Consider the following 60,670-nt stretch of genomic DNA (forward strand, 5'->3'; position numbering starts at 1 on the left):
GAACAAGGGTGGCAATAGGAAATCTTTAAAATATAAAATTTATTTATTTATTTGGGTTTTACGGCGCACCAACACAGTATAGGTTATATGGCGCAAACAGGACTACAAATTTTGGTTTCACATCTCATTTACATCGAAATAACAAGAGCTGTCAGTAATGGTGACAAATGCCCCCGCAGCGCCTTGACCTTTGACCTGGTGACCCCAAAGTCAATAGGGGTCGTGTACTCAATAAGTACTATCAGCATGTGAAGTTTGAAGGTCCTGGGTGCAGTGGTTCGCGAGTAAAGTGCCTTAAAGCAAAAAGTTAACACTGGCCCCTGTGACCTTGACTTTTGACCTGGTGGCCCCAAAGTCAGTAGGGTCGTGTACTCAAAAAGTACTATCAGCATGTGAAGTTTGAAGGTCCTGGGTGCAGTGGTTCGCGAGTAAAGAGCCTTCATGCAATAAATTAACATTGGCCCCTGTGACCTTGACCTTTGACCTGGTGACCCCAAAGTCAGTAGGGGTCGTGTACTCAATAAGTACTACCAGCATGTGAAGTTTGAAGGTCCTGGGTGCAGTGGTCCGCGAGTAAAGTGCCTTCTTGCAAAAAGGTAACATTGGCCCCTGTGACCTTGACCTTTGACCTGGTGACCCCAAAGTCAGTAGGGGTTGTGTACTCAATAAGTACTACCAGCATGTGAAGTTTGAAGGTCCTGGATGCAGCGGTTCGTGAGTAAAGTGCCTTCATGCAAAAAGTTAACATTGGCCCCTGTGACCTTGACCTTTGACCTGGTGACCCCAAAGTCAGTAGGGGTCGTGTACTCAATAAGTACTATCAGCATGTGAAGTTTGAAGGTCCTGTGTGCAGCGGGTCGCGAGTAAAGTGCCTTCATGCAAAAAGTTATCATTGGTGCGACGAACGGACGGACATTGTGTGACAAACAGTTGAAAACTAATATGCCTCCCTTCAGGGGCATAAAAACGAGGTATGGAATCAAAATTTGCATACCTGCTGGAATCACCGAGTTACAGCAAAACCAAGTGTTAAGACCCTATTAGTCGCCTCTTACGATCATGCAAGGGTAAGGCTGTGGTTTCAATTCTTTTATACATAGATCGTCCCAGAACCACATGGGGCAAATAAATTCTGGATAAGTTTTGTAAATTTAGTCAAAAGCTGATTTTGATAAAGTATTTCATATTTTGGATATCAGTTTTTTGGGGTTTTCTTTTTATTTCAATTTTGTCTTAATTTGTTGATGGAATTTTATAAAACTTTCTGGATACCTTACTTAGCCTAAAAACAAAAAAAAAACAATTTCTTTGTATTTTGTCACGGACCAGAATTCAACCATTACCGATAGCTAAAAAAATAATTTCACAATAATGTCGACATCTTAATGATATTAAAAGTTTAGAAAATGTTCTACTAACACCACTGAGAGACCTTTAAATTGGTGTATAATTTATATCTAGATCTTGGAACGTTAGAGCAGCAATTCACCAAAAACTGTGTTACTGACAGGGTAGTGTGTTTGTTTTGGGTTTAATGCTGTTTTTCAACAGTATTTCAGTGTAGATCAATCAGTAAGTCAAATACGTCTGAACACATATACATTCTCTTAAATCGGACAGATAGACAGACAAATGCTAATCTAAGTTTTGCAAGTGTGGAGGCACAAACCAACAGGCAAATACAACTGTTGCTAGGCAGTTTTTCAGTTTTATCTTCGTTAGCTCCCCGTCTTATAACTGAAACTGTGCTGGAGTGTTACAAGGCAGTTTTATCAAGATGTTGTAGTGCTTTCCAATTTTGACCTTTTTAAAAAATGTTCTATATAAGAGTATATATCGTTCTTGCCAATATTGACTACCGACCTAGTTTTAGACCAAAGATGGCCCGCTTACAAATTAATCTTAGATCTGATACTAACATTCTAAGTCTCATAAAGATCAGGTAGAAAATGTGGCCTATACAGTGTTAACAATGTTGTTCTATGCCTTGACCTACTGACCTAGTTTTTGATCTTAGATAACCCAGTTTAGGACTTGACCTTTACTTAATACCGCCAAACATTCTAATAAAGTTTTATTAAGACCATGTTGTTGGACTTCTAGAGAGTTAAAACTAAGTTTTTCTATGAATAGACCTAATGACCTTTATTTTGAACTTGGGTAATCCAGATCTGAAATTCACCCAGATTTCATATAGAAAAACATTCTGACAAACATTAAATTAAGCTAGTTTCAAACCTGACCTAGACTTAAAAGAGACAGACCTTGGCAAATGAAGATCAGGTGTAAAAGATGATCTCAGGAGTGTTAAACTTTTACTTATTTGACCTAGTGTTTGACAAATGTTTCAAAATCATTAGAGATTTTATCAAGGGAAATTTTCTGATCAAATTCAACTAAGATTGGGATATAATTGAGCCGCGCCATGAGAAAATCAACATAGTGGGTTTGCGACTAGCATGGATCCAGACCAGCCTGCGCATCCACACAGTCTGGTCTGGATCCATGCTGGTCGCAAACCCACTATGTTGATTTTCTCATGGCGCGGCTCAATTGTGCCCTGTAGAGTGCTGATGGTGGACAAAATAGCTTAATCTGAGCACACTGTCTGACCAGTATTTTAAAGTTATTATACACCATAGCCAATAAATAACAAGTGCCAACTAGTTGTCACAGAAGTGACGAATTATAACCCCACAATATGGCCTTGTTACAGAACTAAGCCAATGTCAAAGCCGAACTTGCTTGACCTTTGACCTCAAAATCTATAGAGGTTATCTGCAGGTCATGGTCAACCTACCAAGAAGTTTCATGATCCTCGTCCCAAACGTTCTCAAGTAATTATCTAGAAAAGGTTTAAATGTCCCAGATCACTCTGACCTTTGGAGCTCAAAATCTATACAGGTCATCTGCTGGTCATGACCAACCTCCCTCTTAAGTTTTGTGATCCTAGTCCCAAGTGTTCTGAAGTTATTGTCCGAAAACCTTTTAAATGTTCCGGGTCGCTGTGACCTTGACCTGTGACCTACCAACCTCAAAATCATTAGGGTTATCTGCTGGTCATAACCAACCTCCCTATCAATTTTCATGATCCTAGGCCCAAGCGTTCTCAAGTCATCATCCTGAAACCGTTTAACTGTTTTGTGTTATTGTGACCTTGACCTTTGACCTAATAACCTCAAAGTGGCACCTGACCTGTATTTTATCATGTTACACCTGTGTACAAAAATTTATGATTCTAGACCCAAGCGTTCTCAAGTTATCATCCGGAAACCGTTTAACTTTTCAGAGTAACTGTGACCTTGACCTTTGACCTACTGACCTAAAATTCGAACCTGACCTGTATTTCATGATGTTACACCTGTATACTAACATTTATGACCCTAGGCTCAAGTGTTCTCAAGTTATCACCCGGTCACTGTGACCTTGACCTTTGACTTACTGACCCCAAAGTCAAATCTGACCTTGTTTTCTGATGTTACACCTGTGTACCAAAAATTATCTAAATTGGTCAAGCCTTTAATGAGTTATCATCCCGAAACCATGAAAACCAACAGACTGACAGACAAGCTCACTCCTATATACCCAACCAAACTTCGTTTTGTGGGGGTATAATTATCCAAACAGATGTGGAACTGTTTTGCCAAAATCAAAGCAGCTTCAGAAAAAGTCTTAATCTGGAACAGGGTTTTCCCAAATCAGTGTATGTACACTTATTCCCCGATTTGTTATCGAAACTTTTAATTTAAAAGTTTAACCTTTAATACATCAAATATTTCTTTGAACTGATAAGCAAAACCGATACTATTTACTATAGACAGATACCGGTATGTTAACATCATTATGTAATGGATTTATAAAATCAGGTTGAATTTGTGTTTGTGTGCGAGTTTAATATTTAGACATATTTCAATGCTACATAGTGCAATCTATTTATAGAATGGTTTGTTTGTACCCACAGCGTGTGCATGAATCTTGGAAATACCAGACGTAAACCGAGTTCCAGAGTAAATCTATTACTTCCTTCACCTTTATTTCAAAACTGTTCTCTTTACTAATCCGAGAAAACAGACAAAAGCTGATATATGTTTGAATAAAAATTTATTTTGTAATAAATAGCTAACAAAAGGTCAGTATCAAGAAACCACTTTGGTGTGTGGAAGTTGCTTGCAGGACTGTTTGAAGGACTCTATATCATCTATAGGTAGGGACTGACTCTGCTCCGGGTCCCTCAGACACTTGACAGTATGATCAGTTTCATCTGAAAGCTTGTTAGAAGCGTTCTCCTGGCAACCAATTACCTATGGAATATATTTACAAATCACAGTTTCAAAATATATGACAAATCTCTGATAATAGATTAACTTAAACATGAAATAAAAACATGAGGGTCACGATGACCCTGGATCGCTCACCTGAGTAATGTGAGCTACATAGACAAGTGTAAGAGGTCAGGTAAGAAAGTCAAATATAAGTAAGCATTGGAATCTTTTCCCAGTTGTGTGAACATATTTCAAATGTCAAACTGATGCTAAAATATGAAGAAAGTAGGTCAGTAGGTCACATTCATGGTCACTAAAAGTCAGTTTTAAGATCAGTGTGCAAAACTGTGTTTTTCGTCCAAATTTCAAGGCTTATCTTAAAAAACAAGAAAGTAGGTCAATAGGTCAAGGTCACTTATTACTTGGGGGTCATCAGGTAATTATAATTAAACAGTCTAGGAAATATAATCATATTATTTTTGAAGTTTTTTCCTAAATAACTCATAACAACAAGTGACCCCACCCCGGGCGGGGCCTCTTTTCAGCCCAGGGACATAAAAGGCATTGCTACATAACAAATATCAAAGGCCTAGACCTTGAACTTCCTGACAATAAAATTTTTAAAGTTTTTCCCTATATAAGTCTATATAAAACTTGAAACCCCAAGAGGCGGAGCCTCTTTTCACCCCAGGAGCATAATTTAAACAATCTCCATGGAGGACCATTAGATGATGTTGCATGCCATATATCGAGACTCTACGCCTTGCAGTTTTGGACAAGAAGATTTTTTAAGTCTTTCCTTTCAGTTGCCATGGCAACCAGAGTTCTGTGTGGAATTCAATTCTTTGAATAATTTCAAAAGGGGGCCACCCAAGGCTCATTCCTGTGAAGTTTGGTGTAAATCTGCCCAGTGGTTTTCAAGAAGATTTTTTTTAGAAATTATTGACGGATGGACGACACATGACAGACATCAAGCGGTCAAAAAGCTCACCATGAGCCTTTGGCTCAGATGAGCTAAAAATAACTTAAGTACACATGAAAATCTACATAGCTTTAACTGGTAACACTTTTAAACAGACTACAAAAGGATTTCTTGCTAAATGTCATTTAAAGACCTTCCTTTTGTTTGTATCAACTCAGATAAATTAAACCTAAACTAACACGAACACAAAGTCAGTAAACCAGTCTTATTTAATTACCAAAGTCCATATAAATGTACAAATACCTGAAAACTGATTTTTCTCTGTTTTTCTCCCAAGTATTCCTCAGTATACCAATCTTGTAATGTCTTTAAGGTCAATGTCTTCAGAATGGCTACCTAAAATCGATTTGCAAAAATTATCTACATATAGATGAAACTATCAGTGCTATAAGATTAAAAGGGAAATCACTCTACAATTTCAGTTCAAATGAAAAAAAAAGTCAGCTGCAAATTTTCCACATCATAAAAATAATATATGTTACATTACATCTGAGAAGTCTTTAAAGGTTTACAAGTTCAGAGGACAAAAGAGGGTTAACTAGAAAATGCTTTTGTAAAAAAGCTCATGTCTCCCCCAATGCAAAGTCCTATAGGCAAGAAGTCAATAGGGGTCAGGAGCAAAAGTCAAAGAGACACTGATGGTTGGCTGCAATAGGGATCATCTACTTGGCATGTCCAATCATCCCGCTAAATTTCAACACTCTTGGCCTAGTGGTTCTCAAGTCACTGTTCAGGCTTCTGTGACCTTGACCTTTGATCAAGTGACCTCAAAATAAATAGGGGTCATCTACTCTGCAAGTCCAATCATCCTATTAAGTTTCAACATTGTAGGTCATGTGGTTCTCAAGTTATTTCCAAAAAATGATTTTACATGAACAGGCCACTGTGGCCTTGACCTTTAATAGACTGACCCCAAAATCAATAGGGGTCATCTACTCTGCATGTTCAATCATCCTATGAAGTTTCAACATTCTGGGTCAAGTGGTTCTCAAGTTATTGATCGGAACTGGTTATCAATGTTCAGGCCCCTGTGACCTTGACCTTTAACGGAGTGACCCTAAAAACAATAGGGGTCATTTACTCTGCATGAACAATCATCATATGAAGTTTCAACATTGTGGGTCGAGAGGTTCTCAAGTTATTGATTGGAAATGGTTTTCCATGTTCAGGCCTCTGTGGCCTTGACCTTTAACAGAGTGACCCTAAAATCATTAGGGGTCATCTACTCTGTATGACCAATCATCCTATGAAATTTCATCATTCTGGGTAAAGTGGTTCTCAAGTTACTGACCGGAAATGGTTTTCATTGTTCAGGCCCCTGTGACCTTGACCTTTCACAGAGTGACCCCAAAATCGTTAGGGGTCATCTACTCTGCATGACCAATCATCCTATTAAGTTTTAACATTCTGGGTCAAGTGGTTCTCAAGTTACTGACCGGAAATGGTTTTCAATGTTCAGGCCCCTGTGACCTTGACCTTTAATGGAGTGACCCCAAAATCGATAGGGGTCATCTACTTTGCATGTACAATCATCCTATGAAGTTTCAACATTCTGGGTCAAGTGGTTCTCTAGTTATTGATCGGAAATGGTTTTCCATGTTCAGGCCCCTGTGACCTTGACCTTTGACAGAGTGACCCCAAAATCAATAGGGGTCATCTACTCTTCATGATCAATCATCATATGAAGTTTCAACATTCTGGGTCAAGTGGTTCTCAAGTTACTGACCGGAAATGGTTTGCAATGTTCAGGCCCCTGTGACCTTGACCTTTAATGGAGTGACCCCAAAATGGATAGGGGTCATCTACTCTGCATGTACAATCATCCTATGAAGTTTCAACATTCTTGGTCAAGTGGTTCTCTAGTTATTGATCGGAAATGGTTTTCCATGTTCAGGCCCCTGTGACCTTGACCTTTGACAGAGTGACCCCAAAATCAATAGGGGTCATCTACTCTTCATGACCAATCATCCTATGAAGTTTCAACATTCTGGATCAAGTGGTTCTCTAGTTATTGATCGGAAATGGTTTTCCATGTTCAGGCCCCTGTGACCTTGACCTTTGATGGAGTGACCCCAAAATCAATAGGGGTCATCTACTCTTTATGACCAATCATCCTACGAAGTTTCAACATTCTGGGTCAAGTGGTTCTCTAGTTATTGATCGGAAATGGTTTTCAATGTTCAGGCCCCTGTGACCTTGACCTTTAACGGAGTGACCCCAAAAACAATAGGGGTCGTCTACTCCAGCAGCCCTACAACCCTATGAAGTTTGAAGGTTCTAGGTCAAATGGTTCTCCAGTTATTGCTCGGAAATGAAGTGTGACATACGGACGGACGGAAGGACAGACGGACAGGGCAAAAACAATATGTCTCCTGGGGGAGACATAAAAATATGAACAAACTGACAGACACATACGCACAGACAGAAAATGAGTATGTGCAGTGCTTAAAACAGAACTGTGGTAACCAAATGGTCAGTCTGCATAATATTTTATTTTAACAATTTACCAAAGGACTAGCAATTATGGCCCCTTCAAGACTCCTTTCTTCATATACATGTATACATCATCCCATGATTTTTTTTTGATATATCTGCACAGCCCATTTACATATAAAACAAGCAAACTCAGTCAATTTATATCTCCTTCCAAATAGGTTGTTTTCATTAATGAGCAAGATTATATTTTGAAAGATACAAAATTTGCAGATATACAAATGTTAGGTATAATATTACTGTGCTATGGCTTGTTGGTTCCTATTTTCTTACAAAATCAAGGGGAAAAACTCTGTCCTATAATGATCTATATTTGCATTGTTTCATGACAATCCTTCAATGGACAACTACATCTGTATTTAGGGATTTTCACACAATTAAAGGGAGTTTTCTAATTAATTTTGCTAATTAATAATTATATGAAGTTTGGTGATTCTAGCTAGAATACTTTTTGAATTATTTTAAGCATTTTCTTTTTTTTAAACCATATCAAAAAGAAAAACTATGCCTTTACTGGGGATAATACTAAATGTGATCAAAGGCAATGTACTAATTAATAATTATGTGAGGTTTGGTGATTCTAACAAAAATAATTTTTGAATTACAAGCATATTCCATTTTGGACAGAGGGACGGACAGAAGCATGGACGAACAGCCAGACTGACAGCGTCAAAACAATGTATTCAGTGTAACAGAAGACAGTAAAATTTGTTAACAAGTGTAACAGTATGATAACCTGTCTCCTAGGTAACTTACCTCTTTCTCTAGCCTATCAAAGACGTAAGTTTGTTCCACAATCTCTCTCCAGTGTCGGGCAGCCTCTTCCTCTAGGTGTGTGTCCTCTGTTCTCTTCAAGGTAATCTCGGAGTCTATCTGTAAAGTCAAGGATCATAAATGGTAGTATGCCTCAACAGTTCTTCAAATCTCAACTTCCTCAAAAAACTCCTCAATTATACAATGCTGGGACAGACCGTAAAAATGATATATTGTGCTTATCTGCAGTTCATAATGACCATGCATATGATTTTTCAGTGGACCCCTTTAAAAATGTCAAAGTAGTTTACAACAGAATTGGTCTTTATAAAGTGAACAACCAATATACCAACCATTTGTAAGATGGTTCCTTAATGCCCCTGAAGCTTTTCTTTTACGACTTTAAAAAAAGCCAGCAAATTTTCTATACAATGTAACATAAATACAAATATATCTGGAAAATTGCTGAATTCCTCCTCAACAAAATTCAGACCAGATAACTGCTTATCAGCAAATGTTTTTTGTTTTTTTTGCCAATTCCCTCCACACACTGCAGGTAAAACTGTTAAGAGTACAAGCAGTATAATACAGAGAGTATAAAATCACATTTACCAAGGTATCAAATTCTTCCTGTGTCATGCTGTAGAGAATCTCTTTCATCTCCAGAAGAAATTTCTCAATCTGCTCATCCACATACTGCATACTGAAAAATATATTTTCAGATAAAAAGTTCTTTACTTTGTAGAACTGTTATAGCACATAATTAGCTAGTAAATGACTTAAAATTACCCTATTAAAATGGACTTCAACTTTTCTTAACATAAATATCTATAAAATAAGATCTGATAAAATATAACTGCCAGCCATTTACACTTGCCAGAATCTTATTTTACTTGTGAAATTATCTTGTCATGTTGTATTTTAGGTCATGTGGCAACTGTGTTTTTAGGCACATGCTGACAGACAAATGACTGGCCTTCTATAAACAACTGGATAGTTTTCTCTGATGAAAATTGTCTATATTCACCATGTGAGTTTTGAATCAACAGTGGTGAGGAGCATGTCAAATAAAAACATTACAATAACTAGAAAATGCTTTTGTAAAAAAGCGCATGTCTCCCCCAATGCAAAGTCCTATAGGCAAGAAGTCAGTAGAGGTCAAGAGCGAAAGTCGAAGAGACACTGATGGTTAGCTGCAATAGGGATCATCTACTTGGCATGTCCAGTCATCACGCTAAATTTCAACACTCTTGGCCTAGTGGTTCTCAAGTCACTGTTCAGGCTCCTGTGACCTTGACCTTTGATCAAGTGACCTCAAAATAAATAGGGGTCATCTACTCTGTATGTCCAATCATTCTATTAAGTTTCAACATTGTAGGTCAAGTGGTTCTCAAGTTATTTCCAAAAAATGATTTTACATGAACAGGCCACTGTGACCTTGACCTTTAATAGACTGACCCCAAAATCAATAGGGGTCATCTACTCTGCATGTTTAATCATCCTATGAAGTTTCAACATTCTGGGTCAAGTGGTTCTCAAGTTATTGATCGGAACTGGTTATCAATGTTCAGGCCCCTGTGACCTTGTCCTTTAATGGAGTGACCCCAAAAACAATAGGGGTCATTTACTCTGCATGAACAATCATCCTATGAAGTTTCAACATTCTGGGTCGAGAGGTTCTCAAGTTATTAATTGGAAATGGTTTTCCATGTTCAGGCCCCTGTGGCCTTGACTTTTAACAGAGTGACCCTAAAGTCGTTAGGGGTCATCTACTCTGCATGACCAATCATCCTATGAAGTTTCATCATTCTGGGTCAAATGGTTCTCAAGTTACTGACCGGAAATAGTTTTCAATGTTCGGGCCCCTGTGACCTTGACCTTTCACAGAGTGACCCCAAAATCGATAGGGGTCATCTACTCTTCATGACCAATCATCCTATGAAGTTTCAACATTCTGGGTCAAGTGGTTCTCAAGTTATTGATCGGAAATGGTTTTCAATGTTCAGGCCCCTGTGACCTTGACCTTTGATGGAGTGACCCCAAAATCAATAGGGGTCATCTACTCTTCATGACCAATCATCCTATGAAGTTTCAACATTCTGGGTCAAGTGGTTCTCAAGTTATTGATCGGAAATGGTTTTCAATGTTCAGGCCCCTGTGACCTTGACCTTTGACGGAGTGACCCCAAAATCAATAGGGGTCATCTACTCTTCATGACCAATCATCCTATGAAGTTTCAACATTCTGGGTCAAATGGTTCTCTAGTTATTGATCCGAAATGGTTTTCAATGTTCAGGCCCCTGTGACCTTGACCTTTGACGGAGTGACCCCAAAATCAATAGGGGTCATCTACTCTTCATGACCAATCATCCTATGAAGTTTCAACACTCTGGGTCAAGCGGTTCACTAGTTATTGATCGGAAATGGTTTTCAATGTTCAGGCCCCTGTGACCTTGACCTTTGACGGAGTGACCCCAAAAACAATAGGGGTTGTCTACTGCAGCAGCCCTACAACCCTATGAAGTTTGAAGGTTCTAGGTCAAATGGTTCTCCAGTTATTGCTCGGAAATGAAGTGTGACGTACGTACGGACGGACAGACGGACGGACAGGGCAAAAACAATATGTCTCCTGGGGGAGACATAATTACACACAAAATTTTCAAATTTTTTATAAAAGCGTGAAAGTCTTACCTGAATTTCTGAGCCTTGCATTCTACACATATGCCGAGGGCAATAATTCCACAAGTCAGATGGTTTATACAACTCACACTGTAACCCAGCTGTTGTTTTGTACGTAATGTGTTGAAACATGGCTCTGTCATACGAGTCTGAAAAAATATAATAAACAAATAACGCATGGCACTGTGGTCTAAATGGAAGTTAATTGCTGAGGTACATATACAAGCTTATATTAGATGGAATATTTGACTCAAACTTTTGTAGTCAAGACAAGGTAAAGTCTATTTGACATTTCCTCTTGAGAGCGACAATCCAACGATGAATTCAAACCATATATGAGCCACACCATGAGAAAACCAACATAGTGCGTTTGCGACCAGCATGGATCCAAACCAACCTGCGCATCTGGTCAGGATCCATGCTGATCGCTAATGGTTTCTCTAATTACATTCTTTGAAAGCGAACAGCATGGATCCTGACCAGACTGCGCAGGCTGGTCTGGATCCATGCTGGTCGCAAATGCACTATGTTGGTTTTCTCATGGCGTGGCTCATATATATATATATATATATATATATATACTCCTTTGTCAAATTAATTGTTTATGGTAGAGGACCAGTAATGACTATCGGCAAATTATGTATTCTCAGTATGTGGTTTCAGCATTTTCGGGGGGGGGGGGGGGGGGGGGGGGGGGGGGGTTATGGAAAGTAATGACTGTGCATGTTGACTACTTTACATCCAAAGAATGCAGAATTCCCTACAAAGAATATGTAATCACACAGAAATTACAGAGCATTATAATTATGGTTCCACTATCTTAAATGTATATGACCAAATTCTACCTTACAGTATGAAAGTAATAAAGTTAAATCATGCTCTTGGCCATATATACTATAGAAACAGAATTTGTCAACATGCTGTAATTGGCCAATTAAATAATGAATTAAGTTACTAAAACAGTCATATTCTGAATGAATGAAAATCACTTACACAAAGAACTTCATTGAGACAGCATCTCAACAAAGAACCAGGTTGACTCTGGTAATAATTGTGTACACATGACATTGTATCCTCTGGATTAAAACTCTTGATCTGACAGTACAGCTTCTCTGCTGGTACTGCCAATAAATTGTTCTGTAATACAACAAAGAGACATGCTTTCATTCTGACACAGATTAATTTGCTAAAAAATCCTTGGAAACATGAAAAGCTCATTCTGGATGTGGATTTTACACTGAATCTATTTCAAAAATTCAATGAATTATAATTTATAAAAAAAATAAGCAAAACAAAACATATCATATTTAAGTCTCTTCTAAAAATCCCCGACTCCGCAACTCATTTATCATGGTCTCTCCTTACAGTAAAGAAACCCCTGCCATCACTAACATTTTTATCAAAATTTTGATTAGTCATTTTATTCATTATCTGAGATAAGATTTCAATCATTGAAATTGTTTTGATTATATTTCAAAGATCTAAGGCTACTGTTTCCGATTAAATGAAGAAATAAAGTTGAAAATAAGAAAATATTTGAATTTCTTGTCAACGATCATGTCGTTGTACTTGTGACAGAAACTATTAATATAGTGCTACTGAAGGAAATAACTGCCAGAAGCTTTCTCATTTATGTAAGAAAAAGGTCAAAAACAAAATTACCATTACAGGAATTGAACAGAAAATCTTTCTAACTTAGTCCTAGTCACTGATAGAAGTACCAACCTGAAGAACTGTTTCGTCAACAGTTTTCTGGCAGTTCAGTTTGGATAGCACCTCATTATTCATTGCAACCACCTCCTGTAAAACATTGGACTGTTAAATTGTTATGAGGCATATACAATATATTTACCCTGAAATAAAATATCACCTGGAGCTGTGCATTCTGCGTCCTACGAAACAATTCTTTTCCTGATTAAAAGATCTTCTTTATGCATGCCTACTGACTACTGAAATATTCTGTATTTGAGTCGCACCATGAGAAAACAAAACATAGTGCATTTGCGACCAGCATGGATCCAGACCAGCCTGCGCAGTCTGGTCAGGATCCATGCTGTTTGCTAACAGTTTTTCTAATTCCAACAGACTTTAAAAGCGAACAGCATGGATCCTGGCCAGACTGTGCAGATGCGCAGGCTGGTCTGGAACCATGCTGGTCGCAAACACACTATGTTGGTTTTCTCATGGCACGGCTAATTTTATAAATTTGAATTTTAATCTCAGATGAGTTTTTTTTTTGTTTGCTGTTTGTTCAAATCTGTTTATTTCAGCACTCTGCTAACCTTACCAGAGTTCTTGGATTCAAAGTGGAATGAATTCATACATACTGTACCTTTGTTCAAATGTTCATTTACAGACCTGCACCTAAGATCTTAACTGGCGTACTAACTTTTAATTAAATTAAAACATTACATCCCCCTTCAGTGGATTTAAAATATAGTCTGAACAAAAGAAAATTACGGTAAGTACAGAAATGGATATAATTAAAAAATAGTCTAGACAGAGTTATGGTTCTTCTATGTTGCAATTCATCTCGGTGCCAGTTATCATTAAGTCTAATCTGATTTTATTCCTTTAAGCAGTTTTAAATTTATCTATTTATTTTGTTGGGTTTAATGTCACACTGAGACAATTATAAGTCATATGGCGACTTTCCAGCTTGTGAAGGAAGACCCCAGGTGCCCCTCGGCGCATTATCTTATCACGAGCAGGCACCTGGATAGAACCACTGACCTTCCATAAGCCAGCTGGATGGCTTCCTCACATGAAGCATTCAATGCCTCGTGTGCAGCTGGAACCCAGATCAATGAGGGGCAAGTGATTTGAAGTCAGCGACCTTAACCACTCGGCCACAGAGGCCCCTTAAGCCATTTTAAAAGTTATTGTTCAGACGATTAAGAAGAGATGGACAGAACAGAGGAAAAGATAGATGGACAGAAGACTGCATTATTACATCCCACTATCACTTTTGTGGCCTTTATTTTTATTGAACACACACCTGTTTAGTGAAGTTTCCAATAACAAGAGATTCGGTAAATATTTGTTCAAGGAACAGACTGACTAGACGCATGAGTTCCGGCTTTGTAAGGTCATCAACAATCCTGTACTTGTCGGCATGGGACCAGTAACGCTTCTCTGTCACCAACCAACGTAAAACCCTGAAATGTTACCATAATAACAACTTGTTACCAGAGTTAAACAGGCATCAAACAAAATGGTCCCTGTTTAAATTCTATAATTGATGTGTCATAAGCTCTTTTCATAATCTATTGGCTTCACTTACTGACACAGAGTTGTGTAAGCCAAATCTATCTAATTATCAATGTCAATTCAACTAATGCCAGAGCAATAGATTCCTAACCTTGATGTTGCTGCTCTGAACCCGATAATAAACCATATTTTAAAATACAGTGTATGTTACAAGTGAATGAAGAACTCAATAACCATGGTTAACCCAATGCTGCAATGACCTGTTACAACAATATTACAAGCTAAACAGGTTTTAACTATACAAAAAGGTTAATATGTCTGTTAATAAAGAATAAATGCATCTGATAATCAACACCTAAGTCCAAAGAATTTATACCAACAACACTTTTTGGGAGACATTTGTTGGATATTAAGTCATATACTATTAGACTCTATCTGCAATTTATATATTGGTCCAAAAAGTCCATACCAGGCTTTTTCACGTAATAAGCTTTATTTTGCAAAAGTCAGATATAATTTATTTGTAAAGTCTACCTAGCTTAAATGATATAGAGGGACCCCAGGTACCCCTGTAGACATTATTTCAGGCATGGGTGGATGGTTGGTATATCTATTGACCTTCTTCAAGCCAGCTTGATGACTTTCTCACATAAGAGCCTAAGCAGGGCTCAAACCTAAAGTGGTGAAAGGTAAGTGATTCTAACTAAGTCAACGACTGTTACCACATGACCACTGATGTTCCTTTGGGAAACAATTCTAGTAAAACATGTGACTGCTTTACATTCATCTGTTGTACTGTTCACAAATATTAGAGAAAATTAAGCCATCATTAAACATTAATATATACTATGTACAGTATCTAGAAGATGGCAATAAAGTTCTGGTTTACCTTGCAGCACTAGAGGGCTTCATAATTTCATTATGGTATGTTTTCTTCAGTTCAGCTTTCATTGCATCAAAGAGGTCGTCAGAGCATGAGAAATTCAAAATCAAGTCAAATGTTAGCAGCAGCACCTCCTGAAAGATAAAGTTAGCAGTATAACTTCTGGTACATAGTTAGCAAAAGTTCCTCTTGTAAGATATGTCAGCAGTAGCACCTCCTGAAAGATAAAGTTAGCAGTAGCAATTCCTGCAAGATAAAGTTAGCAGTAGCACCTCCTGAAAGATAAAGTTAGCAGTAGCACCTCCTGAAAGGTCAAGTTAGTAGTAGCACCTCCTGAAAGATAAAGTTAGCAGTAGCACCTCCTGAAAGATAAAGTTAGCAGTAGCACCTCCTGAAAGATAAAGTTAGCAGTAGCACCTCCTGAAAGATAAAGTTAGCAGTAGCAATTCCTGCAAGATAAAGTTAGCAGTAGCACCTCCTGAAAGATAAAGTTAACAGAAGCACCTCCTGAAAGGTCAAGTTAGCAGTAGCACCTCCTGAAAGATAAAGGTAGCAGTAGCACCTCCTGAAAGATAAAGTTAGCAGTAGCAATTCCTGAAAGATAAAGTTAGCAGTAGCACCTCCTGAAAGATAAAACTAGCAGCAGCACCTCCTGAAAGATAAAGTTAGCAGTAGCACCTCCTGAAAGATAAAGTTAACAGAAGCACCTCCTGAAAGGTCAAGTTAGTAGTAGAACTGCCTGTAACATAGTTAACAGCACCACCTCCTGTAAGGATATAATAGTTAAATTGTGTACATAGACCCTAAACCCCTTCCACCAAGAATAAAGAAATTTCATGGACAGAAATTCTCAATAAAATATATGTTATAATTAATCTCTGAACAGACCTATTTAGTCTTGTTTTGTTGGTTTTCAAATCATGCCAAAACCATCTAAGTCCTACAGCGACTTTCAAGTTCAAAAAGTGTAGAAAGATCCCTGGTGCTGCTCCCACTGAAACAACTCCAGTACAAATATTTTATCTCATGAGTACAACTTCTTCACATACCTGTATTTTATGGTTAAACCCATCCACTTCCACCACCAAACCAGTCTGGGTAGGATCACAGCTACATCCAATTCTGCAAGCAAAAGAGAACAAAATAGTATTCTTTTATCTTCTTCTGATAAAGATGCTATAAACAAGGCGTTTTTTTTTTTTACAGTTTTAGCAAACACTTTTCAAGTGTAAACAATCTTTTTAGACAATAACTAAATTATATTCTTAAGATATTTTTCTTTCTTTTCTACAAATATACTTCAAAACCTTTGTACCTCTGGCAGGCATTTAGTATGTAAGCAGATTCTGTGAACCCTTGAAAAACTTGTCAACCTCAGGTAATGTTATATTTCTTGAGTTCACAATTTCTTATAACATGATCAAAATGCATGTGATATCTATATGAAGTCACATACAGTGAAACACCACTCACTACAGCATCAATACATGTTATGTCCCAAGGGCTTCATTACTTACTGAAATAAAAGGTGAAAGCTGCAAAGTCGGGGCGGCAGGGTCTATATGAAACTTTTATTTGCTACAGGAGTAGCTGTGGCTGCAGACCACTATAGCAGGTGGAAATCCCTGCCCTCTCTCACCCAGCTCTTAATGAAACTCTTGATCTCCAGCTACTTTCCATATACATGTATTTTCAGTATTTGGAACTCTACAAACTCTGTGTAACTCATCCCCTTGTAACCTCATGCAACTGATATTTACTGTAGTATATATGCAGCACTAAGAGAAAAGGTAATGTTCTTGAGTATGAGAAACAAAACTTTCATACTTAGTAGTAATGGATCAAACTGAAATTGTTTCGTAAAATTTGCTTTTGTTTGGTTTAACGACACTGTGTCATAACTTTAGGTCATATGGCAACTTTCCAAACATTCATTGGTGGATGAAGACTCCAGGTGCACCTCTGTGAATTATTTCATCATGGGTGAGCACCTGGACAGAACCATCGACCTTCCATATGCCAGTTGGATGAAATTCACACAAGAAGAATTTAACAAGAGGCCTCCACTTCATTAAATAAATTACTAACAGCCACCCCTTGCCACCTCCACCCCAACCCCTCTCTTTCCAAAAAAAAAATTGCAGAAATTTTCATTTGTTAAGCCAGTTGTGAGTGTACATTGTTTATTGGATACTAGTAGCTTACTTACTTGTATCCAGCTACGACGGCAGGATAAGTTGGTTCCGAGATGTTCTGGTTGAGAATTGCCACAAACAAATCAAACAGAGCTGAACTGAAAGTATAACATAAACCAAAATATACAATGAAATACAGTAAAACCTGTCTTAGCAGTCACCTGCATTAAGCAATCATTTGCTTTAAGCAGTCATTCAGATAACATTCTAAATAGATTTTTTGTTCTAATTTCAATAAGCCACTTGTCTTTAAGAGTCAAATTGTATCACTCCCTTTGCTAGCTGTTTCATACAGGTTTGACAGCTGATAACATAAAAAAGTACAGTCATAGCTGTTAATACGTATATCTGTAATACCTCTGCATAACAATCTATTGCAATGCTACCTGATTGCTGATCTGGAGCAGTTAATTTCATAAAGGGCTTCTCTAGCATGAAATATTGTACCGGTATGCTGCATCACATTGACAAGATATTTTATATGGCAACCTTTCAGTTTTATTGACATAGGAGGATCCCATGTGAACAACTGAGCACAATTTAAGAACAGTTGCCTAGGCAGTACAACATTAAACCATCTACAAACCAACTGGAAAATTTTCTCACTAGAAAAATATTTGTCTCTAACAGCAAGCCTAAATCATCAACAGTAAGGAGCCAGAGATCTAAACTCATCTGAACCAGTGTTGGGCAGGGAAGCCTTATTCCATAGTTTTCTTAACATTCAAGCTTGAAAGTTGTTTAATTTTTTAGTGGGGGAGTGGGGGCTGGGGATCAGGGTAACACAGTTTTTCAACAGTATTTCAGTTTATGAAATGGCAGGTAGTTAACTTAACCAGTGTTCCTAAATTCTGAATATTGGTTTAAACTAGCCTCATCTTTTTTTAATGGACAATATAATAATAATCTTTCACTGGCTGTGGATGCAGATTGGAATATCTGTCACTATTAGAATCAAGAACAAAAATACAGTTTGTCAGATTTTACTTACAGCACGAGTCATCTTACTCCTCAGTGTAAATAAAGTTACACCCTGGGGTTTAACATGAATTTTTCTAGCACCAATGAAACTGGTAAAAACACTGGAAACTCCTGTTTATTGTGCAAGAACAATGTATCCACAGCAACTTCCTATATGGCAATAATATCTTACAAAACTCAAAAATGTCCAGGTTTCCTACCTTTTCAAGTTATCACAGACAACAGGGCTTTTCAAATGCATATAGATGTAACCTGGAATAAAAAGAACAAAGCCCTGGGAATCCATTTATAATCCTGCAAGAACTGCAAAAAATACAACAACTTAACTTTAAAAAAAATCTTATATTATGTGACTGGTAACATGGTTATTTAAGATATTCTACATGCTCAAAAATGGTCATTTGATTGACTGGTTTGAAACCAAAGAATCAAGGTGGTTTTACTGCTATGAAATACTTTAAACTCATTATAGTCATGATGAAATTGTGTTGCTCCAAAACTTAAACTTCACCGAAAACATTCCTTTATTTACTTTGTTTCATTTTAATTTAATGGTTGGGTGGAATTTTTCAACATCTTCATTTCCACTAAATTTCAAGTAGAATATATTACAATGTATATGACACTGGAAAATGACAGTGAGTGAAAATAAGTATTGAGATACTGGCAAAAGGCAAGAAGAATGTTTATTTTCTCCAATACTTCAAAAGCAATGCCATAGTTTATGCCCTTCAGCCAATATATTTGGTAACATGTTAGGATACCTTGCAAAAAGTTTGTACCACTGGATTTTTGAGCGAGAAAAAAATGTTCACAATATGTGAATGAACTGTTTTACAATGTAAGCAACATTAGTTTCTGTTCCCACAAAACAGCAATACTGGCTGAAAAAATGTTTATGCCAACAAAATTAAACTAGAGCTATCACTAAAGGTGATGAATGTACCCCCCACATGCACTGACACAGTACATTGCAATCTGACGCACACAAGATTGCATACTTATGTGGACTGTATGTATATAGAGTGTATGTATACAGTATAGTAACAAAAAACAAAGTCCCATAACTATGCAGAATATTTATCTAAAAGAACGTAACATGCACCTTGCAGAACTAGGGTTGGTACTGATCACTTGTGTGAGGTTTCATAAAATTGTGTGCAAGGGTTCGGAAGATTAGGCACGCACAAGATTGCATATGCAGACTGTATGTACATAGTATGTTAACAAGAAACAAAGTCCCATAACTCTGCAATTTTTGTTGTTGAAAGAACCTAACATGCCCCATGCACAACTACTATTACTGATCACTTGTGTGAAGTTTCATTAAATTGTGTCAAGGGGATGAGGAGAGATGATGCGCACAAGATTGTGTCTACTGTGTCTACGGACAGACAGACGGACAGACAACCTGAAACCAGTATACCCCCCTCTTACAACTTTGTTGTCGGGGGGTACAATGACTTCAAGGAAACTAAAATACTGTTATACAAAAACTTACAGTTTATAAACAACAACAACACCGTGTTACTACTGAATGTGTTCTCATGCTTGCCTACCTTTTGGCACATTGAACTTAGTATCTTTCTTGAAGAACAGTTTATGCTGACTGGAAGATGAGACCAGCTGAGGAGTCGGTTTGATATCATCAGCAGGAAGGTCTTTCAGAGTAAAATCTGTAGCTGAAATAGAAATTTCTGAGTATAATATCCTGTTACTGACTCGAATTCTCAGATTTAAAGATTAGTAGGCAAGTTCTTACAACAACTGGGTGTCATCAGTCATCCTCAATTCAAGTCTGAAATCATGCTAAATTTTCAATTCAATGTGTATATATAAGGTGTCTACCCCTACGTCTACCAGCCTCAATGAGGTTGTAACATACATGCAGATAATTATGCAGGCAAAGAAGGTTAGTTATGTCATCATATGAAATCAATTATTAGTGCAATGGTATAATATTTCAATAGTTATTTAATTCACGACAGACTAGGAATCCATAGCAGTTGAAGGTGCATATCTACCATCTGTCGCCTTAGAAATTCAAAGAAACACTTTTCAATCCACATTTTGCAAAGTAATACCTTATATGTCAAGCGGTAAGTTGCCAAGGAATGAGGTGTCAAGAGTGATTTATACAAGTTGCAAAACTTGTTTCACAACTGACCTAAAATATTTGTATAACCTACATAACGTAATGCCTATCCTTACCAATAAACTGGTTCTCCTTTGGCAAAAACAGCTCGCTATTCACCTCAATATCTACAATATAAAACCTTAAAATCAATTCATAATGTTGCATTTATTGAACTTTCTGTTTCTTACACTGGTAAGACAACTGAAATTTACTATACATACCAACTTTTAAGTCAAAATCGCTTAAAATTTAAATGGATGAATAAAGTTTAAATTTCATTTTTGTAACACAGCAATAAGCAAAGGCTCTGTGTTTAACTTCAACATTAATTTACATTTTTGCCTATCAAAACTTCTTACCAGTCCAGGATTGTAACTGTTTTTCACTGATATCTTCCACAGAGTAATGTGTACCAAACCAGTGTTCTTTCAAGGGGCAATCACTCTCAGTGTAATTATTGGAGGTGATCATTACATTACAACTGTCTCCTCTTAGATGTTCCATACAATCATTTATTGCCTGTAAAAATGCACAAATACTAAATATGTAAACAACAGCTATTTCTACAATATTCACATGACATGATTTTATATCTATATTTCAAATTTATATCAACATATTTTTTATGAGTTAAACTTTGACACACACATATTTTTGCATAAAATGATATTCTTATGCCAACATGACCATCTTCTTTGCCTATAACACTGACAAGTAGTTATTTCTATGTGACATAATACTGATATGTATATATTTTTATGTCTTTAACATTAACAACTGCCTATAGTTTTTGATTTAATATTAAAATGTATGCAAATAATTTTAGATTATTAGCATGTGGATGAATACAACTGTATGCCTCTAATATGAGAACACACATAATTGTATGTGTATAATATGAGCATGAACATATTTTATGTCTGCAATAAGAACATGTAAATATTTTATGACTATAACAGACATACACATTTTCTATACCATATACATATAGTTATGTCTTAAACATTGACAGGCATAATTATATTATTATCATGTCCATAAACAAGACTGCCAGAATGTCACAATATACCCCCTCACTGCAAATTAGCAGATAGCACCGGTATTTGCACATGGAATTTTAATTTTGTGGTTGTTTAGTAATTATTGTAATTCTTTTGTTTTTCTAAGTCCACAACAAAACTCCTTACCAGATAGAGATACCTTAAAATACACCTAAAATTTGAAAGTAACATCTATGTTGTACCACAGAAAAGTGGTCTTGGTTTTTCCCTACGGTCAATTATAAAAAAGTTACAATATAAGTTATTTATAGTAACAACTAAGGGAAGTTAATCTTAAAAAAAAAAATCCAAAAAAAAAATTGTAAGTCCACATAAAATTTCTTACCAGGTAGATATAGGTCAAAGAACACCTCAAAATTGGATGTAACATGCATATTGTACTGCAGAAAAGTGGTCTTGATTTTTCCCTACGACTAGTAATGAAAAAGTTACAATATAAGCTATTTATAGTAACAACAAAGGGAAGTAATTCTAGTGAAGGGACCTGCGCATGACACTCTGTCTCATGATGGTGTATATTTGTGCCAAGTTACATCAAAATCCCTCCATGCATGAAGAAGAAATGCTCCGGACAAAGTCATTCTTGTATCTGACCTTTGGCCTCTGTGTGATCTTGACCTTAGACCTAGGGACCTGGTTCTTGCGGAAGACACTCCGTTTCGTGGTGGTGAACATTTGTGCCAAGATATATCAAAATCCCTCCATGCATGAAGAAGAAATGCTCCGGACAAAGTTTTCATTCTTGTATCCTTTGACTTCTAAGTGTGACTTTGACCTTAGATCTAGGGACCTGGTTCTTGCGCATGACACTCCGTCTCATGATGATGAACAATTGTGCAAAGTTACATCAAAATCCCTCCATGCATGAAGAAGATATGCTCCAGACAGTCATTCTTGAATATGAACTTTGACCTCTAAGTGTGACCTTGACCTTAGACCTAGGGACCTGGTTCTTGCACATGACACTTCGTCTCATGATGGCGAACAATTGTGCCAAGTTTCATCAAAATCCCTCCATGCATGAAGAAGATATTCTCCGGACAAAGTCTATGGATGCTGCCCACCCGCCCGCCAGGGGCGTTCCCATAATACGTCCCGTTTTTCAAACGAGCATATAAAAATTGAAATGCACATTCTAGTATGTACAGAACATTGACATGCAGATACTTCTATGTCTTTAATACTGACATGCATATTTTTATGTCTATAAACTATAAATGCATCTTGCTTACCACCCTACGAGCCTGACATGACGTACCTGTTTATCAAAAGTGAACAGGAGTTTGTGTCCTGTAAGATAGTCTTCAGGTGGATAAAGCTGCATATTGTCAGCAAGTTTTTCTACATATTCAGCCGGATCACCCTGAAATAAACATAACCATTCCAACTACAGTTTGGAATCAGTAAGATTTTTTGTCAATTTATTGGTATAAAACAGCAGGATTATTAATGTATCCTGAATGAACAGTGCTAATTTGCTGTAGTTTTGTTTTTTAAAATAATGTTCATTATACTGCTGGGCATGATAAAGGGGGGAATGGCGGAAAAGTATTGTGAATTTCAATACAATGTTAAGAGTAGAGTTGTGATGCATATTAAGTGACAAAATGTTAGGTCAACATAGTGGCATGATATATACATATAGTGCAAAAATTGGAAGTCAGCAGTCTAAATACCACAGGTTATGAAACAAAAGCACGATTTAACATTCGGGCTCAAGTGATCTAAACCCATGGAGTCCTCATATCCACCTTTGGGAAGATAAATAAACATATCAGTGATTTTTTTAAGTTTTGGGGGAAGGGGGTCGGTGCCCTTTGGAGGGGGAAAAATACGACGTAAAACTAAGAAAAGGGGAATTTTCATTTGTGTTGAAATAAACTATAGTTTCAAGTTTATTGATAAATTCAGGGCCCATAAGAGCATGTGACATGACATATAACACAATATAGCATATCAATACCAGATAAACAAATAAATTTTTCAAATGTGGAGGATAAGACATCAATAAGACTACCAAAATTTACAACAGACATAAGGTCCCTTCTTAAACAAATCGGTGAGTGGCTGTTTTTTTATTTCTCATTTTCTGTCAAATTCTGACATTTGCAGTCACTGTTACATTTGACCTGTCACAATAAAAACAAACTGTAAAAAACAATGTATGCGTTGGACATCCACATCTACATCTACATCGTTACAACCAACAATCGATTTCCGATTATGACTGGTCGGCGCTGTCAGAGAAACAGTTGTTAAAGAAATTTAGTATATTACAGTATTAAAAGTAAAAGATAAAAGGACAGTATGCTACAGTTAAAATAGGACAGAATGGAAGAATTACATAGTGACCGCCGCCAGCCTCTCTGTAAAGATACTGAGGCTGGGGCTAGCTTTGACTGATGTGGGGAGGGAGTTCCAGAGACGGATAGTTCTAGGGAAATAAGAGTTAGCAAAGTATTGAGTGCTGGAATAAGGGATCAAGTAGTTCAGGTTTCTAATGGGGGACAAGTAACCTTGGTCAATAGCAACGGTCTGGGTCCTTACTTTGTAAAACAAAAGTAATGAACAGTTTAACCTACGGTACTGGAGAGTTTTCCATTCTAAGGATTTCAACATTTCAGTTACACTGCTTGTATAGTTGTAATCATTCATAACATACCTAGCTGCTGACCTTTGGACTCGTTCAAGTTTATGGATGAGGGTTTTCTGCCAGGGATGCCACACAGTTGAACAGTATTCTAGCTGTGGGCGGACATAGGTGGTGTATGCAGCTTCTTTGACCTTTATGTTATCTGTCTTGACATTTCTCTGAATAAATCGAAGGGAAGAGGTTGCCTTAGAAGTTATGTTTTCTATGTGTTGTGACCAGTTCAAGTCATTGGAGATAGTTACTCCTAGGTATTTAGCTGATGAGGTGGACTTTAACTCTGTATTATGTAACCTGTAGGGATATATAAAGGGATTTCTCTTCCTACTTACTCTAAGGACTTCACATTTGTCGGGGTTAAATTCCATTTGCCAGACTCTTTCCCATGTTTCTAATTTATGGAGATCTTCTTGAAGGGCTATGCTATCATTATTTGATTTGACAGTGAGGTAAACGATGGTGTCATCTGCAAACATACGGGTTTTACATTTGACTGAGTCAGGCCATTCTCATCCATCAGATGTTCGTCAAAATCCCGATCCCGAAATCATCCGGGGAACCACGGTAGACCTCTGGTATGCGAGAATGGAGTCAGGCAGGTCGTTAATGTATACAAGGAAAAGGCAAGGCCCAAGGACAGACCCCTGTGGAACTCCAGACAGGACTGGAAGTTCGCTGGACAGGTGACCTTCAACTGCGACCTTCTGGGTACGATTAGAGAGGAAGGATTTGACCCAATTAGTTATTTGGGGACTAACACCTTGGGATTGTAACTTGTAAATTAGCCTCAAACGGTCAACTTTGTCAAATGCCTTAGAAAAATCCATTACGATGACGTCAGTTTGTTGGCCTTGTTCTAAATTACTATAAAGTTCCTGGGTAAAATTAATAAGCTGAGTTTCGCAACTATGACCCGACCTGAAACCATGCTGGAACTGGCTGATAATATTGTGTTTGTCAAAGAAGGACATAAGATTTGAAACCACGATGTGCTCAAGGAGTTTGGACGCAATACAGGTCAGAGAGATTGGTCGATAGTTGCTGGGTTTTGATTTGAGACCTTTTTTAAAGACTGGTGCAACTGTTAACTGGACTAGTCCCTTCCCAAAGCATAAAATCAAATCCTGACTGACTAGAATATGGAAAACTCAACACTACCCGGCGAAACAAATAGAATGCAAATCATTTACAGACTAACATTCAACAGCGTTGTTGTGCAGAATAATAAAGCGCTTCGATGATTCTGATTTATCAAGGGAAGTTACTCCAACCGGTGTCGATGTAAACAAAACGCGAGATACCGCGGTGAACTGTTTTCTATATGAAAATAAATAAAATAAACTAGTGAATTATGATTTAATTGATGGGCATTTTTCTTCATTTTCGGAAGGGAATTTTAGGCATCGGAAAGGGGAAATAAACATACTATTTTGAGGGGGGAATGGGGCCGAATTTCGCCGAATATTTTGGTGAAAAAAAACGCTGCATATGGTAGTTATATTATGCAATACCTTCTCTTTCCATCTGAACTTTGTTTCTTCTATCACTTTGAGTTCATCATAGAAACTTTCCTGGGGTCCTTCTCTCTTCATCAAGTCAATGTATTGAAATATCACCTTGACAACCTGAATATAAACAAATAAGAAAGAAAACTTTTAAAAATCTGATATATTATGCTAGTCAGAAACATTTCTCTTGTCCTCCAGAGTGAAATCCTAAACTAAACTCCAGAAGCACAAACTTGCATGGTGAATAATACTCCTATATGGTTTCATGACCCTAGTTCACACATTTTTGTGAGACTTATACAACACAAACCTGCACATTATCACATGCTGATTAACAATCCTATGAGGTTTGATGACTTTAGGGCAAATAATTTTTCAGATAATGCATGACATAATTTCAGACAAACTGACACACATCCAGACGGACAGGAGAAAAGACGAGGGCATATCTAAGTGCCCACCTTCAAAAAAATTTGGGGTAGACACAAAAACATGGGAAGCCTAAGTGCTGACATGAGCAATTCATGTATTCCCTTTCCGTTTTCCAGATATTTTCAGTTTAGATTGCTTAACCCTTATCATGCCGGACACAATTGATTCTGCCTTTGCGACCAGTGTAGATCATGATCAGCCTGCACATCTGTGCAGTCTGATCAAGATTTGCACTGTATGCCATTCAGTCCGTATTTTTTTTGGTAAAGACCCCTTTTAACAGTTAATGGTACTGTCCAAATTGAAAGATGGACAAATTCATTATAGAAATTTAGCAGGGTAAGGTTTAAAATCCTGCTCGACCCCTTGAGATTGTGAGTGAACAATGTTTAACTTTGCCATTTGATATACTAATTGGTGAACTAATAAAATTGTTGCTGAACTTAATACAAGGAATTTTTTTATTTACCTCACTCCAATGTTTGAGTCCATCATCTGTCAGCGTCACACAGATATCCAGTCCAGTCCAAGTTGTGTTCATATCATACCCTTCACCTGTGTTACCTCCAAGTAACTCTACAGCCCACATTCTAAACAATAACTGGCAGATTTGAAAAGGCTCACTCACACTTTGAACATATGAACAAAAAAAAAATCTTCAAATTATGAAACTAGTCTACAGATATGTATATTTATGCTACACATGATTGTTGACAATTTTCTAGACTCCAAAACTTAAGGACAATATTGAATTTTTGCTCATTTTTCCTACCTTTGTGACAAATGGTTTACACATTGCACCAGTATCACTCTCACACATTACTGTTACATGAGCTAAAATTGCTCAATTGACTACATGCTATAACAAGAGCACCGCAATGTGGAGCAATATATGCCTGACGATATCTTTGTTAATTAGGTTAACTGGGACCAGATGATGTTGCTTAGTAAACACTGGTTATAGTTTAATATTGTGATAATATATGTCATGACTAATATAGGCGGACACTAAATAAGTCACATGACCTTTGACCCCTAAGTGTGACCTTGACCTTGAAGCGAGCCATCCGAAACATGGGCTCTGCAAACCATCTCGATGTGATGAACATTTGTTTCGATTTTCTTTAAAATCCTTCATGCAGTTCAATAGTTACAGAGTGGACATAGAACAAAGTCATTATAATGAGCTTTGACCCCTAAGTGTGACCTTGACCTTAAAGGGAGCCATCCAAAACATGCGCTCTGCATGTCGTCTCGACGTGGTGATTATTTGCGCCAAGTTTCTTCAAAATCCTTCAAACAGTTCAAAAGTTGCAGATCAGACATTAAATAAGTCACGACCTTTGACCCCTAAGTGTGACATTGACCTTGAAGCGAGCCATCCAAAATATGCGCTCTGCAAGTCGTCTTGATGTGATGAACACTTGCATCAAGTTTCTTCGAAATCCTTCAAGGGGTTCAAATGTTACACAGTAGACACGATATTGCTAATGGATGGACAATAGCGTCATAACATAATACGCTCCCTTTGAGCATATAAAAAGGAGTCAAGAGTGTTGTTGTAGTCTGACTATTGACAAGATTTATCATATTCTCATTTCAAATATTGTGGCAAAAGCACCAAAATCTTGTTTTACTTGTTTCATATAATTCAGCAATGTCTGCTATTGCCTCTAGTACCATATAACATTTAGCCAACACATGTCATTTATTCAGAACAAAAAAAGCACTACTTCAATATATTTTTCATGTTTACTATTCAACCTTGATTTTCTCTTCATAATCTGTTTCTACTTTCTTAATCAATAGCATCTACATTTCCTTTTCATTAAAAGAAAATACCTTCACAAATTCTAGTGTAAAAGAATACCTTTTCTTAAGATAAGAATATATACTTCCTTCCCCTTCATGGTTCAATAAGTTTGATATGTACTCAATCGGCTTTACCCTATAAAAGATAGAGATACTTTTTAGAAATGTCTTTGTTCTAAACTAAATATTAGCTTATTCCTGACAAACACAGACAGCAATATTCCCAGATAATTATCATAATTCTGCTGTACCCTAAAAATCTTTATCACATATTTTGTTTGTTTGTTTTGTTGGGTTTAACATCACACCGACACAATTAAAGGTAATATGGGGACTTTCCAGCTTTGATGGCATCTAGGAAGACCCCAGGTGCATCTCCGCGCATTATTTCATCACTGGCGAGCACCTACGTAGAACCACCAAACTTCAGTCAGCCAGCTGGATTATCACACATTAAGCTTTTCTTTAAAATCTTGCTCGAAGTGTATAAATGTATGTAGAAACAGACCTATAGGGTTGCTGAGCCTGGGTAGATCGGATATTGGTGTCCCCTAACAATACTGCAAATGAAGCTGATCGTTCGGGAAAATACTTCTAAAGGTATGCCAGTATCAAGATGTTGCTCACATTTAAATGTACACAGGGAACAGGTATCATTACAACCTATCACTACTCACCTATACAACCTCTGCTGGGGTGGCAGTGACCAGGTTACATACAGTTTGTGGGTTTTTTCTATAGGCACAACTGAAACAAACAATAAAACATGTAAGAACAAGAGACAACTTTTGAAAAAAAGTGCATACCTGCTCCCCCCCTCCCCATTCATATGAATGCAAGTGGTAACTGATACGTAAATAATTTGTCAATTCTTTTTAAAACCTATTACTTTACATAAATACATCAAGTTCTAAAGAAATCAATTGGAAGCTGGTCTATAAAAGGTGTCAGCCACTCCAATGTCAACTTTAGGGTTCAAACCTAAATAAATCATCTGCCATGCCAACTCAGTTACAACGAAAATATATTAACATGCTTTACCTTTATATAATTTTCTAAATTCTGCAGTATCAAACGGCTCTTTGAACTTGTGAAAAGATACTGGTGCTTCTTTGCTATAAAGAAAAGAAGAAATTTTTTCTAAAGCAGACATATAATGTACAATGCCATACACATTTAAGGTACTTCTGTATACATGTATTTATAACTGGTACACTGAAAGTCATGCTTTAACATAAATACTCAAGAGGTTGTCAGAAGGTATCAAGTTATCTATTTATATGTAAGTATGGCCTTCTGGCTCTAATCCCTCGATTTATACAAACAACCTTGTTTTTATTGTTTTATTCTCCATTACCAACAATGGATGTGTAAATTACTAATTTTTAATGGAACTGACATAAAATCTGGATGCATAAACTTAATGAATATGATAATTATAAAATTAAACTTAATTTCTTCATTTTTTTATCAAATATTTACTGGGTGCCCAACACAGAACCTCATTTTACCACATATTACCTGTCAAGACTGCTAACTGATACTGCTTTTTTCTTTTTGATTATAGCAACAAACACATGAAAGTCTAAACAAATTAAAATACTTTTTTAATTTTAAACAATAAATACTGTAGATAAATCACAGGCAAACATCTATTGAGCAGCCAGTCAAAGGAGTGATATAATGTGGCTACAAAAGTCTGGTGGAAATTTGTACAAAAACTGACAATACCGGAAAATTGCCTACCAGGGCCCATAATCATCTAAATTCTTTATCTAAATTTAAGACTTTTGTCTGAATCACAAAAAAATTCAAATTGCAGTAGCCTCCTTTCTAATGTAGCTCTTTAGCTGAAATTTTCACAGCTCTTTGTTGTAGTATATACTATATTCATGCCAGTTTTCACAGATATACATTAAGATTTACACATTTAGGGCAAACAGTAATTCAAGGATTTCAAACTCTTAGTTTCAGACTTAAAACGTTGATGTACAGCGGGCCTGCTACTTAAGGTAAGTACATGTACCTGCTTGATACAGATGACTATTTAAATGTTACTTACTTGTTATGTATATTGCTGAAGCTTTCTTTTACCCAAGTTTCCAGTGTGTCAAGACTATCTGTAAAATACAGAATCTAAATTTGAAGTAATACTCTCTTACTGTAACATTAATGGAATTATTTATTGAACCAGTTTATTTCGGTTTCATTGATGTATTATAGCATCCTTTTCAGATTTTGTTTTTCAACGATTTGTCTGGAAGGAAAAATCGTTTTCTATAATTCACTCTGGCACTGTGTCATGTAGCAGTTACAAGACTTAATTATGGCAGCATACAAGAGATGAAAACTATAAATTCTTTGCAAATAATTTCAATGTATATAACAGTCAGTTAACCTAAATCAAAGGAAGTATCTACACTTTTTGTAATTTTTTCATACCATCCATTAGTAATTTGGGATAAGAATAAAAACAAGTGTGATGTTCAAGTGTCAAGTCATATTAATTAGCATGGAGACTAGTCTAAGAAAGGATCTTTGCCATTGGTCAATTTCCCATATGTGCCAAAGCAACATCCAATCAGTTCACTTTAAATTTGATGCTTCTTTTATAACCTTTGACCTGGTACATGTTCACTTGACAAAGGACTTGTACAAAAATTATTTTCTAACATGTAAGACATATTAAATACTGTACAAATAATTCATAACATACGTTTAGAATGTACTGCTAGTGTCATATACTGGGCCGTATAATATCTGTTGAAGAAATCTCTCAGTTGCCCGTATATATCTATTCCTTTTTCTGTTGGTGTTGTCCTTAAACTTTTTAAATTTCCTGTGGGTGGAAAAATGTTAAAAATAATTATGTCTTTCTGTAGATTACACATTCTTTCTATATTAAAATGTTTTTACACATCTAAAAGGTCAAATCCATGTACCCTTCCCAACCACACAATTACTGTAAAAATATTAAATTCTGTGAGCATGAAATTTTGTAGTTTTAGTTAAAGTGGCTATTTTGTTACATCTTATATATATAATTCTTGTCAATATAAAATGGTCTAAAAGAATTTTGACCGTTAAGAGGTTAGAGCTAATGGGGTTTCACTCGTTTGTACTGGCTCTCACTACAAAATATAGCAATTTTTAAGCAGAAAACCCATTCTAGTTTTCAAACGAAGATAAATTGACACAGTTTACCAGTAACTAGCTACATAAGTTGTCATTTAAATTGCTTTCAAGTCTAGTGCTTGCCATTCTCATAAACCGAAAAAGCCTTTTATAAAGAAAAAAAAACATTGAAAAACTATTAAATTGAAAATATTAAAGGGAAAATTATGGGTTTCTAAAACTACTTACAATAAATTTGTCACAACTACTTGAACATACAGGAATACAGATACACACTGACTGTACAGGAATACAGATACACACCGACTGTACAGGAATACAGATACACACTGACTGTACCGGAATACAGATACACACTGACTGCCTCTTGTGATAAACAAGAATGGATTAACTGTATTTACCTAACAGGAATTTGGACATGGGGTTTCCCTGTTTAGCTGTTGAAACCAAGATATGATTAAGTCTGTCACTGTCACTGGCAACACGCTCCTGAAACTCTGTAAAACAACAGAAGATAACTGATAAATGATAGAAGATAAATGTAAATATTTCCCTACACGGTTTACTATATTTTACACTGACAGGAGAATGTGTGTTAAAGCAACTGTTCAACATTTTTTGGGTTCAAAGAAGTCCCTAAAAATGGTTTATAACTTGAAAGTGTTTTTTGGTAAAAACTTATCACATCACTGATCTTGCAACATATCCAAATAAATACAAACTAGAGCTAACACTGAAGGTGATTTATACCCCAGTTGCCATTTTTATACAGGAATGTAAAATGTTGCGATCATAACCTTTGAGCTTCAAGTGTGACCTTGACCTTGGACCTAGTGACCTGAGTAATACTCTCTGCAACACGTCTTGATGAGCTTAACAAATGTTGTTAGTTTTATGAAAATCCTTCCAAATTTAAGTTCAATAAAACTTTGTCCAATTGTGACCTTGACCTTGAACTTAGCAACCAAGTTCATATGCGTTGCACAATACTGGTATCTTGATGAGGTAAACAATTGATGCTTGTTTTATGAAATTATTTTAAACGCTTTATACAATATGGAGTGGCCACAAAATTTTTCTTTTGACTTCCAAGTGTAACTATGACATAGTATCAGGGTTGTGCACTCTGCACATCATCTTCAAAAGGTAAATAATTGATGCTAATTTTATAAAAAAAATCTTCCAAGTGGTTTAGAAGATACGGCACAGGCACCAATGTTAGCTAATTGACCACTGACCTACAACTGTGACCTTGACTTTGGACCTAGTGACCCGAGTAGTCCACTCTGCATGTCCTCTTGATGAGGTTCAGATTTGATGCTTTTTTTATGAAAGACTTTCAAGCCGTTTAGAAGATATGGAGCACACATGAAGTTAACCTATTAGACCTTTGGCCTCCCAAGTATGATCTTGACCTTGGACCGAATGACCTGTGCTTTGGGGTCTACATGTCACCTTGGTGAGGGTAATATTTGATGTTAGTTTTATGAAAATCTTCCAAGCAATTAAGATATGGCGCAGACATAAATTACGACTGGAATGATGGCTGTACAGACTGTATGGACATGGGTGTCTCCAAAATAGTCCTAATATACTTTCTATATGAGGATGTAATAACACAGCAATTCTACAATACAAAGAAAGGGGTTTGGTTTTACCTATTTAAAATTACACAACTGGTTCTGAGCCAAACCTATTGGTAAACAAGAGCGCCGCCAAGCGGGGCAATATACGCCCGAAGGCTTACATCATAGGATGGGAGCAAAATTTTAAGAACTTGACTGTTGTAGCCCCAAAGGACTGGAACAACAAAAGGAAAACTTCAAAAAACAAATCTAAGTCCACATAAAAAATATTCAAAGTCTACAAAAAAAATCCTTATCAGGTACAGGTATGTAAAAATACACCTTAAAATTGGAAGTACCATCCATGTTGTACCACAGGAATGTGGTCTCGGTTTTTCCCTACGGCCAATAATAAAAAAGTTTCAAAATAAGCTATTTATAGTAACATAAAAGGGAAGTAATTAAAAAAAAAAATTATTGTAAGTACAAAAAATATTCAAAGTCTACAAAAAAATCCTTATCAGGTACAGGTATGTAAAAATACACCTTAAAATTGGAGGTACCATCCATGTTGTACCACAGGAAAGTGGTCTCGGTTTTTCCCTACGGTCAATAATAAAAAAGTTTCAAAATAAGCTATTTATAGTAACATAAAAGGGAAGTAATTCAAAAAAAAAATTATTGTAAGTACAAAAAAGAGATCTGCCAAATAAAACCAAGAGCACTGCAATGCAGAGCAATATACATAAAGCAAAGTCATATATGACCTTTGACCCTTAAGTGTGACCTTGACCTTGAAGCCAGTCATCCGGAACATGCGCTCTGCACATCGTTACAATGTGGTGAACATTTCTGCCAAGTTTCTTTGAAATCCTTCCAGCAGTTAAAGAGTTACAGAGCGGACACGAAACAAACTGACATGACTTTTGACCCCTAAATGTGACCTTGACCTTCAAGCAAGTCATCCGGAACATGCGCTCTGCACGTCGTCTTGGTGTGGTGAACATTTGTGTCAAGTTTCTTTGAAATCCTTCAAGGGGTTCAAGAGTAACAGAGCGGACACGAAACAAACTGATATGACCTTTGACTCCTAAGTGTGACCTTGACCTTGAAGCGAGATATCCAAAACATGCGCTCTGCACATCGTCTCGGTGTGGTGAACATTTGTGTAAAGTTTCCTTGAAATCCTTCAAGGGGGTTCAAGAGTTACAGAGCGAACACGAAATTGCTAACGGACAGACGGACGGACGGACACCAGTGTCATAACATAATACGTCCCTTCGGGCGTATAAAAAAGTGCAAGTGAACACTATCTCACCACTATCAACAGCTTCAATCTCCCTGTCCACACTGTCCTGTAGCAACAATGGTGCAACAAAGAACTGAGCAAACTTGTCCAGAGATTTATGGAAAGCATTCCTCTCTACTTCAAAATAGAAGCAAGTCTGTAAATAAACCCTTAACACTAAATACAAATACTACTACATTATTTTCAGTCAAATTTAAGGATTTTTTTATTTATGTAAAAATACCATAAAGGCATAAAGTCAAATGAGTTACAGTAGAAAATGTTTTTGAACTTGGAAATTAGAGAACAAGCTGAAATTTTATCCTTGTACTATGCGAAACATAAACACGGGAGGACTGAATAATACATTTTAGTATCAAGCACAAGAGTAGCCAAAATTTAAGTCAGTGTGTCATTTTAAATGTTACCATTTTGTGACTTTTTTCAACAAACATTTTCTTCATTAGACTTTTCATTAAATTTGACTTTCATGTGGTTTATACCAGATGTTACCCTCTCGTGATTTTACATCAAATGTTACCCTTCTCTGACTTTACATCAAATGTTACCCTTCTCTGACTTTACATCAAATTTGAAATGAAATGTTACCCTCTCATGATCTGTCCATGCATTTGTATATCCTCCATGTTTTGACAGATAGTCATCAAGGGCATTTTCCGTAGGATATTTCTCACTTCCCATAAATACCACTGAAAATGTCAAAAAAATATCTTACTACACATTTTCTTTAACTTCAACATTCCACTTTCAAAAGTCAATTTCTTCTTACAGGAACTGACAACATTTTTTTTCTAAAGAAATCCACTGTTCCAAATGACTCCATGCTTAGTGAAAGGAACATGATGAACTTTAAATGTAAAATTTCAACCTCTATTAGAAGGTGGAAACTTGTACAGGGTTTATTATAACACAGAAATTTCAAAATAAGACAATGTTATTATTATATATACAGTGTTTAGCCATATAATTTTAAAAAAAGACTTAGTTAATACGAAATGTACATATGAGGGGTGTTTGGAAAGTTTTGGGACAGGTGCCGTAAAATTCTTATTCAATGCTTGTTCGGGAGTGTATCTGGAGAATACCAACAGAAAACTTCAACAGCTGCTTTAAATCTTGGGTTCACAGACACCAGAAGTGTGTGAAGTACCCTGGGGAATATTTTGAGAAAATTTGGCATGTGTATTGTGTCCAACATTAAGACATAGACTTTCTGCAATTATTTATACATTTAGTTGCTCTGTTTATGTTTACCTAACGTTGCTATGGTAATAATATTAAGCGTATTATTTTTAATTTTGTGAATTTGCTTCTGAGAATGAGTAGAAGGTATATGGAGCTATGTATGTTTAAAATGTGCAAAAATATTAAAAAATAGGAATGTTATGGCACTTCTACCGAAACTTTCCGAACACCCCTCGTATATATTCTGACTGACTGTATTGCATTGAGTCTCTGATACATAACATGTCAAACAAAAATAATCTTACTATGTTCCAAGAAGTGGGCAAATCCAGGGATATCATTCGGGTCACAGAAACTTCCAACACCAATACATAGAGCTGCTGCTGACTGAAAAGATATTGACATAGATGTCAAACAGTCTTCATCTGACAAATATTACTTGTTATATAATTTTTTACTGCCCTATGCAAATTGAAATTTGTCATTCTTAATTGTTTCTTGCAAATTTGGTTAAGCCTTTGTAAGTTTTTTTTGTTTTTGTTTCTGCTGGGTTCAACGTTATCACACTGACAACATTAAAGGTCATAATTATGGTGACTTTGCAGCTTTTGATGATGGAGTAAGAACCCTGGTTCCCCTCTGGTCTGGGCAGTGTATCAGGTAGGAACCAACACCCTGGTAGAACCACTGACCCTGTAAGCCAGCTCACATGAAAGAATTTTATACCCCAACGGACGTTTTGAACAAAGAAAGATCAAGTGATTCAAAGTCAGCGATCTTAACCACACGGCTGTAGAGGTCCCCCTTTTGTTCAGTGTTAAAATATTTTAACAGTTGCCCTATGTTTTAAACAAACCTTTTTTTCTTGCCCAAGTTCATTTTCAGTATCTGACATGTCATCAACTTCCATATCACTGCCCTCATCCTCTGCAAATACACAAACAAAAAAATCATTTCAAATTTTAGTAAATGGTGATTTTAAAAATCTACAGTGTTTCTGCTATAATAAACCCAAAATTTCCATTTTCTTAGTTTTTGAACTAGTGTGAATTAGTTCGGGATAAAGTGTATCATAAAAAAAGTTAAAAAATGTTGCTACAGTATACTGTCAAATCAGAAGTATTTGTGATTTAGGGGTGTTTGAATATTTTACAAAAATATAAGCTCTATTGAACGAAAACTAGTATGATTTTAAAGAGCATGAAGATTAAACAGTAAGCAGTTAAACTGTTATTAAATATTACAAAATTTGATCATGCTAAAATATCTGATGACGTAAACATTATGATTTAATTTAGTGGATACACTTCAAGAAAAGAAATAAAGTACATCAATTTTTAACTCAAATTTTTTAAACCTAAAACATCAGAACTGTTCTCAATGTAGCCAACAGCTATAAATACATACCAGATTTATCAGACCCGACTGACTCCTCCTCGGAGTCAGACTGATTCTCATCTTCAACGGTGGACTGATCTTCACCATCAAGGTCAGAAATCAACAATGCCCGTAAACCATTCTCTAGAAACAACAATCTGAAAAACAACAGTTTGTAACCTGAATAATTATAATTTCATTTCCTCTTTATGTAGAGTTTCTAGCATAAGACAGTGAACTGTGAAATTACTAGTAACATAATTGGCTGTCGTGTAAGTTTTTGGTGACATTCTATCAGGTGACGGTGTGTTGTCAGAAGTCCATCACATCTGAGAAATGTTGACAGCTACTTGAGAAGTTGTGAGATTCTCAAGGAGCAGTTGACGGTTAATCAGGGAGGATTTTTCAGTTTAATTCAGTTACTCAAGAAGTTATCAGTTACTTGAGGAGGTTATCAGTTACTTGAGGAAAAGTTTACAATACTCAAAGGGAAATTTTCAGTTGCTAGAGGAGAAGTTGTCAGTTACTGTTACTCAGGGAGAAGCTATCTGTTTAATTCAAAATTACTCAAAGAGAAAGTGTCAGTTGCTAACTCTTAAGGCGAAACTGTCAGTTAATCGAGGAAAAGATGTCAGTCCCTTACACAGAAAAAGTCAGAACTGGTCAGAACTGGTACAGGATCCAGGAACACTAGTAAGGACAAATGAGTGCAAGGTTGACAAACAAGAGGACCATGATGGTCCTGAATCGCTCACCTCTTCCCACATGACCCAGTTGATAAACATTCAGACCAACTTTCATACAGATCCCATGAAAAATATGGCCTCTAGAAAGGTCACAACATTTTTTCATTATTTGACCTACTGACCTACTTTTTGAAGGCACGTGACCCACTTTCAAAGTTGACCTAGATATCATCAAGATGAACATTCTGACCAATTTTCATGAAGATCCATTCAAAAATATGGCCTCTAGAGATGTCACAAGGTTTTTCTATTTTTAGACCTACTGACCTAGTTTTTGACCGCACATGACCCTGTTTCGAACTTGACCTAGATATCATCAAGATAAACATTCAGACCAATTTTCATACAGATTCCATAAAAAATATGGCCTTTAGAGAGGTCACAAGGTTTTTCTATTATTTGACCTACTGACCTAGTTTTTGATGGCACATGACCCACTTTCGAACTTGACCTAGATATCATCAAGATGAACATTCAGACCAACTTTCATACAGATCCCATGAAAAATATAGCCTCCAGAGAGGTCCCAAGGTTTTTCTATTATTTGACCTACTGACCTAGTTTTTGAAGGCACGGGACCCACTTTCGAACTTGACCTAGATATCATCAAGGCGAAAATTCTGACCAATTTTCATGAAGATCTCATGAAATATATGGCCTCTAGAGAGGTCACAAGGTTTTTCTATTTTTAGACCTACTGACCTAGTTTTTGATGGCATGTGACCCAGTTCCGAACCTGACCTAGATATCATCGAGATGAACATTCAGACCAACTTTCATACAGATCCCATGAAAAATATGGCCTTTAGGGAGGTCACAAGGTTTTTCTATTATTTGACCTACTGACCTAGTTTTTGATGGCATGTGACCCAGTTTCGAACTTGACCTAGATATCATCAAGTTGAGCGTTCTGACCAATTTTCATGAAGATCTTGTGAAATATATGGCCTCTAGAGAGGTCACAAGGTTTTTCTATTTTTAGACCTACTGACCTAGTTTTTGACGGCACGTGACCCAGTTTCAAACTTGACCTAGATATCATCAAGGTGAATATTCTGACCAATTTTCATGAACATCTTGTGAAATATATGGCCTCTAGAAAGGTCACAAGGTTTTTCTATTTTTAGACCTACTGACCTAGTTTTTGAAGGTACGTGACCCAGTTTCAAACTTGACCTAGATATCATCAAGATGAACATTCTGACCAACTTTCATAAAGATCCCACAAAAAATGTGACCTCTAGAGATGTCACAAGGAAAAGTTTACGCACGGACGGACGCACGCACGGACAACAGACGCTGCATGATCACAAAAGCTCACCTTGTCACGATGTGACAGGTGAGCTAAAAAGCGGGAAATACTCATAAAAGACAGGACGGTGGGAAATACTGGGAATTCCCTGAAAATACTGCCTTTTACTTGGAATTCCCGGGAAATACTGCCTTTTACTGGGAATTCCCAGGAAATACTGCCTTTTATTGGGAAATACATATGTAATCAGTGATATTTAGTACCTTGCAATAAAAAGGTTTTATAAACATAATTAGATCATTTTTTTTATCTTTGTTCATAATGAACCTTTTACATTTTAAACAGTAACTGATACACTGACAGAAGTTTTAAAGTAAAACAAAAAATTTCATCGCATATTACGAGAAAATAGTAAATTGCAGCACTCAGCCCACTGCATTTCTGTACTTTAACATGTTTTAGTGTATAAGTGTTAAGTGTATAAATAAGCCAAGCCACATAGTGGTTTACAATGCTTATACAATGTATTGTTGTTGTAACAATAATAAATAACAAGGTGCTGAAATATATCAAAGGATGTCATAATGATCAGACCGATTCAGATTAAGTTTGCAACCAAAAATCAATTGTTATCAATTTAATATCTCAGCTGTTTTCTAGCAAGCTGATAACTGTAATTAGCCTTGATTAGGGATTTGGCCATGCTGTACAATGTACAATAATCACGGGGGAGGAACTGTTACACGAGACTCGGTTGTGGAGGATATCCTGTTACAGATTTAGGATGCTAACGTTACAGCATTCCTGGATAACGTTACAGCATTCGGAGGATAATAATCGCTTTCTGTGTTTTGTCTGGCAAAGAAATGGTAAAGATTTATCTCATGTCTATCAAGCGTTTTATGACAAAATTCGAAACTTTGATAGAAAATTATTAAAAAGAATTTGATTAAAGGATATTTCAACCCTATTTTATGCTCACTTGCGTAAACAAAAACCCCCTTCATGCATTCACTTGTAATATGATGTAGGAAAAATACTGTAGGTCTAATTTTTCGCAGTTTTATAAAATGTTACAGTTGTGGGGTGCTAATTCTGAATGTGTTACAGATTTAGGATGATAATTTTTCTTTTTCAGGATTCTGTTGTGAGATGTAAATACTGCCACACAACATTTATTTCTTCCTTCGAAGCAGTCAGGCATGTACTGGAGAGGCATCCAAAAGAAAATATTTCTTATTTCCGATATTGTAAAGCATGTAAAAAGGCAGATAATCGACTGTTGACTTTTTTTATTCGAAGTAGTTATAGAAATAACATTTTTGGTTTTATAGGACTATACCTTTATGACCCGATTTCTGATAGATTTATTGCAACCCAGAATTATGTGCTCGTGCCCGCGTGAACACAAAGTCAGATGGTGGACATTACAGCCCTGAGACATGCCTTCGGATGGCGCACAGCAGTGAAAAACCCTTGACACCAACATACATACAACATACATTTTTAGTTTATACTCATTTGTTTTAGCTCGATTGTAATGAAAGCTTTAAGCTTATTATAACCACTCTCGAGTCCGCTTCCTGGAAAAACCAGTACTGGTGTCATATGAGAAGTCATGGCCGTGACCCCTGCGGGGCTCGAACCCACGACCCCTGGATTGAGCGGCCGACGCCTTATCCACTAGACCAACGCTCCCCTTCTTTTTGTAAGGGATCAGCCGATTGAAGTGCAAAGGACGATTCAATGCGGATTGGTGATTATGGTATCATTACATTGGATATAGAACACCAGCTTTCCATTGAAATATCATTTTAGTATATATAGATGTTGATTTAGAACTTCAAATTCAAAAAATAAATGCATGTGGTATAATTCATTTGTTACATCTTATGGAAACGCATAATTTATGATTTTTAAAGTCCATTTACTCTGCTGGTGTTGTATATTGTCTAAACGAATTCCAAAAATGTATCATCCTAAATCTGTAACACATCCAGAAGTAGCACCCCACAACTGTAACATTTATAAAACTACGAAAAATTAGACCCACAGTAATTTTTCTACATCATATTATAAGTGAATGCATGAAGGGGGGTTTTGTTTACGCAAGTGAGCATAAAATACGGTTGAAATATCTTTTAATCAAATTCTTTTTAATAATTTTCTATCAAAATTTCGAATTTTGTCATAAAACGCTTGATAGACATCAATATACTGTGTTTCGCATGTTAAGCCATGTCTCAAATGACGTACATACCATTTATCTAGAAATACAATTCCTATTTTTGAAAAAAAAAGATAAATCTTTACCATTTCTTTTCCAAACAAAACACCGAGAGCGATTTTTATCCTCCGAATGCTGTAACGTTAGCATCCTAAATCTGTAACATGATATCCCCCACAACCGAGTCTCGTGTAACAGTTCCTCCCCCGTGATAATTATTACAGTCTTTTGTATCAAAACTCTTAAATTTAATAGTCATTAATCAGTAGGTATTTTGACCGAGAATGGTAGACTAGTGAGATCTGTTTGATATGGGTAGTTACTGTAATAATGAGATGCATTTCATATCATGTACATTTTTCATAGTGGGTTGTAGTCTTTTGTTGTGGTGATATTCAGTTTTGAAAATGAAACCCAAAGATGCCATGCAACTTTTGAACTATTACTATTGTGCTCCCCTTTGCTATGGATAGGTATCAAGTGTCATTTGCTATTGCTTTCATTAACAATTTGTCTACAAATATCATTTTATAGTGTTATTCTATATTTTAGCCAGTATTTCCCACTTTTGCTGTTTCTGGGGTATTTCCCGGGAAATATTTTATTTATTATACCAGATTTGTTGAGCGCCCTTTTCATATGGAATATACGTTCAAAGGTGCTTTACAATTAAACATGACATATCGCAGATATGTAGGAAAATAACAAAACATGACATATGCAATCACAAAACTGAAACTGAACAATTTGATTAACGCCTTTTTCATAAATGATATATTCAACGGCGTTGTACACATTGACAATAATAAAAATAATAGTTATTACAACAATATCTTCAATGAACAATGATAATATTTACAGCCTTATTGTAACAAACAGCCATGACCGCACCCCTCCCCTTGAGGTTGATATACCCCTATTGCCAATACCAGTGCTTTAAGCACCTGGTACGCCCAGACGGGCTGCATATAGAGGTTCAACCCCCCGGTTAATGGTGCCATCATATACTGTATTAGATAGAAATACCACACACTTCAAGTGAAAATACCGGGAAATATCAGTGGGAAATACCACCCCCGGGAATTACTTTGCCAACCTTGAATGAGTGCTATAACATTTCTGATAAACTGTTGAAAAAAAATGTGTTAAACACAACAAACAAACAAGAGGACCATGATGGTCCTGAATCGCTCACCTATCCCCACATGACCCAGTTTTGAACTGAGTATGACGTCGTTATTTCTATTATTTGACATAGTGACCTAGTTTTTGAGCACATGTGACCTAGATATCATCAAGATAAAAAATTCACAAGGTCACAAGGTTTTTCTACTATTTGACCTAATGACCTAGTTTTTGAAGGCATGTGACCCACTTTTGGACCTGACCTAGATATCATCAAGGTGAATATTCTCACCGATTTTCATGAAGATCTCATGAAAAATATGGCCTCTAGAGAGGTCACAAGGTTTTTCTATTTTTAGACCTACTGACCTAGTTTTTGACCGTACATGACCCAGTTTCAAACTTGACCTAGATATCATCAAGGTGAACATTCTCACCAATTTTCATGAAGATCCATTGAAAAATATGGCTTCTAGGGAGGTCACAAGGTTTTCCTATTTTTAGACCTACTGACCTAGTTTTTGACCACACTTGACCCAGTTTCGAACTTGACCTAGATATCATCAAGCTGAACACTCTCACCAATTTTCATGAAAATCCATTGAGAAATATGGCCTCTAGAGAGGTCACAAGGTTTTTCTATTTTTAGACCTACTGACCTAATTTTTGATGGCACGTAACCCAGTTTCGAACTTGACCTAGACATCATCAACTTGAACATTCTGATCAATTTTCATGAAGATCTCTTGAAAAATATGGCCTCTAGAGAGGTCACAAGGTTTTTCTATTTTTAGACCTACTGACCTAGTTATTGACTGCACGTGACCCAGTTTCAAACATGACCTAGATATCATCAAGGTGAACATTCTGACTAATTTTTATAAAGATCCCATGAAAAATATGGCCTCTAGAAAGGTCACAAAGTTTTTCTATTTTTAAACCTACTGACCTAGTTTTTGACCGCACGTGACTCAGTTTCATACTTGACTTAGATATCATCAAGGTGAACATTCTGACCAATTTTCATGAAGATCCTTGAGAAATATGGCCTCTAGAGAGGTCACAAGGTTTTTCTATTTTTAGACCTACTGACCTAGTTTTTGACCCCATGTGACCCAGTTTCGAACTTAAACTAGATATCATCAAGGTGAACATTCTGACCAATTTTCATGAAGATCTCATAAAAAATATGGCCTCTAGAGAGGTCACAAGGTTTTTCTATTTTTAGACCTACTGACCTAGTTTTTGATCGCACGTGACCCAGTTTCAAACTTGACCTAGATATCATCAAGATGAACATTCTGACCAACTTTCATAAAGATCCCATGAAAAATGTTACCTCTAGAGTGGTCACAAGCAAAAGTTTACGCACGCACGCACGCACGGTGGAGGCCACGCGATCACAAAAGCTCACCTTGTTACTTTGTGACAGGTGAGCTAAAAATTATCTATTTCAGTTGAATGAATGCTGGTAACTTGTCTACAAAGAACATCTACAGAAGATTGTATAAGGCTCTCCAATCTGAAAATCAAACCACAATTCCTCAGTTTAATCTTAAGCCTGCTGGCAGTGATTCTGCCTTGGCGTTCAGTCAGTTAATTTTCAGTGAATACCCCTTCGAATATCAATAATTAATGTTACTGCCGCAACTGAATGATGGACCAGTCCATTTTAGAAAATTAGCAGGCTATATTAGGTTAAAAAAAACTTAAAATAGTCTATTAATGTTTGCCTCAGTCATACCTGTATTCCCTTTTGTCATTTAATGACTTCACAATCTCTGTTGTATTTGCCATCTTTGTGGATACATATAATCTTGGATGTCGGATTAATCTGTTGCCAATAACCAGTCTTATTATCACTCTTGATGTCTGTAGCAGATGCCCAAATGTCATCCCCAGAAAATCTTCATACTGTGTAACTACCTCAATAAACTGAAGGCAAATGAAAATAAAAATATATTCGTTTTCAATTTAAATTAAGACAATAATATGTAGACATGCAATAAAATCATACACACACCAAAAGTGGACCTGTGTTTTAAGTCTGTAAGAGTCGGATTTTTTGGTATGCTGAAATAGTGGAATTCAGGTTTCTGATGTAGCAAATCTTGCACACCCTTTGTTAATGCCAAAAAAGAAAACTTGCAATTTAGATTACTCTTTACAAACTTAGCTAAACTGCTTTTATAACAGGGCTTTTTAGTAATTTTCTTCCAATTTATGTAGTTTTTCCCTAAAATTGGCTTTACATTATTCAGGATTTTTATTCCACTTCACAAAAATACTAAGCTCTTTTTATATCAATTAACCACCCCAGGACCTTCCCCTTTCTGGTAAAAGAATACCTGAAATGAAGCACATATAGAATATAAATGTACGCATAAATCCTGGAAGATGTCGCCTGCTGTTATGTGACACTTGTGCCCAAAAATCAGCAGCTACCCGAGATGGTGAAATTTAAAACCAACTTTCCCAGTCCCCAATGACAGACTCTTTTAAATAGTCATGTATTAAGGTAGTTATGCACGATTGGGTCTACATTTGTTTCTATAATGTAGAATTTGATCATTAAACTCTGGTTTTTCAAAACTTCAGAAGATACCTAAAATATTCAGCAAATAAAAAAGATAGTCACATGCTTGATTTTTTGCTAGACTGATTTTAAAAATATGGACCTCACGCATTATTTCATAATGGGAGTCTATGGGAAAATCATAACTTTCATAACATTTTAGCGAATAGAAATTGTTCTACAATGTAGACTTTGATGAACCTTCTCACTGTTGTAAATAAAGAAATGGCCTATGATTTGATGAAATATAATGTATAGGTCCGTGTGCTTATTTTTGAGATATTTGACCATGATTAAAGTAAACCCGACATTTCAGGCTAATTCTGAGACATTATTTTGAATTATTTAACATGTCATATGTTTTAATATCATATTTTGACTTTAGAAATATAGCAACAGTGCAACTGTAATAAATTTACTCACAAGTGGCGATTAATTCATAAAATGATTTTCAGGCTTTATGCTACGTTTTCCGGATAAATGATGTTCAGGGACTGCGTTTTAGGCGAAGTTGAGCGAAAACTTCGCTTTAAAATATTTCACTTCGCCCTTCCCGCCCAGAAAAGCGAAGTTCAAGTCGCCCTAAAATTGGATGAAAGTAAAACATAATCGGCAATAAAGTGCGCCGATATTACACATAGTCTGTAAACACAATACGCAATACACAGGATGTCACCGGGAGGCACGCGCGGCGAAACGTGTCCATGACAACAAAAGATGATCACTCGATTTCAGATTGACGCCGCATGATAAGCTGCTAATTGTTTGCATTTAATGTGATTGCAGTAAACGATAATTAAAGAATGAAAGAGTTATTATTAAAGCTGACCCACATCTGAGATCAGACAGCCCGAAAACTTCGTAAAACGGCGATAATTAACTTCCGAATTACAAACCTAATTACGTGTCAGTCGGCGCGTGGAGTGATTGACATCTGTCAGTAGCTAATTAACATACGACGCTCCGCCTACTGTGTGGCGGCGAACAATTGAAATTCACCGAGATTTTGATTCACAATGCAGAACTTCGAACTCGAGACGCATTTCGCGAATCGAGCTGACGCACAGGACACTTTTTTGTGCGGGTCAACTACGAGTTTTTCTTGATTTTCGCGGGTCAAAACACGGAACCTCGGGTCAACCGAACGCCCTCGGTACTTGTCTTATCCAGTTATTCTTGTTTTCAGATAAAAATCGTTTCGAAATTTTTATTGCCGTCACAGTGTAGACTACCCGTTACTCCCGACGTTTATTTTTCAATTGGGATCTGCTTACTATTCATTTTAATCTGCATTTCTCTTTCATTAAAAACAGATATAAGTTAGATATATGGCCCCTGACAAACTATTAAATTTGTTGTTTGATAAAAATAGCAGACAACTCTTTTAGTTAATTCTGAAATGTGTTAAAGGGAGGTAATACATTTAACCAATTTTTAGATTTTTTATGTCAAAATATGTAATTTTAAAAAGTACTGCCCCTGATTTTTAAGTATTTTATCTACTGATCAATACAAATAACATTTCATTGTAAGATTGAGAGGTTTTTAAACTCTGTAGTTTGTCAAATTGAAGGAACATAAAAAAATTTAAACTCAGAATGCTCACATACCTGAAAAAGCTGCTCTAGGAAGGAAAAAAGATAATCCAAGAAATATTAAGTACTGATTATATGAGGAAAGATTTGTTGTGTCAAGTTGTTAAACATTTTGCAGTAAAACAGTACAAATATGTACTGTATTGTTGAAACATTGCACCATTTTTATTTAAGTCATAGCAAGATAATACTACAAATGGAACTGAATAAACATTATTATTGTTATTTAATAGCAACCACACCTTAATTTTTAAAATTCCTTTAACTTTGTTGGAAATCATTCTATTGTAAAGATCTCTTGGAGAGCTTTTCAGAACTGTTTTTCTTTTTTAGATATCTCAAAAAATAAAAAAGTTATGGCAATTTGTTTACCCTAATTTTACGCAAATATTAAGAATTTTTTCACTATATAATTACTGTCTTTCGCGCCGCGACGATGGCACCGAATAACGGAATCAGAGTGTTAAGAATTTAGAAAAAATGCCATATCTTTTTTGTTATTTGAGATATCTTAATGAAATTTGGAACACACACAGATCTTGAAGTGCTGCATTTTAATAAGTATTTAACATTCAAATAGTTCTGTAATGAAGAACAAAGAAATAATCACAAAATGCATGTTCAGTTGAATTTAATATCTTTTTTTTTTCGAATATCATTTCATCGCATTACACAGCATATATACAAGGAAATAACACATGCAATAAATGAATTTGAAGATACAACTTCATACATTTCATCACAGTTTTAAGTTTAACTTACAATAAATAACAACTGATTCTGCCTGGTGGCATTTGTTGTAGAAATATGTACAGGCTGTCAGAAAAAATACTTCTGAAATTTTATTTTTTTTGAAAGCTGATCAATTCATTTTACATTGCTTGAGATTAAGACTTCAGGGAAACATATTTACAAATATAATCATTTACATGAATGAAGAGCAATGCTTTTCTCAAACAAACAAAACTTATTTTTCTCTTAATTATGACACACATTTAGTCATTCTGAGCAGTTTCTGCTTTCTAAAAGTGTAAATTTTTGAATTCATCATACAAATTTGCAATCTCAGATGTTTCTGAAATATTCCATTGTCTACCAGAGTTCATACAGTCAGGGATAAAACCAGTCTTTAAAACAAAAGCCAGATCAACAGTTTGTATGTCCTCTCTTGAAGGCCACATGAAATGACCAGTCTTCCTTGTTGGAGTCATGAATTTAACAACTAGCATTTGTTCCGACTTAACACCAGTCACAATACCGGGATACCAAGCATCCTGGTAGGCAACTGCCACATAGTCATTTTCTTTGATATTTTCAGGAGGGGATATATCTTGTAAGTCACTGTCTTTGTTTGGGGGATTAATTTTGGGTTTCTTACTACGGGAATTTTCACTGGCAACTTTGCGTTTCTTATTTTTGGGGACAGGTTCCTTTGTCATTTCATCATGGATTTCTCGAAGAACACTGTTATCATGTTCTCTATGTTTCTCACGCAGTTCCTTTCCTCCCTTTCTAGAAGATTTCATTAGCAGTTTCAGTTTTTCCTCTGGCATTTTCTCGAGCCAATTCATCATAGGCTCCCTATTTCGTTTCAGTAATTGCACAGAGGAGTGGTGGTGAAATGAAGCATTAGGTCTCCGCTTTTGGCTGCTATCCAAGTCACCGAAATGGTGCTCACAACCTAGGTTGGTCACATGGGCATAACTAGTGCGTTTCATTTCCTCGACAGTAGGAGCTTTATGGAATGAACCGCCAGGGAGAAAGTCAACTAATTGTTTTTCCACAGTCCTTTTCATTGCTTTGGCTACTAGGGAAACTGAAGTGAACAGGATATCGCGAAACTCATTTTCAGGTATCTGACTCAATGGCTCTGCAAAGATCTTACCATGATGAATGTCTCTAATTTTATGATTGTCTTCACAACTCCAGTGTTCATTTAATTTAAGGATTGTTGTAGGGTCCTTGCAACAAAGATCAAGGTAATCCTGAAGCTCTGTAATCTCCGTGTAAAGTTGTACATATGGAACACAACTAATAATTTAATGCATGTAAGCAATGTTCTGTCTCACTTTGCCGAACTTCTCCCAAAATTTCAAAACTTCTCCCTGTTTCCCCAGGAGGGAGAAGTCACTTCTCCCTAAATTTCCAGGCTAAGGTAGTCCCTGATGTTACGTCATCACTACCGGTTTGTCAAACGTGCAGAACTACCTTAATACATGGGTGAAAGATGAAAATTTTGAAAAACCTGAAAAATTAGCTGGGGGAATAGGAATTAAATTGAAAAGAAAAAGAAACAAGGAGCTGCGTTCAATAAACGCTTGATGCCACCGGTGGCATCCTTGTTGATACAAAGCAACCTGAGTCCAAAGTGAGGTCAAGGTCAAACTGAGGTCAGGTGATGTTTGAAGATGAGGAATGGTCACAGGTTACATCTGTATTAGTATCAATTCATTCTTGTAAGCGGTGTTAATGCTAGACAAAACGGTCCCATTTGGTTAACCAAGAGATGGCCCATATAAAGCAACCTAAGTCCAAAATGAGGTCAAGGTCAAACTGAGGTCAGGTGATGTTTGAAGATGAGGAATGGTCACAGGTTACATCTGTATTAGTACCAATTCATTCTTGTAAGTGGTATTGATGCTAGACGAAACGGTCCCATTTGGTTAACCAAGAGATGTCCCATATAAAGCAACCAAAGTCCAAAATGAGGTCAAGGTCAAACTGAGGTCAGGTGATGTCTGAAGATGAGGAATGGTCACTGGTTACATCTGCATTAGTATCAAGTCATTCTAGTAAGGGGTATTGATGCTAGACGAAACCGTCCCATTTGGTTAACCTCGTACGGACGGACGGACAGGACGATCACTATATGCCTCCTGTATCAGTAGATGCCAGGGGCATAAAAAATGGGCCATGAACTGAGCTCCTCTGGTGTGTTCTGGATGTAGTCGCCGCCATTAATATATCGTTTAAGATTATACACTGGGACCCAGTTATAACGCTATGGTCGGGGTCCAAGGTTCGAGACCCGCGGATCTAGCGGGGTTAAATTTATAACGTGGGTTGATAATATCAGCGGTATATGCAATACCCTACTCACTGGTAATGTATAAAACGTATTTTGGACGCTGTTTTATGTAAATAAGAATCGTATAAACGGGACATTTATTTACCTTAAATGCTAAATACATTAAAAGAATTATAACGCTGTGTCATCTTCTCATTTTGTCGTGATTCTAAAAGAAAGTTGAATTGTGTATCCCGGAAGTAAACATATATAACGCTGTGTGAGGAGTGCGCGGTTGTGAGAATTACATATGCAATGCAATTGCACTGGGGGTTTATGTTTACAACTAAAAGAGAAAAAACGCAGACAGTCTTAAAAAATTTAATTTTGAATACATGAAGAAAATCGATAAATAAGATAGAAAATTGTTAAATCACCGTCGTTAATATACGATATTAAAAAGGGAGAACATTCTCAATATGGCTTTCAGTGCGTTGAATCTTCGTTAATTCCGATGAACTGAGTGTGATGACTACGAAAAACGGCTGCATTTTATTACAAAACTGGGCCTGTTGTTTGATTTTTTATTCACTCAAGTGTTCATGTCATCCGCTTAATTGGTGCAAACTTAAACGGTTTGATAGTTGACTGACCAATGTTACACGTTTGTTATGCAAACAATCTAATTTTGACACGGTACTGATTGCCTAATTGTCACATGTCTACATGTATTCAAACTTTAACAAAGGTGATACGCAAACAAGTAAGCTAGCAGACAATTATTGATTTTTGTCACAGTTGTCATGGCAATGGTGTTAAAGTACAAAGTATAGTTATAACGCTGGTTATGATCAAATTAAATAACATCCGCGGACTCATTTTTTTTTTTTCCAGAAAATTCCGGAGCCAAGAGCCTACCGCGTTTTAAAGAATACCACGGTATATCGAGTAGCGTTATAACGGGTTTCGAGTGTACTAACCCAAAATGGTAGACCATAACATTAAATAATATGGCAGGCATGAAAAATCGCTAATTTAAGTGAAATAAGTAAGTTTACAACATCATTTATGCATTTCCCAACATGTATTTGATGCCTCTTAGTCTTAAATAGTTCCGTAATCCATCCTCATTATTAGGTTGTCTAGGAATACAGAACTTTCATTATCCTACAATCTGATCCTAGCCACTGCTAGGAATACAGAACTTCCGTTTTCCTAGAATAGGATCCATGCCACTGCCAGGAATACGGAACTAGGCTACGATAAGATTCTAGACTAGGCTAGTCCAAATAATTGTACTCGAGAGTTGAATATCGTTATATTATTTTGACTTGTCGATATCCGCCTCCGAGTACAAACCAGAAAAGGTAAAGAATGTGGTAGCACTGTCCTCTTCTTTGCGTAAGTAACACCCAATGGAATCCGTTGGGCGGGAATTATGTTATGATAATGCAACGGATAAAAAAAAAGAAATACATACACAGAAAGCCTGTAATTTTTCCTTTTCAATGATGTATATATTCCTTTTCAATGATGTATATATTACCGAGATTTCTTGAGAAAAATTCAAACTATGACAGTTAAAAAAATGCCAAGGTTTAACACGAGTGTACAACATATCGGAAAATGGCCGATCACCGGTAAACACATTACTACACGAAGCGTTTTCATTGGTCACGCCTCCGACCGCCATTACATGAAGACGATTGAAACGTTAGAAGTTCAAATTTTTTACAACAGAAATTCTTGATAAATATGTCCTGTTCTTATGTTTTTTATTTACTATTTATGATTTAAAACAACAGGTAAGCAGTTAGGGCTAAAGAAAAATCGTGACTACTGATAAATCGTAATTTCAATTGACCACAGTTTCCACCACAGTTTTGACTGTTTTTGAGACCTCTAGGTAGACAACGTAAAATATCAAAATGTAAAATCGGTCTGCCCGAGGTCTCATAATTTATTTAGACTAAGACTAGGATAACCGAAGTTCTGTATTCCTAGACACAGAAGCCCTATCACCCTATATAGTTCAAATAGTTCTTCAGTGATTGACGGGAAATGAAGTGTGATGGTCTCTGGCAAAAATAATAATTACCTCCCCCCCGCCCCCCCCCCCCCCCCCCCACCATGGATTAGTGGTTTTCAGCCTACAATGTCGCGAAATCACATAACAAACATACACAGAGCTCCAATAAAAAGCAAAAGAAGGATAGAAACCAACAGATAAAATGATCATATGTTGTTTAATCCATTTAAATAAAAGATATAAAATAACTGGCAAACAGAGTACGTAATATCTTGAAAATCTGCTTACAATATGCTACGTCTGCTCATTGTCCGAGATATTAATTTTTGCCAAAGGTGTTTCTAAAATCCGTACAAACACGGTACATCACTGGGAGCGCCGACACAGGTGTCATTGATTATTGGAAAGTCAATCAGCCTTATAACTTTATTAGTCACTAAGAAGAGGAAACAGTGTATTTTATCATTAAACTGATTTCCATCTTCTGGCCTGTTGCGTCGGGCCCTTAAGGGTGTTTCCCTTGTTGCTTTGTCTTCTGCAAAGGCATTGAGTACATGCGTTTTAGGTTCTTAAGGATTGCATTTATAATATATACAAGACAATTTTTTGTGTTTTACATTACATGCCTTCTGTTTCCTTTGCGTATTTAGGGTTTCACCTAGCGGGGATAACTTTTATTTACACTGTCCTGTGACTTTGGAACATGGTGGGGGTAAGAGTGAGGTTAGGTGCACCATAAACCAGTTTAAGTTCCCCAGTGGTGGTTTTGCCACTGACCGTTCCAAGGCGGTGCCCCACTGTGTTCCTTTATTTGTTTGTTTTGTCCTTGTGTGTTTGCTTTGTGTGTGTGTGTGTGTGTGTGTGCGTGTGTGCTTGTGTTGATCGTGTGCACGTTTGGGGAGGCTGCGTTTTTAGAACGTGGCTTTCCCTGTTGGATATTCTTCCTTGTTTTTATAGATAGATTTATTCAGCAAAAAATCCATCATACACATTACAGTACAGATAAAAACAAACATATATAGCACATACATAAAATATCACTGAACCCCCTACTCTAAAATAAATAAATATCACACAAGTAGTTAAGACGTTACGAATATAAAAACTACTTCATACCATACCAGTCTAATTTAAGTTATTTTTCTTTATTGTTATGTTGAAACTTACTCAGTAAACTGTAAGTAGTGACTAGACTTTTTGCTTGGAAAGCCTAAGAAAGTCAACAGAGACTTATTTCCAGTTGTGTCCATGACTGGGTCTAACTAACATTTACACATACAAACAGACAACAGAGAACAAATATTATTATTATTATTATTATTATACCAGATTTATATAGCACAAATAGATGAAGGGCAGGGTCAAGACGGCAGCATAATTGAAACTAAACATGAAACTGTACTACTTTCGGTAGAACATCCTGTGAAAAATATTAGACTGAAATGGTTAAAGTACCAACTTAAAACACACGTATGACTTAAAACTATAAACACAAGTATTACTTAAAACTAAAAAAGTCTTTAGTAAATATGTGAACTTTAAAAACTTTATATATTTGGGGCACTTTTTATTAAAAGAAAAATATTTGTTGTTTAAATTTATAAGAGAATAAGAGATGTTTAGAAAGCATTAAATGCCTCCCTATTATATTCTATGAAAGAATAACAATTTATAACATATTTTTATTAGCATTTCAAGTCATGCGCCCTTATGCAAGACTAAAAATGTTGGATTTAAACCATGGTCTCGTGACTGAGGCGTGACTGAGGCACATGATGAAAGCAAAATACAAATATACAAGCAGCCAGTAAGCAAGCTCAAACACACATTGCACAGGCACACTTTGAGCCACTCAAAGCCTGGATTAGCATGATCTGTGGTGGTGCGTAGTTCATTCGGAAGACTATTCCAGACCTTTGTGGCTGCAAAGTGGAAACTTTCTTACCATAAGTGGTAGTGTTTACCACAGGTACTTCCAAGGTATCCACATTCCTGAAATTATAGTTGTTATGTTAATTCATTAGCAGCAGAGTTCAAGTAAACTTGAATGAAAAATGAGTGCCATACTAGTTTTCCCATAGAATAACATTCGCTTTACCATGCATGCAGATACATCAAATGAAACATGATTTATATTTTTTATATTGTAGTAAATAAAATGATATATGGCGGCACTGAATTTCATACTTGTTGCATTATATGTATACATACGATAAAGGCTTTTTAAAATATATTTTATTTTCATTGTCGACTATGCAAAATCTGGACCTGGGACGTTATCGATTCTTTTCATCCTTTTCATTCATCGCCGGTCCTGAATTTAAATATGGTCAAATATCAATCAAAATCAAAATTATTTCAAAATTACGGCAAGACAAAGCCGTGTTATTGTAATTTAATTTTGATTTTCCTGTCGTAAAACGAATATGCTCCTTCATAAATTCTAAAAAAAAAAAAAAAAAAAACAGCACGTGTGCATTTTTTATGACTTTTTAAATTGGGACGAGGTCGTAAAACGAATAAAAGTATACAATTGCATTGATCGATTTTATTTAACGTTTGAAATGTTATTAGTGAGCACCATATTATCCTGAACATTGGTCAAATTGTAAAAATGCAGTTTTATGCATTAAAAACATCGATAAATTATCGAGTGTTGTGTTAAAAGATTTATTAAGTGTATATCAAAACGTGAATGCGATATATTTACGGTTCTTCCCCTAGTTACTTAGCAAAACAATCCAAACTCGTCATTTTCCCTGGAAAGAACGGTTGTTACAAGTTTCAAAAATGCCTGAAACATATTAATAATGGGATACTGTAAATACTTTACAGCATGCTCCTGTTATACATTTTTCAACTGATCGAAGATCTATTTGTCATCAGCAAGGCTAAAACAACTCGTGTTAAAAAAAGGGGTATTCAGGCATTTGCCATGTTAATCTTTACAAAAACTATTTGCATCTGAAGGCTATTTCCTTGCAACTAGATCTACAACCCTGTAAACATGAAGCCATTGGGCCAACGACGGAAATCCGTCAGAGAATAATTGTTGTTGGGTCAATGATTAATAGGTACTGTAAATACAAGCGTTGGACCAACGTTGAAGCAACTATAAATTTCAGTGCGAGATATCTCTAGCAGAAGTAAAAAAAACAATCTGTATATTAATCTATAATTATGTGTTTTACAGGTCATTGTTTTATCATAACCCTTACAGATAAACCCATTGTGTAGGTGTAATACGAAGCATTTAATTAAATACTTTTCTGCAACCATTCGTAATCATAGTTCGAACTATTGTACAAACTTATACTTATCTGCAGCCGTAATGATATTTTGAACTACATGTATTTTAAATCTGCTCCCTAAAGAACCTTATTTGTAAAGAAAAAAATGAAGAAAAACTGCTATAACAAATTTTTAATTTTGTACAATCATAAAATGTTTACAATAAATCTGTTGAATATCTCGTACGCGTTAACAAGAGTTATGTAAGAAATCCCAGGAAATGGGGTTAATTTTGCATTCAAGGCGAGATTCCTAGCTGCATAGACATGTGAAGTTAACAAAAAACTATAATTCAGGTGATAGATCTAGATTTAACAAAAATTCGAGCTGTTTTGAAAGCTTTCAAGAGCATTCATGATAAAAACTGTAAGTAGAGTTTTTTAAAAAAAATATTTTTGATAGAGTTGTGATATCTTAATGATATTCTTTTATAACCTGTATGCATGTAGTCTCCATGTGACTTGATCATATGTTTGAATATCTTTGATTTAAAATTAGCGGATGGCACTAGGTGTGAGTATGAAATTCTGTAAATAAGATATCTATTACTCTAGTTACTTTTCAATACATAGTTTTCTCGGTTTAAAACGGACAAAAGTAAATTTATGTAGATAGTTTAATCAACATTATGATTTTCGACAATTTTTATCCAGGGTGCTGTGCTGTGCTGTGAGAGAATTTATGAAGCGTCCAGCACGGGAAAATAGAAAGTTGCATCTTCAGCGAGAAAAGAAAACAGTCAGTTGCAAAACTGTACATTTTTATGGTCTGTGATGTTGGAAATCAACTTACTGATGCTCTAAAGGCATAACCCCCTTATTTGTATTCATTTTTGACACAAAAATAATTTCCGAAAAGTCTCACTTAATACAGAAAAATAGAAAAAGAAAAGTCTCACTTAATAAAGAAAAATAAAAAAAGAATTCCCCGACCTACCTATCCTAATTTTTTTGAGCATGTTACCGGAAACAAAGATTTCTTTTAGGCATAAGGCCGGGGTAAGTGATTGACATGTTGTAATGATGAAATATTATGTAACATTTCTTAAGGAAACTTGCTGACAAAGTTTAAATAAATAGTAGATTAAATTTCTTACTGTTAAATATTTAACTAGATAAATATTTAACTAGATCACAATTATTTGAAGAAAAAATATGTGCTAAAATATCGATTTGAGTTATTTTTAATTTGAAATTGTTTGGAAAACGTTTGCATCCTTCCTTTGGCCAACAAAGAAATGGAGTTAGGCCATTGATAGACAAAAAAATGATGTTGGCCCAACAAGGGGAAACGATTAGTGTAGGATACCAATCACTGGCCCAACGCTGGGTCATCGCCTGTCTGCTCTCTGGGAATATCAAATCAAGTGTATATATAATTCTCACTATACTAGTATAAAAGTTCTCTAGTGTAAATAACTTAATATGTTTATAAACGTTTATTTATAATGTTTCACCATATTCATTACACTATTATAATAAAGAATAACCGCCAAATATATTTCTAGATATAGACTGCGGTTTCCATACTTTTCCGCCATTCTGGATACACGGTACGGGTACGGTACGGGGATTAGGAAGGTTATTAATAAAACCCGGCCCAGCCCGGCCCGGCCTAAACCACGGAAATAGCCGATTCCGATTGTACGGAAACCACCGGAAACTTACGAACGGAAGGCTAATATAATTACGAATGGTGATACCGTCATCTTAATCAAGGCAAATTTATGTGTATTTTATTTCATTATTACAAAAGTAGAAGCAAAGTAATTTATATATTGATGATACGTATGTTTGATGAGTACTGCACTTGACATAAGCAAAGACTTTAATTAGAATAACAAGATATTTGAATCACACTCAATCAAAGAAGTATACGTTCGGCAGTCGATTTGTCATTTTGTGTCCGGACAGACAGGAGATAGCAGTTTACAGGATAGTTTCAACAGAACTGGTCAAGCTAGTTAATGGTACGTCGTTATTTCACACCTAACGATGTGACATAGGTTGTGTAGTACGGCGAAGGGGTCTATACCGTGCACTGGAAGTATTTATAAAATTGGTTGCCCGACCAAGATAGCGTTTTAGCATTATTAAGTATTAATTTAATAAAAAATATCTTGCCTTAGGGAACATATGAATATAAACACTCTTATATTAAAGTTGTCAAAGATTTGCATTGATAAGTACACATTTTGCGAAAATTAACTAGAATGTAAGTTATGAATATTATTATCCTTTTGCCTATCTCGGTTGCGCAACCAAGATAGAACGAAAATAGACGAACTTCGAAGCTATGCGCTGTTTTCTATACCTTTCATTTGTTTCAGGTTGTTGAAGTATTCAAATTTGAATATAAAACTATAATATTATATCAAAAGCTAAAAAAATAGTCCACTTTTACATTTTTTCATATTTAAAGGGAGGCAATTTACAAAATTTCATAAAAAGTATCAAAGTAAAACATTTCCAGAAGAGGTATAACTCTATGTAATAATAGGTCTTTGTTCCTTAAATACAAGAAAACTGACAAAAATATATAAAATGTTGCTCAAATGATAATCTATGATTTAGCTTTAACAAAACCGGGTGATATGTATGGAGATGATACCCGGAGTTACAGTAAGTTGTAGAAATGAATGAACTGGAGTATAAAAATATGAAAGATCGGTCGCAAAGTTTCGAACCGGACCCCCACCCCACCCCGAAACATGGCCCGCTCAGTCTGTTTAAACAAAACAAAAAAAAACGGTAAATATCTAATATGGATAAATGGGAGGGAGTGATAGCAATGAACTTTCGTGTTTTAACAATTTACTGCTCACGTTATTTTTGTTTTTGAATGATTTTCTAAATGCAACATTTGAAAACAATTTTTCATCAAATATTAAACTGAAACTATCACATCAGATTGGAAAATAACCAACTACTAACTATAAGAAAATGGGTGCTCTCATTATATGTTCCGTAGTTATCGCGTTTTTCGAATGTTATGCTGCTGATTTTGATAAAGTATGCCCATAAATACAGCGATATGTACCTCAAGACTTCCTATCAAAAGTATTTTTATACAGCAAAGTCGCGACAATTTCTAAGTGCTTCTAGTTAAAGCCTCCTTAATTCTGTCTCATTATTTGGCAATGTAATAACTTTTTTTAATTTTAATAAATCATTTCATTCATGTTAATTTTTCGGTATAATAAATAAACAATGTATTCCTGAGAGGGTGACCCTCGATAATAACTCATTCCGTGACTATATTTTTCAATGCGACAATTGTAAGTTTCTGTAGAGAAAGAATTTAGTATTTAAAATGTAATGTATAATAAAATGTTGACGAAATGGGCTTAAAATCCTAAAAGACCACAACAGGAATAATTTTCCCGGCTAATTCTGACTTTTAAGTTGGTCGGGTCTTTGATATGCACAGTCAAATTTTCCTAGCCCCGCAGTATGAAAATGAACCTGTAGTCATTTTACAACTTTATTTCATTCAAAAACATTTCAGGAAACGTTTTCAGAAAAGATGTGTTCTCACTGCGAGTTGGTGCAGCCGTTCTGGCATGTGCGGAATTATTAACCATTGGAGCGCACGGCAAAATTAGCTCATTTTTTGCATGTCCGCACGCATTTAGTGGTATATAAATGCTATATAAACTGACTAGAGGTTAGGGTTAGTATCACCATGGTTACAAAATATATACATTTAAGATATTTTCTTTCAATTTAGTTAATCCGGTTACATACCGGAGTCTGTAATATATCATAGGTGCACAACTCTGTATTTAGTCACAGCCTTCAGAAAATAAAAGATACATACTGAGTGGCGAATGATCAGTAAAATGTTTATAAGAAGTACTATATTATGTTTTCATTACGCCGCTTTAGTGTGTAACATGTATTCAGGTATACACGCGTAACAATAAAGATCGGAAGAAATCGAAAATGGCTAACAAAATAAGAATATAATTAAAATGAAATTTATGGTGTTGTAAACTTTTTTTGGTGATTAAATTAATTTTCCCTTAGATACAAGCATTTGTATGTAAAATTGAGTGTGCAATAGCTGCGCGTGAAATTGGGTAGGAGAAAATTAAGAATACCGCGAAAACGAAGAAGGAGACCCCTGTTTATTTTTCGCTCATATTCAATTCAATTTTTTTTTTCATAATTGTATTTGTGAATAAAAAATAACACACTACTTAGCCATTCCATTTGAAAACTTATAGGTTTCATGGGCCTGTTTACCAAATAAACATAATTACTTCTTGGATATAATGGACAACAAAAAATAAATTAATCTCCGTTAAAAACAGAAACGTCACAATTATATTTAAGGTTGAGCTAAAATGTGATTTTCGACACGATTTGCGTATAAGAAGTACGAATTTTACCTTTTCAATACAATGTTATATCGGGTGAAGATCACTTTTACTTTATTTAACAAGTTATGAAGGATGCAACTTGTTTTTGGAAAATCCCGCTCATTACACTTTCTTTATCGTAAAGTTGAAAAAATATGTAAGGTTAAAACTTTTCTGAGATGCTTTATGGATTTGGCCACACTTGGGCAGTTTAATCAAACCAAATTACACTCAGATCCTTCGTAAAAACTGCAAACTATCGTACAGTTACTCTGTATATAAAAAAAAGAGCAACAGTTTAATTTGCATAATTACAATAGGTTTGGTTCTACCAATGAAAAACTCACAAAACGTAGGGTCTCAGAATGCGACAGCATTAAAGTCCAAGTACAGTTCACTTCCGGTGTGGTCACGTGACCATAGTAAAGTAAGCAATGTTAGAGTAAATCGTCTGCACTACACTGTGATATTGATAAATTTACACAAAAAATCTTAATGAAGAAATTTGTGAGATTTGGAGAAACAACATCCATTCAAAGTTTTATTTTGCTTTTCCAGACTTATTTGTAAATTTGATTAGCGGGCTCAACGATTCTTCTGTTGTTATGTATCAAAAATGCGAGCACTAGCAAACTGACTGAAAGGGCATTCTGTACACAATAATATATCAAATCAACCTAAATAAATTGCAGTTTTGCAAGATATGTCTAACCATTGAACTTTAATCTTGAAGTATCTAAATGCATACTCTGAAAGTGTAGAGCATTGGTAAATATCCAAACGAACCTTAACAAGTTTTTACTTGGTCTTTTTTTTCACGAAACAGTGTGAATCGTTCTATATATTGAGTGCATTTAAATGGTAATTTTGTTCCCATTTAAAAGATTTCTTTTTCGCGTCAAGTTTTGGTTCACCAACTAATGTGAAATACACTCGATGGCTGCTTCCTGGAAACTAACCAGTACTCGCACCGAAAGAAGAGACTGTTGGAGTCACTGTCAAAATCCGCTGCAGGATTTCAACCCCGTGACCTCCGGATACGAGACATCTGTACAAAATGAAAAGGTAAAATTTGTATCTCGATTCTACTCTATATGTTTTTAACTAATTTGAATATAACTTAAGTAAGTCAGTTTATTCAGAGATTACTTGCAAACTTGGAAAAAAATAAATCAAAAAGATGTTAAAACATCATAGCAAACCTGGCCGATATGAAATCGATTATCGAAGTGCAAGACTATGCCACAACTGCAATGTACCACAATTATTCAATGTGTGACTTTCATCGTACGTCAATTCAGTCGGACTAAGTTCAAGAGTACTCAGAATACTGCGTGAACAAACCTAATTCAGTATTTGTTTTTGATATATTTATACAGGAATATTTAAAAATATATGGGGGTACCGTGTGTAAAACCTTTCAATATTCAACGCTGCATTCTTCGTGCGTAATCGGTATCCTGACTATCCTAAATGTTTTACTGACCCTAAATGTTTTATGGTCTTTGAGATTTTTAAAAACGTTTTAATAAAAGTTTTAAAAAACTGCTCATTCTATTCTTTAAAAATTCTCAGTGATATTAGAAATTATTCGTTTCATTTTTTTTACATAAAAATAATTTCCGTAAAGTCTCATTGAACAAAAAGTATTAAAACAAAAACCCTGCCTATTTACTACCTGTTTTTTAGGCATGTTACCGGACACAAAGAAATATTTAGGCTTTGGGGAATGCACAGGTGAAACAAAAACTCTTTGAGGCCGAGAGGATTATAACAACTTTTTGGACACAACGTGATTTATAAAATAGTATATAATGATTAACGATACAAAATTTCGGGAACTAATTAGAA

The 60,670-nt window shown here is 35.9% G+C and overlaps 1 protein-coding gene across 1 annotated transcript; it reads right to left on the bottom strand.

Annotated features, from left to right (window-relative positions):
• Positions 1–4,084: 4,084 nt before the first annotated feature.
• On the bottom strand, positions 4,085–51,510 carry LOC123524304 (nardilysin-like). The gene is made up of 31 exons (XM_045302398.2): positions 51,454–51,510; positions 43,704–43,894; positions 36,640–36,767; positions 36,089–36,159; positions 35,538–35,619; positions 34,636–34,736; positions 34,057–34,183; positions 31,575–31,670; positions 30,755–30,877; positions 30,101–30,158; positions 29,080–29,153; positions 28,716–28,785; positions 28,097–28,174; positions 26,696–26,816; positions 25,798–25,911; positions 22,895–22,999; positions 20,935–21,094; positions 20,650–20,700; positions 19,998–20,120; positions 18,639–18,690; positions 17,472–17,555; positions 16,312–16,384; positions 15,269–15,396; positions 14,168–14,327; positions 12,895–12,969; positions 12,163–12,306; positions 11,182–11,318; positions 9,103–9,193; positions 8,494–8,610; positions 5,488–5,580; positions 4,085–4,301 (listed from the first exon to the last, which is right to left on the bottom strand). The coding sequence occupies exons 2-31, from the start codon at positions 43,853–43,855 to the stop codon at positions 4,137–4,139; spliced, it is 3,153 nt and encodes a 1,050-aa protein (XP_045158333.2). The 5' UTR covers positions 43,856–43,894; positions 51,454–51,510; the 3' UTR covers positions 4,085–4,136.
• Between the last annotated feature and the right edge of the window lie 9,160 nt (positions 51,511–60,670).

The sequence above is a fragment of the Mercenaria mercenaria genome, chromosome 3 (assembly GCF_021730395.1).
Source record: "Mercenaria mercenaria strain notata chromosome 3, MADL_Memer_1, whole genome shotgun sequence".
Lineage (NCBI taxonomy): Eukaryota > Metazoa > Mollusca > Bivalvia > Venerida > Veneridae > Mercenaria > Mercenaria mercenaria.

Coding starts and splice junctions, on each gene's coding strand:
- LOC123524304 (XM_045302398.2), bottom strand. CDS start 43,855: ATGACATTTGGGCATCTGCTACAGACATCAAGAGTGATAATAAGACTG. Junction 35,620..36,088: donor AACTTGGGCAAGAAAAAAAG/GTTTGTTTAAAA, acceptor ATATCTTTTCAG/TCAGCAGCAGCTCTATGTAT. Junction 16,385..17,471: donor GCCGTCGTAGCTGGATACAA/GTAAGTAAGCTA, acceptor TTTTGCTTGCAG/AATTGGATGTAGCTGTGATC.